Here is a 72089-nt window from a genome sequence, read left to right as displayed (position 1 = left end):
CCAGAGCGGCGGCTAACGTTGGCTCATCCAAGCAATATCAAAGTGGGATTACTTAACATCCGTTCCCTGACAGGCAAAGGACATCTGCTGCAGGACCTCCTTCTCGACTGCAAGTACGACTTTTTATGCCTAACTGAGACGTGGCAACAACCTAATGACTTTTCCCAGCTCAACGAAGCTATTCCACCTGGGTTTGTTTACACCTGTCAACCACGTCTCACTGGGAGAGGAGGAGGTCTCGCGATAATCTATCGCGACGCCTGGAAGATCTCATCTGTCACAGTGACTGCATATTCATCTTTTGAATCCTTGGCTCTTCAACTGAATGGTCCAACTCCTACTGTTTTACTCACCGTCTATCGACCACCAAAGCCAAATAAGGATTTCATAAATGACTTTTCTGCTCTTCTCACTCATCTCTCCTCACTCTCCTCCAATATAATTCTGCTCGGTGATTTTAATATCCATATGGACAATGTAAATCAAGCCCTCTCCAAGGATTTTACTTCCTGCCTGGATAGCTTTGATTTTAAACCGTATATCAACTTCCCTACCCACTCTAAAGGCCATATTTTAGATCTTGTTTGCTGCTCTGGTATTACTCCTTTTAACTGTTCTGCTGATGACCTTCCCATCTCTGATCACATGTTAATATCATTCAATGCTAGCTTAACTCTATCCAAAGTTAAGCAGTCATGGCTCATTTCTTTTCGCACCATCAAAAATATTAATATTGCAGCTCTCACCACAGGCATTAACAGCCTCCCCATTCTCAGTTATGCATCCACTCCTGATCAACTGCTTACCCACTGTTGGGATTGTAGCAGGAGCAGATTTGGTTATCAACAGTTAACTATCAATATCAATATGATTATCGGTATTAATAATTATATTTAATATATTATCATGATATAATCATGAATAAACGGGGCACCACCCTGGGATCAGGGAAAAGATAACCTAAAACTGTATTCAGTCTCAATATAAAGGTTTTATACTCACATGCCAATCATCGTGATCATTGGCATGGAAGCATAATAACAATCTAACAATTAAGAAGGGCGTGAAATTCAAACACTAGCCTTCACAACCTGCTGTTATCCAGTGACATATACACAACAAGCACAAGAGACCGCTAGTTATAACATAATAAGATTTATTAAAATCAGTAATAATGATAACAATCAATAACACTGCAATTAACAAAGCCTTATTACCTAACTACCTAACACACAAAGCTAAGCTAAACAAAGGGAGAGACACACGTGGAGTGTGTGTGCGTATGTGTGTGTGTGCGTGCGTGTGCATGTGCGTGTGCGTGTGTGTGCGTGTCGAGAGAGAGAGAGAGAGAGAGAGAGGGAGAGATGGCTATGTGCGGCCACCAGATGGAGCTATTCCTCGCAGCGTTCAGGGGCGGAGCCACTGATGTCCAATGGGGTAGCGAGAGAGAGAGAGAGGTGGTGCTATTCCTCGCAGCGTTCAGGGGCGGAGCCACTGATGTCCGATGGGGTAGCGAGAGAGAGAGAGAGAGAGAGAGAGAGAGAGAGAGAGAGAGATAGCCGTATGTAGCCACCAGATGTAGCTATGTCCCTAGCGTCCGCCGGGAACAGCTGGCTTAGGACACGTGTGTGCGGCGTGTATGTGTGTGTGTGTGTTAGCGGGACACAAACAAAGAGAGAGAGAATGCGCGAGCGATATTCTGACGCACAGAAAACGTGCCGCTATCACCCGGGCGCGCGTGAATGAACTGGCGTTTATTCCACGAGACCGGTCTTTTAACTGACAGTAGAGGCTTTCTGAGCTCGCGAATATGGCGGAGGTTAGTCGCAAACACTGTTACAGAAATCAACCCAGCTGCGTGGGTACACGATCAGCATTCACATACAGCAGCACATGAACAAACAGACTCGGCGATCCGCGATCAGAACTTAAAACACATTAACAAGAATTACAAGCATGTCCTACACTATCGAATCTCTGCTTCTGCCCAGACAAATAGCCTCTTACTTTTGTCGATGTGAGATGCGTCGATGTGAGGGTTTCGTCCCGTGCGGTGATGGCGTTCCTTGACGCCGGCAACGGACTGTAGTTTGTGGGCGCTCGTTCAGCGCCGGATCCAATTGGTTGAAGAAAACCGTTAGTTATTCTTCCTTCTGCAGGAAATGATGAACAATCGCGGGGCTCGGCGATTTAGTCAGCTGATTTCAGACAAAGACGGGTCGAGTTATCCGTTCTGCTGGCAGCTGGGACGAAGAAAGTTTTTCTTCTTACCGCGGGGAACGGGAGAGTCGCGCTGTCGCGGTGGTCTCCTCGGGATCCAAAATGATAAACAAAAGAAAAATAAAACGAGTAGAGAAAAAGAGGGGTAAAACAGTCTGTTGCTCTTCCAGCGAGTTTGGGGGAAAGACTGCGGCCTAGGACAAAGGGAAACGCTGCAGACGTAATCTTCACCTCCTGGCGTAACGCAAGTTACTTTGGAGAGAGAAAGTTTTTCTGGTGGCCGCGGGATTTATAGCTCACGGCTGGTCTGGGGGACCCCCTGGAGTCCCATGCAGTTGCCAGCCAATAGGGCACCAGTTGTGTGACGTCAGATCTCGCGACCAGGTGGAGGTGACACTAAAATGGTGGTTGTAGTTTTTTATCTCCTTTGTCCCATTGTCCGGCCGCATTGTGTAGGCTTTGTAGGCCGCATTGTGTAGTCCTAACGGTTAGGTCCCAACACCACTACAACGACAGCCTCCATTGAATTTACTTGCTCCTGTTAAAACTCGGACTGTGTCATTCACCAACTCTGCTCCCTGGTTCACACCCCACCTACGACAACTCAAAGCCAAGGGACGTCAATTAGAGCGGCTCTTCAAAAAAACCAGACTCTCTGTTCACAAACAAATGTACCACACCCACATTCTTCTCTCCTCAGCTAAATCACAATATTATGCAGGTCTAATCAGTGCTGGTGATGGGAATACTCAAGCCCTTTTCTCAGTGCTCAACAACACACTACGTCCCCCAACCTCACTTCCTCCTCAGTTCTACTCCTCAGATCACTGCAATTCCCTAATGTCATTCTTCACTGAAAAAATACACAGGATTCACCAGCAACTGTCCCCTCAAACCCCCTGCATTCCCTCCCCTCCGGTTTCCCGCGCCCCCTTCTCTCAAGCACTCTCTAGCTTCCAACTGCCCTCTGCTGCTGACATTTCGAACCTCATTCGGAAATCTAAAACATCTACATGTCAGCTCGACCCCTGCCTACTCCCTTAGTCACTGCCTGTCTCCCCTCCTTGTTACCCCTGATAACTGCCATCATTCACTCCTCCCTCACCTCTGGTTCTGTACCATCCACTCTTAAATCTGCTGCTGTCACACCTATACTCAAGAAACCTGGTTCAGACCCCAGTGACTTCAATAACCTACGACCGATCTCTAACCTACCATTTCTCTCCAAGATTCTGGAAAAAGCAGTAGCTTCACAGGTACACACACATCTTCATAACAATAACCTTTACAAACAGTTCCAATCTGGATTCCTCCAACGTCACAGCACAGAAACAGCCCTCCTCAAAATCACTAACGACCTCCTGATGGCAGCTGACTCCGGACTATTATCCATCCTCATCCTCCTCGATCTGAGTGCGGCCTTCGACACCATCTCCCACACCACCCTCATTGACAGATTAGCATCTATTGGCATCTCCGACACACCCCTGGTCTGGTTTGAATCGTATCTCTCTGGCCGCACTCAGTTCATCCAGTTGAAAACCTTCACATCCCAACCATCTCCCCTCTCCTCTGGTGTTCCCCAAGGCTCTGTACTTGGCCCCATCCTGTTCATCATCTATCTCCTCCCCCTTGGTTAGATCTTCCGTAGATACAACATCCATTTCCACTGTTATGCGGACGACACCCAGCTCTACTTTTCTTCTGACAGTACTCTCTCATTCCAAACCCACATCAATAACATCACTCGGTCTGCCTATTACCATCTACGCAACATCAACCGTCCGTCTGCCCCCCGTCTCTGGAATTCCCTCCCACCCAGCATCAGGAACATTGACTCACTCCCCACCTTCAAATCCCATCTGAAAACCCACATTTTTTAAACAGGCCTACTCCCTCTAACTCTCTATGACCCCCCCCCCCCCATGCATCTCTCATTATTGTCTATTGCAGATTTGTTTTTAGTGATTTAGCATTCTTTTATTGTTATTGTTTTGTTATTGTATTTTTGTTGTTGTTGTAAGGTGTCCTTGAGTGCCATGAAAGGCGCCACAAATAAAATGTATTATTATTATTATTATTATTAAGTAGAGTAATTTTCTCATAGACTTCTATATAATCCAACTTGTTTTTGCAATCACAGGAGTTGCCCCCTGATGGCCAGCAGAGAGAATGCAAGTTTTAAGGCACTTCAGATTCTGCTTCAGTTTTGCTGCCTGTTGGTCTAATCCACAACAAAATACACTTTACTCTAAACATAATCCACAGTGCAGTTTGGTTGTGTGGGGACACAACAGGGCTGCTGAGGCTCTTTTGGAGTGACATCACTGACCCCAACTTTCCTTTCTCTAATTTTCAGCATTTCTTCTCCATCAGGTTTCAGGTTAAGGTTGAGGCAACTCCCCGGGGGGGCGAGGGAGAGTTGAAAGGGGGTCTTGAGGTGAGAGGAACGGGTTTGCTGGAAGTAATTTATTGTGGTTCGGCGGCTGATTTGGCCATTCATCAACACGGTCAGGAGTCAGAGCTGCAAAAGTGGATGTGACACGCAGCTCAGAGAGGTGATTAAGCTGCTTTCTTAACTCTGCCACCACTCCAACATGATGCACAACTCTTTGTGTCTTTATCTTCAGATGCCAAACATTTTCTGAGGATATCGTTATTTCTTTGTAACACAGAACTTGCCTGAGAATCATCACGTTTATGTTTATTCAGTATAGCTCATTCAGCATACTTTGAGTGGTGCCCATCTGCCAAAATGTGTGACAAGGCGGAAGTTATAGTCCACAGCAACATCTCACTGGATGCAACTGTAGATCCAAAATGTAGTGTGCGACTACTCCCCAAAACATGTAAGACTAATGACAAGAGCGACAGTGTCTAGCATCAGTGCTGTTGCTATGGTTACCTAGAAGAGGGACGTAATCCCCAGGTTGTTTCACTACCCTCTCTGATCAGCAGATTACATGACCATTGTAAATTGTTATCAGCATTATTCTAATGCTTCAGTCCCGCATGTTGTGGAAGTGAAACATCTTAATGTGAGTCAAAATAAAACTACTTTTTAAGCTTTTAAAAAATATCGCAGTTTGAGTTCAAATATACAACGGCGTATTAGGGCCACTGTAGGGGGAAAAACGGATGGATTTGCTACTTTATTATAGAGGTGACTGGATGTTTGCCATTGCTAAGTGAAAGCTACCGCTAGCATCTTAGCCCAATCACCTGATCAATAAACACCCATGAGATGACAATTTGGCCTCATATAAATAAAACCAACAATAACCATCAACAGCCATCACCCTGAGGCCCTTTAAGGAGTCACACGTTGTGATGTATTAATTCGAAAAATTAATTCAACATTCATGGGAAGTTAGCTAGCATAGTTGTCAATTGTTAGCATCGTAATAAAGAAGCAAATCTGCGATTTTGAAGTCGCATTTTTTCAACTTTTTTTCTTTGAATATTGCCCCCCCTCTCTTGGCTCCTTTTTTTATTTTATTTTTTTTCCTTCAGTGGTCCTAATACACTGTTGTACAAATATGTATGTTTGCTACGCAAATTAAGTATGTTTGTTACGTCACCTATGTTACGGACATGACTAATAACCAGTGATGCCACTAACGCGCTACTTAGTAACGCGTTACTGTAGTCGGACTACTTTTTTCAGTAACGAGTAGTCTAACGCCGGGTTCACACGGGCCGCGGAAGCGGCGCGGCGGTCCACAAGCGCTTCTGCTCAGCTGTTGTTCATTCAGAGCTATTTTTTTCCATTAAACCCCATAAAATTAATACGCCATGTTTCTGTAACCAAGAAGTTTGTACACTATTTGCGGCGCTCCGCGTCTGGTGTGAACGACACTATCGCTTAACAGGGGCGCCGAATGGAAGCGGGCTCCGCTACGCGTCTATTCGCGGCGCTTCCGCGTCCGGTGTGAACCAAGCGCCTGGTTCACACCGGACGCATTTAATAAATGTGAAGAGTAGATAAAAAAAATATGTGTATTTCAACGGTATATCTGCACTACTACTGTCTACTACCATACACACTCTCTGTCTGTGTGTGTGTCCCTCTCTCTCTCTCTCTCTCTCGCTCTCTTTCTCTCTCTCAGAGAGAGAGAGAGAACGGATAAATACAAGAAGTGTACAAACTTCTTGGTTACAGAAACATGGTGTATTAATTGTATGGGGTTATTTACTTCATAACGGAAAAAAATAGCTCTGAATGAACAACAGCTGAGCAGACAGGGGGGCAGCGGATCGTGCGCGATTTTCGGCGGTGCGCGCCACACCGCGGCGCTTCTGCGTCCAGTGTGCACCAGGCGTCAGGGGGGTGACGTATGTTATGATACAGACACACCAACTCCGGCAGCAGACGTCAAGTCAACGGATCCCATTCATTGTCTATGTAGAGCAGGAGCTCCGCATGATGGATACGGCACGTCGAATTGATGGTACAGACACACCAACTCCGGCAGCAGACGTCAAGTCAACGGATCCCATTCATTGTCTATGTAGAGCAGGAGCTCCGCATGATGGATACGGCACGTCGAATTGACTGCCCTGTCGCCGTACGTGAATTTGCATGAAGTTCGATGGATTGAACTTTATGCAAATGCCGTCCGTCCAACGCAATGCCGCCGGCTCCAGAAACTTCGTTCAAACTATCAAACTAGGCAGTGTTGATCAAATATGAATCCAGATTCTGTTACTGCACAACACATTTCCCGCCTCAAATGTTTTCAGAAACATGCTTTAGCGTGTAGTTTAACTGTAAAATGAGATCGTTTGTGGCCCGGCCGCCATGTTGGAAACGGCAGAGCGAAACTCAAGTCCCGCCCACTTCGCAGGACGTCTATCCAAATGATCCAACTTGAACACAGACCTGCCCACTCGCCGGTGCGTTCGACGGTCCGTTGCGTCGCTGCCGGAGTTGGTGTGTCTGTACCATTAGCCGGCACCTTCACGGACGGTCGCGTGTAGTCGGCTTTACCGGCAGAAACGTAAACAATGGAGGGGGAGAGATACGCATTTTCCAGCTGGAAATACAAGCATTATTTCGACTTCGTCTCAGCAAAAGATGGCAACATAAAGGTTGTTGTACACTCTGTGTTAACAACAAAGTGTTGTCTACTTTCAAGAATAAAACGTCAAACTTATAAAAACATTTAGAGTCACAGCATGGCACAATCACATTAAACGAGCAGGTCCCGCCCGGTGACGGTGAAAAGGTGCAGCGTGTGAATAAACAAGACGAGTTCTCGATTTCACGGAGCTCCTGCTAACTCAGTCTGTGCTGAAATGCGAGCGGAGTCTCTCTTGAGAGTGTTTAGTGGAGAAATGTCTCGCTGCTTGCTGGCCCCGCCCCCTCCCTTCGTCATCACGCAGTCAGTGCAACTTAAAATGTCAGTGGATACATTGTTGATGTTACTGTTAAAAAGCACGTCAATAAAGTGAGTATTGGCAAAATCGGTAGTCGGCAGCTGTTGAATGTAACTAATAAAGTAACTTGTAATCTAACTTAGTTACTTTTAAAATCAAGTAGTCAGTAACTTAACTAAGTTACTTTTTAAAGGAGTAGTCAGTAGTCGGATTACTTTTTCAAAGTAACTGTGGCAACACTGCTAATAACACAAATCTTTGTCCAGCTCCTGATTGCTGCTGAAACTGTAACTGTGTTTGACATGTTTATTTCCCATCAGTCAGTCTGAGAGGAACTTTACACACATTGACTGATGAATACACTCATATTAATCCATCACATAAATAAACAGACTGATAAACAGCGACAGGCAGACAGTTCAGCTCTTCTTTCTCTCTATTCTTGTTTTCCTGTCAGCCGTCCTGCGCTGCCATTACTCACCCCGCAAGACTGTGATCGTTAAATTACTATATATTTTCCTCTTGGCAACACTAATCTGTCACAGCCGTGATTTACAACAACAAAACGTACAGTGTGTGTGTGTGTGTGTGTGTGTGTGTGTGTGTGTGTGTGTTTCTTCTGAATTGAAGGTAAAATTGGACAAAGTTTTCAGACTGTGGTGAGAAGACACAATTATGTAAAACCAAACGATTGTGTTGCTATTTTTAAGAGCTGTTTTTAAAAAAAACATTTCAAGTTCAACTTTTCAATGTGGCTGCAGTTGTTTCTGCTTTCAAGCAAAACTTGACTTTCTCATTATGCAGAAATGTTATAATATAAGATCACAATTATTGATACATTAATGGTTCATCACATAAATGTTGTAGCTGGTAAATGTGTACCTCATTTGAGTGACTTTATATCCTGCTTGGTAGTTAAATCTATAAGATTACACCATACTGTGTTTATATTTTGTATCAAGTTATCAAATAAATGGAGTGGAATACTAAGTACAATATTTGCCTCTGGAATCTGGCCTCCTAAAAATCACATTCCCACTCAATAAAGCTGCATTGTGAATTGTGTTTTGAGGGAAGCGTATTTTGGCATGGATAATGTTCACTCTTGACGTTTCAGAAATGAGTTCAATTGAGTCGGCAAAGGGAGATCGAGGTGGTGGACTGGAACTAAAGATATCCTGAGTATCCAGTATTGTTCTCTATAGCTCTATATATTAACAACTGTGTGGAGGTTTGGGGAAACACATACAAAACCAACACTAATCCATTTTTCATGCTACAGAAGAGAGTTATACCAATCGGGTTATTAGGAACCGACTAATACACTGTTCGTTGACTTTCAGGGCCTTTGTGCGATACTGCTGACTGGTGCTAAGTGACTGTGATGGGGTTGTTGAAGTCCTTGTCTTTTTGGCTACATTGTGAAAGAAACAACTGTGATCATGACTTGTGCAATGTGTGAAAGGTTATGTGTTAAATCTGTTTTTTTTTGCCGTAGCAATGACTCCTCACGGAAAATCGGTTTCCCTAAGGGGACAATAAAGTCCTCTCCTGATCTAGTTGATTTCAAAACCGCACAGCTGTGAATTAAGGAGTTGTTTTGTGGAATGCTTGTGAAAATGTGTGTGTGTGTGTGTGTGTGTGTGTGTGTGTGTGTGTGTGTGTGTGTGTGTGTGTGTGTGTGTGCCTGGGGGCTACCTAGCTCTAAATTTTAGGGGGCAAACATCTGACAGATCACTGTTGTCTCTGATTCCCTGTTTCTATTTATCTATTTTATCTAATGATTTTTTTTTTTTTTTTTGCTTTGTTTGTTCTTTTATTATTTATATCTTTTCCTTCAGGAACTACAGGTGGAAAATAGCAATTTGCTATAATCTGGCATAATGCATCTTTTCTTGTTGTACAAGATTAATGTCTTATTGTGTATTGTCCCCGTCTTCAAATAAAATCTACACAATTAAAAATGTGTAGTTCACTTTGCAAATTTCAACACATTTTTTTTTAACAAGGTAGTAAACAGGTCGTATTATTGTGTACGGTATGTTTCAGAACTTTTGGAACTTTGTTACATTTCTGGTCCAAATTGTTTGTTTTTGTTTGTTATTGTTTTTATTGTTTGTTTGTTCTTGTATAGCCTAAACCTATCTAACCTCCATTTAACTAAATGCCTAAATGTTATTTATTCTTTATTAACGGTACTCCGTAATTGTAAGCACAGTTTGCCACTTAGATGGTGTAGAATAGAATATCAGTCAGTACAAATACCTCAAGATTGTACTTGTAAAAGTACTTTTGGAGGTATATTCCATCACGGGTCATTTACACACATAAAAATAGATGTTTTTTCTGGAAATCTTTACTGTTGACATGCTTTGCCACGTGTTGTAATAATAACGCTGCTTGTCTCGCGTTACCTCTGGGACCGAGAGCCTCATTGCTGTTCCAGCAGAAGAAAACTGCCTGCTGGTTATCTGGAACAATTCTGGCTTTGCGAGTTAATCAGGAGTGCATGAACGCACCATTAGTTTTGGTCTTTGTGAGGCTGGAGGCAGGAACACATGATGATCGGTGTGTAAAGCGTCCAAAATGGCTCCCTAAGAGCCAATCAGACGGCCGGGTTTTAAATAAACTAGGTGGGCTTGAATGCAATTTGTTAGCATTTTTACACTCTTTGCACCAGTAAACCTTGAAGAAGATTCTTTTTTTTTCGTCCCAGAGACAAAGAGAGAGTACGTGAAGAATGAGTTTTTTCCTCTGCCAAAGAAAAATCAATCAACCCGACACACCTGTCATCATTTCGGTGTCTGAATTAGGGAAGCAAGTGAAGAGAATTTTTTGAAAGTAGTTGCTTAAAAGTATTCTTGAATAACTGAAGACACTCATGCACACATACAGAGCGTCTATCAGCTGTGTTTTGTAGCTCAAAGCATAGGAGTCTTTTTTGTATCCCCCTCCCTACTTCCGCTATAATCACAGGCTGGCAGACTGCTCACTGTGTGTGTGTGTGTGTGTGTGTGTGTGTGTGTGTGTGTGTGTGTGTGTGTGTGTGTGTGTGTGTGTGTGTGTGTGTGTGTGGAGGCGTGAAGAAAAAAACCTGAGGAAATAATTTCAGACCAACCAAAAAAAACTGAGAATGAGTGTGACAGAAGAAAAGAAAGATGGGAGGATGGAAAAAGAGAGAAAGAAACATATTGGCCTCAAGAAACAAAAACAGTTGCTGCAGATGTAAAAAAACAAAAAACAAAAAAACAAACGCCAAGAGGCCGGACGAGGACAATCAGCATGTGTGCTTGATGAGCACAGATGTTCCAGATTTGATCTAATTATCATTTATTCAGTGTGTTTACTGTCTTATACAGAAAGAGTTCTCTCCTCTCATGGTGCGTTCACAAACATCATCTTCCCATTGGAAATACTGCTGCAATCAAAGCCACGACCAGCAACTTTGCTTTAGTGTTTATTTTGGCGGTCCCTGTGGACAACAGCGGTAGTGTTTCCGCACGCCAGAATTCCTTTAGAAAACATCTCACTTTACTGCAGCAGGATCAGACAGTGTGCTCCACACAGTCCTGGTTCTAGTTCTCTAATGCATCGCGTCTATCGCGTCCGGTGTGAACGCTGCATAATAGCCACGTCCCTCGCACCTCTCCCCAGGGAGAGTCGGGGCCACATTCGACTACGACCTCAGATCAGACGAGACAACCCGCTGAATTTAAGCATATTACTACGCGGAGGAAAATAAACTATCTAGGATTCCCTCAGTAGCGGCGAGCGAAGAGGGAAGAGCCCAGCGCCGAATCCCCGTCCGACGGGCGGACGTGGGAAATGTGGCGTACGGAAGACCGCTTGCCCGGTGTCGCTCGGGGGCCTGAGTCCTTCTGATCGAGGCTCAGCCCGTGGACGGTGTCCCGCCGGGGTCCGGTCTTCCAGAGTCGGGTTGTTTGGGAATGTGGCCCGTCCATCTCAGCTCATCTGTCTGTCAGCTTGAACTCGTCGCTGATTGGATGTCGCGGCGCGATGCCGCCTGAAAAGTTCGATATTTTCAACTTTATTCACGTCGCTTCAGACGCGGCATTTGCGTCAGACGCGCCATTCGCGTCATTCGCGCCAGACGCTCCATTCGCGCCGCCTCCGCCTGAATCGCGTGTCATCGCACCATTTACATTGATTTTCCATTTAGAGTCGCCGCTCAATTCGCGTCTATCGCGTCCGGTGTGAACGCCCCATAATGCCTCCCTTCCCTCCAGCGAGCCCAGCATTACGGTCTGGTCTGTGGAGGCAAAGCTCTGCTCCTGGCTGGAAGAGGAACTGCTGCTGATGGGGATGGAGCTCCCCAACTCCCAACGGAACTCCGGCTGTAGGTCAAAGGCAGCAGGAAGCCGGATCCCGCTCTGTCGGCAGTGGACTGGTCACTGTTTGAGCTGAAAGAGTTCCTGGTGAAACCTGTATGATTTTATCTGGTTTCACCGTAATCCAACCCAGCGGCACAGATGACGAGCCAATCTGCATCTGAGAGCAGAGCAGAGCTGGGAACTCACTAATTATGTTATGTTACATAAGATATAACACAGCGAATCCAATTTTTGCACACAGAGGATTCGCCCCCTGATGGCCAGCAGAGAGAATGGTCACATTTTGAAGCATAGGACCACTGACACAGCTGCCATATTTGATGAGTTGAGAGTAAAAATGTGCTGCATTAAACTAGAATAATAATATATGATATTTCGCCATGTGCAAAACTTCCCAACAGTTTGCTGGACTGATTAACGGTTAGCTGATTCCTGTATGTTTTTGATTGAATGATTAATAGAGAAAATAATCAGCAGATTAATAAATTAATATACTGTGATTAATTCATATACAGTCATTAGTTAATAGTTCAAAATGAGCTCCATCTCAACAAACTACGAAAGGTTTTTTTTTAACATTAACGCCGAGTTAGTAATAATCTAATGATAGAATATAATTAACAATCACAGGGGACAGTTCTATATTTTGAAAGTCATGGTCAGGGCAGGATTTGACTTGTAACAGAGTATTTGTACTGTGTGGATGTGAACATCTCCTCCACCTCCTGCCAGTGTCTGGCTCCAGGCTGGCTGTGATTGGCTGACACCTCATTATACACATGACTGAGGCTCAGGCAGCAGAACCGATTGGTTTGCTGAAGGGAAATGATAATGTTATTGGTTCAAGTTAAGGCTGAAATACAAATGTGGCAGTTTGGTTTAAGGTGGAATTCCATTGACTCATTGATGTTTTCAGTGGAAGCAAAAAAAGGATCACGGCAGAATTAAATAAAATTTCAGGGTTGGGTTCAGATGAGTTCGTCTGCAGTCATCTTGATGGGATAATAACGCAGCTGAAGGATCCTACACACACACACACACACACACACTTTAAAAGGGTGCACTTATCTTCTATTGATTGTGTTGTTAGCATGCTAGCAGGCTGACACACTTATCAGTCACAGATTGGAATTGCTATGAGATTGTTTCTTTAGTGGCCAAACACATTTAAAAGGCTCTTCCATCTCCGGTCAAATTCCACTTGTCCACCGATTATCTGCAGCTCGTTGAGATAACAGCCGCTCCGCATTCAACCACAAAGAACATTGACACTTTGAATGGTTAAAATATTTGAATGACCGCCGACTCATTGTGGATGAATTTCCAAGTTTTCTTTTTTCTTTTCTTTTTTACATGTTCAAAATAAAAAATTTCAATCAATCAATCAATCAATGCTGGAGAGGTGGATGGGTCCAACAAACAGGACTTTTCCTGAACCTAGCTAAGTGGTTTTGTTGCCTAAACCTAACTTTCATTCTGTAGTGATCAGAGAAGAGTCGCCCCCCGATGGCCAGCAGACAGAATTGAAGTTCAAGGCGCTTCAGCATTGGTTTTCACTTTTCAGAACCGGTTGCCGCCTGTTGACACAGAACTAGACAGCATACTGTAATACAGATCATCAAAGAGGGAAATACAAAATCCTAGTGAAGGAGGTTCTGACTGATGGGATCAGTTAGTTATTTTCTGACTTCTGCTTGTCTGTATTTCTGTCTTGCTTCGTCTGTTTCTCTGCCCTCCTGTTCTTTAAAAGCACTCTCCATGTCCACAACATGATAATACAATAAAAAGCAGTTGGGCCAAAAATAAACAGTTAATCCCTCACTTCCCTCATCAGCCTCACAGATCTGTTCGCCACTGGGTGGGTTTTAATTCCTCCCCTCCAAACACCACAACACTTTCATATTAACACACGCTTACCATCTTGTTCATCACCAGCGTGATGAAACCGGGTTCTTAATGTCAGTCCAGAGACATTTATGAAAGCACAACCTGGAGACGGATCACAATGGTGCATGAATAAGAGATGAAGCTTTGACTAAAGATGAATTCTGACATGTGGAAGAGCGAAGGTGACACATTGTTTGGGGTGTAAAGAGGATGAAAGAAGGATAATGGACTCTGGCAGGATGACTTGGTAAAACAATTATGTAACAGAGAAGAAGAATGAGGAGGGGACGGAGATGAGAGCAGCTGGTTGTGACACGACTCATTAAGCTGGATGAGAAGGAATGAAGTATGCACCAAATATATCTGAGAGCAGCATTTACCTTTACTAAATGGGACGATTAAAGCTGAGGTCAAAGGTCAAATACTCGTTATTGTAACACATTCCTACGCTTCATAATGACGATGCTGAACATACGCCTCAAGGGTCTTACAAAGTTCTGAGTTCACAGGAAACAGAGTTTTCACTCTTTACAGCTAGTGTCTTTTCAAAATAAAGCACTGTTCACAGGAAACATACAGTTTACATTAGTTAATGGCATAATGTCTTTTCAAAATAAAGCACTGTGTTCACAGGAACCATACAGTTTCCACGTATTACAGGCAAACTGTATTTTCAAAGCAACGTGCTGTGTTCACAGGAAAGGATTGTTTGTCATTGATTTGGTTGCACACAGGATATGAACAGTGGCCTTCTGCGTGAAACTACAACAAAAATCCTCTTGCCTCCTGTAGCTGTCTATTTTTTTATTATCAACTTGAAAAATGTATCATAAACCACAACCAGGACTGAACAGAACCTGCTGCAGTAAAATGAAAGGTTTTTTAAAGGAACTCTGGCACTTTTGTGCACAGGGACTGAAAAGATCAACACAAAGTAGTTCCTCATAGTAGCTTGAAGTAAAAGTGCTGAAGTGTCAGCAAAATGTACTCGTAGTATCAAAAGTAAAAGTACTCCTTATGCAGAGTGGCTGCTTGAATGGTTATATTAAAGGTGCTAAATATCAGATCATGCTGACACGGCGTCGACCCGGTAAGGAACTGGGAGGCGATCTTCTTCTTCTTCTTCTTCTTCTTCTTCTTCTCTGGAGATGCATTCTTTCTTTCCTCCACTCCAGTCTCCTTGTTTCTCCTCCCTGCATCCCGTTTTCCTCCTCTCTCCTTCCTCACCTCCCACTGACTTGACATCAGTTTCAGGCAAGACGACAGAATCACCTTCATGTTTTAAACCCACAGAGAGACACAAGTGAAATCAGCAGGTTTTTTATGTTCAGAAATATAGCAACAACAGGAAGTGGATGCACACACACACACACACACACACACACACTCTTATGCCTCTCCGCTGAATACAAAATTGTTTTATCTTCTTTCTTTCCACCATCCTTCCCTTCATCCCTTTTCTTGTCATTTCTTACCTCTCTCTGTGGATTTGCCTTCATCCCGTGCGTGTGTGTGTGTGCGTGTGTTTGTTTGTGTGTGTGTGTGTGTGTGTGCGTGTCTGTGTGTGTTTTGGGAATTACGACACAATTTAAAAGTTCGACTTGACTTCCACAAAACTGAATTATTCTGCTCTGTGCTTCCCTCCGTGGCAGAAAGACTCAGCAGTAGCATTTCATATCTTTCTCTATTTTCTTCTTATGCCTCTCTCCTCCCTCCTCTCCTTCTTCCTCTCCTTTCCTCTGTCTCCTTCTCTCGTTTACCTTCCCCTTGACTTCTTTCTCTCCTTCTCCTCCCCTCCTTTCCCCTATCTCCTTCCTCCTCGTTCTCTTTCCTCTGCTCTCCTTAACCCTCTCTCCTCCCTTCCCTCCTCTTCTATTAGTTTCCTCTCTGCCATTTCCTAGATTTCTCTCCTCTTGTATCGTTCTCCTCTCTCCTTCCCTTCCTCTTTCCCTCTTTGTATTCCCCACCTTTTCCTCCCCCCTCCCTGGTTATCTCTCCTCTTGTTTCAACTCCTACCGTTCTCCTCTCTCCTTCCCTCCCTCTTTGTATCCCCACCTTCTCCTCCCCTCCTCCCCCTCCCTGGTTATCTCTCCTCTTGTCTGTCAGATCTACTCGTTGCGTTCTTGTGTGCCTCCTCTCGACGATGATGGATGGGGTGATGGATGCTCCGTTGCCACGGTAATTTGATGGATGGTTTAGCGAGCGATACGAGGGTCAGTGAAGCATGCCAAAACACAACATCACACACACTCTGTTTGTTGGAAACTTCAAAATTCAATTCAGATTCAATTTGTCCATTTGACTGCAGGGACACAGGTTCAAATCCGGCCAGATACGACTTTACTTTCATGTCTGGACTTCATGATTAAAGATACATTTTAATTTAAGACTACAGGCAAACACATTACTTACAGTATAACATAGCATCTGTCAGACTGGCTGATTTGCATCTGTCGATTCCTCCTAGATTTACCAAAAGACGATTAGATAATTCCTTGTATGAATATTTAAACGCTTGCAACACAAAACAATAATTGTATTGTCAGTAATCAACTGGTGTATTTTCATCGTGATATAAGTTTTAAAATGTTTTTCTTGAAACGAACGTTCTGGAAATGTATGAAAAGTTGAACATATTTAATGAGATAATGCCTCATTTGCATTTTTATATTACTTTTCAGAAAACTTAAACAAAAAAAGTTTCTTGAGCTCAACTCGAGAAGATTCAGGGTGAATTATATATTTATATATGTATAATTCACCCTGAAACTTTCTCAGTATATATACTGTATGTGTGTGTTTGTGTGTGTGTGTGTGTGTGTGTGTGTGTGTGTGTGTGTGTGTGTGTGTGCACGCACGCGCGATATTTTATTCGTTTCGTCTCCCCTAAATTGAAAAAAAAAGACATTAAGCCAAGGTTATAATAAGGAGGCCTCATACCAACAGATAACTTGTCATTGGTTGCCAAGACAACAGGTAGCTACTCATATTACTGCATACACACACACACACACACACACACACACACACATACACACAGTGTCTGAAGCCAGTGTTGCTTATGAATGACCTAGATATGAATCATAATTAAAGGAGTATTTCCCCAAATTAACTTTCTGTATCAAGGAGAAATGGGCTGTGTGTGTGTGTGTGTGTGTGTGTGTGTGTGTGTGTGTGTGTGTGTCCTTGAGTTCTGGCAGCTAAGATGAATGAGCTGTAATTACGCTGATCCAGAGATAATTGCGGGAGGAAAAGAAGACGAGGACGAAGGAGAGCCAAGGTCGACCACCGGAGGAGGAGAGCGGTTTATGAAATATTCACCTGTGAAAATTTAAGAACTTCAGGGGTCAAAAAAATGAATTTCTAGTCAAAGAATAGAAGCATCCACAAGGGAGGCCGGTTTGACATGTTGAATTTATTGGATGTAATTTTAACTTCATATCCAAACCTACATCTTTTACATTTGAATTGAATTGAGATGATTCTTAAATTTAGTATTGAAAAGTAGTTGCCAAGTTTCCCAGGAGTCTCATCTTCACCCCGACGTTTAGTGGGTCAGCTTCATCTCTCTCTGAAAGCTTTGTGATAACTTCCTACTCTTATTCTATTTTTTTAAACTTTAGTTGTTTATTCCTGAAGTTGAGTTCCAGAGTTAAAGTGGCAGTCTGTAAGATTTGAGATGCGTTGCTTCTAGCGGCCTCTTTGGAGGTAGATGTAACTGCAGACGAGCCTCTGGGACCTCATCTCCCAGAGTTCCTTTGGAAACCCAACAGTGTGGACTGTATGATATCAGTTGGTTGACAGCTCTCATCTGCGTGATGCCTTCAAATGCTCCACACTGATAGAAGGTCCGTCGTTTTCCCTCGTTGGCGGTCCCTTTGCTTCTTGATTACTTGCCCTTCTTCACTTCCATTCGTTTGAGTTTCATTAATGAAATGTACCATTTCCCATTCCAAGTAAACGCAGCATACTTCCATGAGTAGCTCCGCTGCTGACTGACGGAAAAAGATCAAACTCATTTAGAGTTTAGCAGGAATGTGGCCACAGACACAGAGATCCTATTTCTGGACAAAGCAGCAACAAGCACTTTCATTAGTGGTCACATGATCAACCATTGTTTGAACTCACTCTTTGATAGATAGGAACTTAAAAGGCAAATAAATAGATGAAAATGTTACAGATTGCCACTTTAAGTTGTTTCTAGTTCATGCCAGATCTACTACCGCAATTTTAAATGGACCAGATAATCATTTGGATGGTAATTGTATGTTTTATTTGTGTTTGATTGATTTTTATTAGGATTTTTAAAATCTTGTTGTGTGAGCCCAACATTAGTTTCAGTTCAGCACTTGCTGTGTTCCCTATTTGAGCCTCCTGATTTCAACACTTGATTTTTGGTTCCTCACACTATTTGGTCAAAAGGCTTGGTTTTACATCTATACAGTGTTTCATTGGTTATCTTTACTACCTAAGTTTATGCCCCAAATTGAGTCTCTGGGCCCTAGTTTCGTAGACCAGGCGCAGTCAGCTCTCAGCGCATCTGCGCCACGCCGACGGGGTGTGTCCGCCTGGACTTTACAAGTTTCGTGCACCGTGCAGGCTAGCGCAGGCACGCCTCCCGCCGTGAGTGGGAGACGAGGAGGAGACGAGGCGTGGACTGGGATTAACACAGCCCAGATCTTCACCAATCAAATGAGCTCCTCTCCTCACCTTTAATGCATTAGGGGAGGTTCAGTGCTAGTTCGGTCACTTGACAACCCGATGACAGAAGCAGCACCGCCACTCCCACCACGCGCATCACGCCCTGTGCGTGCGTATAGTCATCATAATTATAATGCCAATATTATATCACTATAGAAATTGTAGGCACATTTTAGGGATGTCTATCACAAAGCAGGGTCAGGGCGCACATAATAGATGAGCCGGCCGGGCCATTCATCATCATCATCACCGTCTTCATCATCTGCGCTCCACAGCTGCACCGGATTCCCTGTCCAACACCAGAACGGCGGGACACCGGGACCTCGCATGCCGCTCAGACCAGCTGCAGCCCCAACTCCGGTTCCAGCTCGCAGCAAAGTTGCGCATTTCCACGGACAGGCTGCCGAGGCACGAGCTGCTGTATTTTTTTAAAAAGATTTTTTCAGGCATAGACGCATTTTATTAGCAATGGATAGATATGAAAAACAGGAGAGAGAGAGGGAGTTTTGGTCCGAGAGGCTGAGTTTCCGTTACGCGTGCCATCCGCCTTTGATCTGACGTCAGATGTGACGGGACAATCTATATAGATATAAATTCACGTGTTGATTCAATTACTTGCATTAACTAGTGCTTGTTGTGATTATTTATTGCATTTAAATGTGCCTGGAACTGTGGAAACCTGCCTGTGAGGTCTTGGTGACATGTGCGCACTGCGCGCCGGTCAGCCAAACTTCCACTCCCCCAGCTGTAATTCGCCTTACGCCAAGAGTAGACCAGGTTGGAGCTGACGGGCTTTCGGCGCAGTCTCGGTGAGGCTTTTTGCCACGAAACTTCCACTACGCCAAGCTGAATCTGTGACGCCTCCCCCTGCTGCGCCGCCACACCCATTTTGGCGCAGGCGATCCACCAAACTGCCAAACTGACCGTGCACAAGGCTGCGCTGGTCGAAACTTGCATTACGCCCAATTTCCACTGCATACGTCTCCGCTGCGGTGCGTCTCCGATCCGCCGTCCGCCGTCCGCCAATCCCCACAGGATGCGTTTGAGTCCGCCACGGTGCAGTCCGGCAGAACGACTGTGACGTTGCGAGACCTCGCGATAATACGTCATCGTGCGAGACTAAAGAACTCTGAAAACCTCTGACCTGTGGACTCCGTACCTGGCCCCGCCCATTCTGACGTTTTTGTGACGTAATTAAATGAAATATGATCCGTCGTCAAGAGGTTTTATTTTGAAGTAACCGGATGTTTTATTGTTGAGTATGTACCGAACTTCCTGTTTCGCTATATTTGCTCTGTGCTGAATTGCTGCGCCGTGGTCCGGCATCCGCCAGAAATAGAAGTCCTGCTTATTTGTTGGGGAGCGCAGCGGACTGCCGGAGCCGAGACGCAGCGGACACGCAGCGCAGCGGACCTGGTGGGGATTCACCCATAGACTAAAGTGAAACGTATCTGCTCCGCTGGCGTGGCGGAGACGCAACGCAGCGGAGACGCATGCAGTGGAAATTGGGGGTTACGCCGGCTCCGCCACCCTGCGCCGCCCTGCGCTGCGCCACGAAACAAGGGCCCTCTGACTTGAGTTCCCGAGTTTCTGGGTTTCTTTCCTGAGTTTGACTTCTGAGTCTTGATGATGATGGTGATGAGTGTGGCTGCTCTGATTGGCTGTCTCTGGGTGGCTCATCTGTAATCATCACGGAGTTTTTCAAACAGTGTGTTCACCGCTGCCCTCAGACACACTGAGGTTGTGATAAAAATATAACTAAAAAGAAACATCCAATCCGGCCGACTCAGAGGAGGATCAAAGTGAGTCTGTTGCTGCTGTGGTATCCAACGATGCCCCTCCTGCAGGGAGGAGCAGAAGAAGAATGGGAGGTTGGAGGGGGGGGGGGGGGGTGACCTGCAGGAAGCCTTGACAGAAGATGTGTTATACTGCTGCACAGAGAGAGAGAGAGAGAGAGAGAGAGAGAGAGAGAGAGAGAGAGAGAGAGAGAGAGAGACCAGCATGCTGTAATTTATATTTAATAGCTTTTAAAATCTAGCAGGAACGGTGGAACAGACTGAGGGCCTGTCCACACGAAAATGTTTTCAGTGCGCACAAGTGTTGTGCGTTTCGCCCTGCCGTCCATACAGATCCGGCGTTTCCGCGGTGTGAAAACGCACTTTTTTGAAACCAGCTCTCAGGGTGGAAAAGAAAAAAACGCCCCCCCTCCGTTTCGTGATCGTTTTCGTCTGGACGGCGAAAACGAAAACGCTGACGTCATCGCACCGCTCCTCAACCCTCGAGCCTGACTTCTCCCCCCCCCCCCCCCCCCCCCCGCGACATCTCGTAATAACAACAACGGCGGCCTCCGTGCTCGTAGCAGATATTCTGCTCGTCTGTACGTCGGCGGATCAGGGCCGCTGTATGAAAAAAAAACGGAGCCGAGAGAGGGGGGCGATATTCCAGGGAAAAAGCTACTTTATTACGATGCTAACAAACAACCGCTAGCTAACTTCCCATGAATGTAGGCATTTATTCTTCTAATTAATCCATCCCAACGTGTGACAACGCCTCGTCAAGGTCCTTAGGGTGACGGCTGTTGGTGCTTGTTGTTGGTTTTATTTATACGGGCCAAATTGTCATCTTATGGGTGTTTATTGATCGGGTGGTCGGGCGGAGATTAGCCGTAACTCTCACGTGTTGCCATAGCAACGGCAAACATCCGGTCACGCTCCGTCTCTTCTTCTGCATTTTTGTAGCAGAAACAGCGCCGCATAAGGGCCTGGAATATGTACTACAGCGCGCTGAGTCGTTTTCAGTGGATTCGTCTGGACGCAGATTTTCTTGAAAGGACACCAAGGTTCGTTTTGCTTCGTGTGTACGGGGCCTGACACTGTGATCGTCTCGGGATAGACAGGTTGTTTGAATACCGGTATTCATTTGAAAATAATTTTCTTATTCATTGTTTTTATCAATGATTTTAATTAAAACATTTTGCTGACTCATCCTGCACTTGGAGCAGGCTGCAACCTCCGGTTCTGAAACGTGAAGCAAAAGTTCCTTAAACTTGTGTTCTCTCTGCTGGCCATCAGGGGGCGACTCCTCTGGTTGCAAAAAGAAGTCTGATTGGATAGAAGTTTATGAGAAAATGGTCCTACTTCTCTCTTAATTTATTATCTCAGTAAACATTGTAAACATGAGTTTATGGTCTCAATCTTTAGTTTCAAGTCTTCTTCAATCCAGCATGATGTTCATTTAGTACATTATGGTCCATTTAGAGTCCACCAGACCAGAAAGGCAGGGGATGCTTTAGGGGCGAGGCTTGCCTGCTGATTGACAGGTTGCTATATTACAGTTAGATACTACTGACTTTAACACTTAGCTGCAAAGCTAACCTTCAATTATGGAAACTTTCTTAACAGCTTCACACCAGAAGCCAGACGGAGCCAGGTTGCCACTCCGTACCATTATTTATCCAGGATGGTCCCATTGAGATTTAAATCTCATCATAAAAGTCATAAAGTTTCAACAAAAAAGCACAAATAACAAACTTTCATATTAAATGACAAATAACAGATTTAAAAACAACTCGCCAAAAAGGTAAGGAAAGAAAGAAAAATGTTAAATTTCCACAAATAAGTAAAAGGCAGGGACCTTAATCACACTGCTTTGCTTCAATGTATGGACGTATGAATAATAATTGAATGCCAAAACTTTAGTGTTCTCATCCATTTCCACCAATCAAACTCTCCGGCAACATCTGGTTATTTTAACATAACATCTATTTAAATCAGTAATTATGTTCACGATCGGCTACACAGTTTCTAAGAGCCATTTTCTTTGTAGGTGATTAAAGTATGTTGCTTTATTGAAGACACACACACACACACACACAGAAGTGTCTGATTCTGCCCCATATGAGCAATTTTCAGCAGGGGGGTGATGGGAAATGCAAAAGGTGGCTCTCATTATAGGAACACACACACACACATTTGTTACACGCTTTAAGACAGCCTCAGTCATCAATCCAGAAACACAGCATTTCATATTTCATGGACATATTCAGATAACATTAGCTGATAAAACTGTAATGATGGTTGGTGTGCAGCAGACTTGTGCAGCATGGTCGCATTTTAAACTAACTGCTGATAAGTGTGAAGTGAAAGTCCTGTGTGTTTGTATTCGTTCACGACCCAGACCTCCTCCCTACCCAGGCTTTGGCAGGCTCCTTTGAAACTAATTTATGTTTCCCTGAAAACATAATTCAAAAGGCAGGTTGGTTGTGGGAACGTGGAACACCAGGCAGTCCTTTATCCACTTTTTTGTGTTTTTTAAAATGATGAAATCGGTGCATTTTGGCTCAGCCTATAGAACACGATGTTTCACTTTAAAGTGTCAGAACAGAAGAATGAATCCTCATTATGCAAATACAGCCTTTACAATTATTATTGTATTGAATTATTGTCTCTGAGAACTAATATAGTAGAATAAAATACAAGACGACAATATAAACTATGGAGTTTTGTGATCATTGCTATCTGGTACCAGCTGCTTTATTCCTGCTTCCCAATCACTGGTTCATTCACCGCTGTGTCAATCAGCTGACGAGTAATGTCCAATCAAATCCATGCAGTACAGTGCAGCTTGTCACCCTCATCCTGAAGCTTTGGTGTTTATTGTCAATTTAACTGAGATTTAATGTTAATTAAACAGGGATTTTATTTTGTTGCTCATATTATCTAAAGAGCCGGTTCTGTTTAACGCAGTGTGTGGATTTAAAATGTCAGGTGATAAGCACCTTGATGTTGCATGGAGGTACAATACTTATATGTCTCTGTTTCCAGTGTCTCCCAGAGCTCTCAATAGTAGCTCATATTAGTCCAGAGACCAGACCAGACTATGTGGAGAAACCAGAGACTGTGGTCCAAACAACAAAGTTGCTGTCGTATTTCTACATTATGTAGTTATTTCAGCATTATTTATATCCGTTTATTGCAATTAAATCCCAGAAAAACTCTTTATTTTGGGTTCGCCCAGCTGTAGTAAACAAACCGATGTGTGTCTTTGTTAGATCCAGTGGATCCAGCTTGGTGAAATCCACAGAGCACCTCTGGATGATGTCATAAACTCAGAGAGGACAGATAGTGGTTATTTCAGCCATGATGGATGAAACCTTGTTGATGTCTATGAAGGTAAGCCCCGCCTCCTCTCCAGCACGTCTATAAACATGAATTATCCCGCGGTCAAACTCATGCAAGTAACGCAAGGTGGAAATTTGCACACCTTAACAAAATCATTGCAAGTGTGACACGTGCAAAACATATACACTGTTTGTATGTTCCTTTTACTGAGTATAGGGACAAAACACAGGTAACCATGGCAGATGCTTCACCGTATGTGATCGATCAAGTATAAGTGGCACAAAATAACAGAAGTGTCTGCATCTGCACCATGTGAGCATCAGCAGGGGGTTGATGGGAAATTCAAAAGGTGAGGGTTGACTGTCTCATTATAGGAACACACACACACACACACACACACACACACACACACACACACACAGTGAGCTGTGTGTTCATCAGTGTTGTTGATATAAAGCTTTCACCTTTTCGAGCCAAACCACCTGCTGCTAAAGGAAACCCAGCAGTCAGTCTGACACACACACATACACACACACACACACACACACACACACACACACACACACAGTAGGGAGACACACTTGTTAATACACACATAGACATTGACATTATACAGAATATTACCAAGCATCTGGAGCTAACTTTAACCTAAACCTAATTCTAACTTTGACAGTTAAGTAACACTTTGAGGAAAAGATGCCCTCACTTTAAGTCGCACATGCACACACATTAAATTAGTAAATTTTTATTTATGTTGCACTTTTAAAAACACGTCTTTGCTTTGCAAAAGTATTGAAATGTCAATCAGATACTTATTTCAGCCGTGTTCTTTTTTCTAAAAAATAGCAGCATAAACAAAGTACAGTATGATCCTCCTGACAAAAGATTGAATAAAAGCTCGTAGTCTTTATAATGTATAAAGCACTGAGCAGTTTTGGCGGCTTTCAAGTCCAACCCGTTCTCACTCCCACTGTGTTTATAAAGATATATTTGCTGTGGGACGTAACGCCACAACGGTGTCTCCGTTTCCAAAGCATCCTGTCTTTGCCGAACCAGAGAGGCTACAGTCTGCTGCCTCTCCCACCTGTCCCAGCACCTTTCCACTCACCTCTGTTTCCAGCCACGAGCCCCTGATCAGCCCAACTCGTTCCACCTGCTCTCACAGCTGTGGCTCATCAGTCAACCCTTTATATGAGCTGCCGTCACTGGAGATGGGACAACCGGCTCAGACTGACTGATCCGGTCGTTTGACTTGGTTTCTGCGGCGGGGGACAAAATGTTCCTTTGTTTGTCCCTGTTGTTTTGAAATGTGCAGAAACAGAAAAAATATACATCCTGTCCAGTGAACCTCTGGCTTCTGTGGTAGCCAGGAGCCTCCCCTTTTCAGATGAATGCTAATCAGTCTGGGGGAAACACCAGGCAGGTTTTTGCATGCAGTATAAATATGTTATTTTCTCCTCTTCAACCTGTATTTGAATATCTCTGCATACTGGGATCCATAAAGAGTTGAATTGCATGAATATGATCTTGGTGGAAAGCTAAGACCAAGTTGTTGTCGTCATAGTAGCCATTTCACAAAGTGACACCATTTTTGTGTGTGTGTGTGTTTGTGTGTTGGACCTAATGTGAATGGACATGAAAATACCAACAGTTCCATAGGAGAGGTCTCAGTGCTGTACCATGTCACACACACACAGACACACACACACTGCATCTGACATCCTATTATTCTGTGGAAGTGGAAAAATAAAAAATGGTTTCTTACTCTGGAATCTAACTACTTCTGATGATCAATTAAGGCTGAATTTATGACTACTGATCTTTTAATAATCCTAACATCTCTATTTACATAATAAATTCACTGATGCTTCCCTGCGAGGACGCTCATTTTCCTGGTAGGACGTCTGTAGGTCTCTAAGGAGCCAGAGATCAAATTTCAGTCTCAAGTCAACCAGTTTGAGTTGTTTGCGTTTTGTTAACATACTGTAGTAATGGTATTTATCGTGATACACAGTACACGTGGAACTCAAATTCAGCATTTTACAAAAAGGAAACTCAATAAAATGTCATAATGGTAAATACAGTAGCTCAGACTATACAACAGTTTACCTGAGACAGAATGGCAGCATGGCTCCGGGTCACACTGCTAACGTCAAGCTGAAGCTGATGGGGAAAGTTTTGCTACTATTTTGGTCATAATCCAAAGAATTCGACAAATTTAACATTTTGACCTGATGGAGGCGATGGAAGAAAAGTCAGGTGATCATTATCCATTATCCATTGACCATTATCTGTCACCGGGAGGAAGCCCGAGGACCCAGAGAGAACCCACGCTAACACAAGGAGAATATGATTTACAGGCCCCTGCAGAGAGGGGGGTGTCCTTTATTCTTCTGCTTGGAAGATGGCAACTCTAGTTGTGATTGACAAGTCACTACCATGCTACCATACTATGCAGCATGGGCGAGCGGTCATAATAAGCTATAAATGCAGTGCATGCCCAAGCCCTTCAATAAAAATAATTGAAAATATTAATCTGGCAGTGTATCAATTATACAATACCTTAGTTTTACTGTTTTGGTCTTAAATCCGTGCCTAATCTGTCCCGTTTTGCTTGCGAAAAGCTGGAAAGCTGACAGCTTGTTTCGCGCATGCGCACTGTGACACCGACTAGTACAGTTACTGCTAAAGGCTGTGTTTACTGTAGATGAGCGTTTTGAATGGCAAAAAAGCTGTCAGTGAAGCAGCTTATCTGCCAACGCGCATGCGCAAAAATGACTTGTTTGAATTGTTCAGCGGGAAACTGTCAGTGGTTCATTCATTGTGTAGCCTGGTCAAAATGGCTGAAAATATTAATTATATTCAGGCTTTGCGTTCAGTGCCGTTTTCGCGGAGACCTTTTGAGGAAAAGAAAGCTATAATTTAAAGTGGACGGCCTACTCCTGAAGTAAATATCACAAAGACTGCAAAGAATTTTGTCCGTCACTTTCAAGCTAGCGCGTATGAGAAACATAAATGGCTAGCTAGCCGACCCCCCTCCCGTCAAACGATCCGGTCTGACAGCGACATATTGCCTGTTCATTCATGAAAACCATCTCGAAACACTCTCAGTCAAACAAGGTGGGGAATGAGAAATCTGCGGCGCTACTAGCCTAGTTCGTTTTAAAAACACACCGGCAGCAGCGCCTACTGATCTGAGACGTGTCAGTGAGTTACTGTAAATGCTGTGCGGAAAACCAGCTGTGGTCTGTGATTGAGATGCAGACGGGTGAGTTTGGAGCTGACGAGAGGATCGCGCTGACGACCGTTTCGTTAAATTTTTCTCATTGAAAAACTATACAACTGGCATTTAGATGATGTTCTCCATAAAAAAAATAAGTGAAATACTGTAATAACAATTCGGTTTTAGTAATCAACCGCTTATAGTGATCAAATGTACTCTGGACCAACGTGATCACTACAAGCTGTTTCCACTAACCATATTATATTTTTTATTAAACAATATAATGCCCCCCCACGGGCGCGCATGGTATTGACACTTCAGCATGACCACAGTAAAAGGTCACCGCTCGCCACTGCTATGCAGTGAGCTCCAAAGATGACTTAGCTGTAAACTTTGCTTCACCCCAGATGCCAGAGGGAGCCGGACTCAGTAAGGTTGCCACTTGGGGTGCCTTCACAATATGGTCACCATTCACTGGCTGCAAAAAATCCACAATGGCGACGGCCGAAATCCAAAATGGCGATGGCCAAAATGTCAAACTCAAGGCTTCAGAACCGCAGTCCACAAACCAATTGGTCAACTTCACGCAGACAACGTCCACTTCTTATATACAGTCTGTGATTGAAACACAATTTACTGTCTATTTGTGATGTTTAAAAGTGAAGAAAAAAACAGTATACTTTGACAGGTTATAGAATATGTATGCATATTAGTTCATGATAATGGGAAACGGCAGACTCCCAGCAGTATACAAACAAGATTCACACCCTGAATAGAAAAGTCATATTCTGAAAATCATTTATTTTTTGCCCGTGTCATCCCACTGAGTTTGTTCAGGGTAACTTCTTTGAATAATGCAATTTCATCATGTCAAATGCTCGGTGAAGCAGCTATGAGTGCAAGGATTTATGCTCTAGAAAGTAACACCTACAGCATAAGGTTCAAAGTACTTTACAGAGTGTCCGCCCTTCTGCACCGTCTGCTTATTCTGCTTTACAAAGAGTGATGGACGCATGATGGGTTACTGATAGAGGGTTGAAGGAATCGATAGGAGGAGGTGAGGGACTGAAACTAGGCCACCCATCTGTTCACATTCGCCCATTCATCTGCTGGAAGTCAGATTGTTAATCTGGTCAGAAAGGGAGGAGCAAAGGAGGAGGATAGTCTAAAAAATGACAGATCTGAAAGCGACAGAGGCAGGGAAGGAAAGAGATGAGAAAGGGAATGAAGTAATGAAGGAAAGGAGAAATGAGGAGATGGAAGAGGAAGCTAGGAAGACAAAGAGAAGCAAACAATAAAAAGGTTGAAAGAATATTGTCAGGAAAAATTGGAGAATGTGTATAATATATATATATATATATATATATATATATATATATATATATATATATATATCAAACCAGTGTTCCTCACCTCTACAGGAGTATGATTATTTCATTGTTTTAATAAATGGTATTTTGGTTAAGTTTTGGTAGCATTTTGATAAACATGTTCTTTCACACAGTCTTAGTCATATTTATCACAAAGACCATGGGCTGCCCAGAAACAATACGTCTCTCTGCATCGGGCAAATGTGTATCAGGTTTGGTCTGATTTTAGACTGAAGGCCCCTGCAAACAAATTGGGGTCCATTATGTTTGAGGTGACTGTTCTGGAAAGGGGCCTCCGACATCCATTGCTGTTGGCCATCTTGTTGGCAGTGGGAGGAAGTTAGTCAGTGGTCCAGGACAGATCTGAAAGCTATTCGTTTGTAGATTGAAGCAATGGCTTGCTCAAAACTATTTGATTCATTGAGCAACTGAAGAGCTTTGTAGTAGAATAGTCTTTCAGTCCGTCCAGGATTTTGTGTTTCAAGAATTGTTCCCACTATTGCAGGTTACAACTCTCTTACCACTTGAGAAACAAAAGGATTGAGAAACAAAAGGATTCCCGCTGCAAATTCAGTAACTTTTTGGCCCGCAGCAATCACAACAAACCATCAAAGCATCCAGGAGAGACTGGTATTTCATTCAGTTAACAGAAAAGGAGAACATGTTAAACAAAATCTTTACTAAACAATTCGGCACAGACAGGGAGAGAAAGTGTTATTCTGCTCATATAAAGCAGCATCACCAGCCTCCTCCTTCTCTGCCTGCTCCATTAAAAAGGTCAACATGCCCCGACCCCTCTTTGGCCTTTTAGGTGGTGGCTAGGAACTGGTGGATGGCAGGGACTCCTCCTCACTCTCAGCCATTTCAGAATCCTGAGAGTGATCCAGAGATCAAGATGAGACTTCATCAGAAGTCTGACCATGGTCGGGCATCAAGCATGAGGCAACAAGGTTGGGAGCCTGCATAGAAGGCCTTTCCCCAAGAGCCTCATGCATGGCATCAAACTCCTATTAACACAATGGATGACAAAATGTTATTAAAAAAGTGACCAATACTGAAATCAAACTGTTAACAGCCATTAAACTTTGTGGTTGATGGTAATTGCAGTCACATCTAATGTATAAAAGGTTCATTGGAGGTCTGGATGGGAGTTATCTGGCCCTCCAATCCCATTTCTTTTACCGCCTGTCATTAGGGCATAATTAGTTTAGTTGCCATAACCATTCCAGAAAAACACAAACAAATGTTTAGAGCCACATATTAGGCTACTTACTCACAGCCAAATCTAGGCAGATTTAAAACCCTTTTGCAGGTGCCGTCACACTTGTGTGTCGGTGTCCACAGAATATAAGGGGGAACTTTAGAATCTTAAATTACACATCAAATCTCCCCTGCTGAGTTACCTTCACTTTGTTCATTTTAAAGCAGTCTACTACAGTCATAAATCGGGTAGAGGTTAAACCTATTGTTGAATGTCTGAAAGATATTTTCAGCATATTAACAAGTCATGCCATACGATGGAAAATGCTTAATAAGTAATGGTTACTTACATGATGACCTGCGTCCCTCTCCGCTCATAGTTACAGGCTGCAAGGAATAACTAACATATACCTCAAATTGCTGTAAAGCCCACAGCAAAGCCAGGCTCTTATTTCTCAATACTGCTGTAGTTCTGTTGGGTCTGTGAGAACTTCTTGGAGAAGTAGCAGACAGGATGGTCAATGCCTTCTGGATCCTCCTGGATCAGAACAGCTCCAGCACCTGTACCACTAGCATCGAGCTTGAATGGAACAGCAAAGTTGGGGCCAACACAAACTGGGGAGTTGCACAGGATAGTTTTCACAGCTTGGAAAGACTGCTCACACCTGGAGTGCCACACCAACTCTCTAGAAAGACTGAACAGTCGGGGTAGAACAATGGTAGCAAAGTTACGAAACAATGCCCTACAGTAATGATATTTTATTCTGTGTGAACGAACTCGGACCTCGGATATGACGTCACTCCCACACTTCAAGCATTCTGGTATGCTTTGGTGCGATGTAGGGACCTCACTAGGACTTCACAGAGCGGCCTACACAGAGGCCCAGAAGCCTTCACATGCGGTCAGAACAACGGAACAAAGGAGATAAAAAACTACAACCTCCATTTTGTTTTACTTCTCACCAAGGTGTGAAATGTGACGTCACACTAACTCTCCTATTGGCTGACAACCACAGGTACCCCAGGGGGTCCCTGGGAGCAGCCGTGGGGTATATAAACCGGCGCCACCTTAAAAACGTTCTCTTCCATCGCGACACAACGTTGCAACAGGGGGTGAGCTCTTTCCACCGTAGCACACCGCTACAACAGGAGGCAAACTTTTAACGTCTGCAGCGTTTCCTTTGTCTTAGGCCACAGTCTTTTCCCCAAACTCACTGGACGAGAGACGGACTGTTTTCCCCCTTTTTCGCAACTCGCCCCTTTTTTTTCTTTTACATTTTTGGATCCTGAGAAGATCGCCACAACCGCGCGATTCTTTGTTTGCCTGCAGAAGAGGAACACAAATGGTTCCTTTATCCGAACTACCAGCAAGAAGGATAACCTCTGAGCCCCGCTCTTGTCTGAAGTCAGCTGACTAAATCGGCAAGCCACGCGGTTCTATTGTTGCCCGCGGAAGGAAGGAACACGAACTGTTTTCTTCATTCGAGTTGATCAGGGAGAAGGATAACTGCCCCGCTCTCGTCTGGAGAGCGGGGCGTAAGTTTTGATCACGGGGCGGGGCGTAAGTTTTGATCACGGACCACCGAGTCCGTTGCTTCCTGTATTGTTGTATTCGAATGCTGATTGTGTACCCACGCCGCTGGGTTTTATTTCGGTAACAGTGTGTGTCCAACCTCGGACACATTCAGGAGCTCAGTAAGTGATCTACCATCAGTTAAAGGACCGGGGTCCCGCCGAACGAACGCCAGTTCATTCACGAGCTCCCGTGTGATGGTAATAGCTTACTGATCCTTTGTGTATTATGCGCGCATTCTCTCTCTCTTTGTTCTGGCTAACACACATGTGCACACATACACCGCCCCCACACGTATCCTACGCCAGCTGTTTCAGTCTCCGGACGCTAAGGACATAGCTCCATCTGGTGGCTGTACCCGGCCATCTCTCGCTCGCTCTCTCTCCCTCTCTCGCGATTCTATCCGACGTCAGTGGCTCCGCCCCTGAACGATGTGAGGAATAGCTCCACCTGGTGGCTGCGCCCGGCCATCTCTCTCTCTCTCTCTCTCTTTCCTCTCCCCACACACACATACACACGCACACACACGCACGCACACACACACACTCCACGTGTGTCTCTTCTTTTGTTTAGCTTAGCTTTGTGTGTTAGGTAGTTAGGTAATAAGGCTTTGTTAATTGCAGTGTTATTGAGTGTGATCATTATTACTGATTTTAATAAATTCTTATTATATTATAACTAGCGGTCTCTTGTGCTTGTTGTGTATATGTCACTGGATAACAGCAGGTTGTGAAGGCTAGTGCTCGAATTTCACGCCTTTTTAATTGTTAGATTGTTTTTATACTTCGATGCCAATGATCACGATGATTGGCATGTGAGTATAAAACCTTTATATTGAAACTGAATACAGTTTTCGGTTATCTTTTCCCTGATCCCAGGGTGGTGCACCGTATATTCATGATTGTATCATAATAATATATTAAATATAATTATTAATATCGATAATCATATTGACATTAATAATTATCTGTTATCTGCTCCTGCTACTACCCCAACAGCGACCTAGTTGGAGAAAAACTTGGATGCCATCTAATCAAGACGAAGCCATTTTAACAATTTCACTGTATTTCATGTTTTATTTTATATTCTGTTAGCAACGCTAGGCCACGTTTAGCAACACTCATTTGAAAGAAGTCATCATTTCAATATTGCACTTGCAACAAGACCGATTCCCATACCCATAGGCAGTAATATGTAAGCAGTAAGGTATTGCAGTAAATATGAGTGATTGAAATCATCATTGAAACTACCAAAGTGGTCCAAAACCAATGAAAACGGTACACAACAGCTCACACAGGGCGCAGCAGTCTTGGATTCTGTATCTCTTGCTCTGTGAGTTCGACTGAGTGGGAAAGTGTGCTGTCGGAGTAAAGGGGGCGTGTCAGTGTGTGTCGCTAGGCAACGTCGTGTCTTTTAGTCGTAACTCCAACATGAAGAATAATAGCACGCAGCATAACCTGCCAGTCCTAGAATATGCCACAACCAACGTTTGGTGGTGTTGCCGGGTACTCAGCACTGATCTTGGCTGCAAGGGGCCAAACATGTCCCTGGCTCCTTCCTTGAAAGTAAGGAAGATAAGAAAAATGAATCTCTAGATTTGCCAACACTTGTGTGTTCTGTAAACGGGCACCCAAAGCAGGTGCAGGTTCCTCGGTCAAGGCATCATCAACAGGACCTGCCTAAGCCGCAGATTGTCCAAATTTACACACAACTCACCCCACTTGAGGAGCTCTGTTTTTAATTGAGAGTTTGCCAGCTAGTGTACAGGCATGAAGGACAGGCTCTCCAAAATAACTCACATAGTCAAGAACATTGACTATAAGTGAAGAGTCTGCCACTAGCTTTTTTCACAGCAGTTTCAATGGTCCTTTAACTTTATGGCCAAACACTAATTTGGCAGGGCTAAACCCCAGTGACTCTTGTACAGTTTCATGAGTACATCACCTTCCATAAAAAAGAAAACAGGGACGGATAGTAATTCCTCTTTCAGTTTAGCAGCAGTAACACTTAGCTCAAAAGGATCAGCCTTCTGTGACATAACAAGTTCTGCTCTACCTCGCTGCAGTGGAGATCCAACAGTAACATAATAACATTCAACAGGGTTACAAAACGTCAAATCAACAAGTTTAGAGGTGATGGATAAGTTATCCTTACCACTAGAAACCAAATGAGGTTGTGGGAAAGAAAAGGAGAAACAGTTTAGGCACCACAGTCATTTATTTATTAAGCAGAAGGCAGGAAAGGAAAGAAGGACATAGAGAAGGAAATGAGGAAACACAACAACGTCAATAGATAAGAAAGAAAGGAGGAAAGGAGAAGGAAATAAGATGTTATTTGAGGAAAAACTCTGAAAACTTAAATGAAGTCAACAAAAATGGCAGAAGGTAGAGAAGTAGGTAGGAAGAGAAGACAAGGAGGTAGGACAAAAAAAATGTTTGATCAGAAAGTTGTTTGGGATGATGGACAGACATACAGCGCCCCTCGGGGGCTGCTGGGAGATCTACATACATGTTCATTAGACACACACACACACACACACACACACACACACACACACACACACACACACACACACACACACAGCCATTTCATTATGAACTTTATATAAAAGCTCCACATCATTACACTGATGGAGTTAATACACAATATCCTGTTTCTCTCCCGCACTCCTGATGAGAATAAATGAGTCTCTCGCCTCAAATGAGAAGGTAATGGAATATTGAATAAATGATGTTTCCTCGCCTCAACCGCTGCCTCCGCCTCTAACACGTGTGTGTGTGTGTGTGTGTGTGTGTGTGTGTGTGTGTGTGTGTGTGTGTGTGTTTAAAGTATAAAGGATTCAGCTGCATCTTTGAATTGGTTTTATTCTTCTTTTCTGGCATCATTACTTAATTAAATTATTCGGAAGTACTTCGTATGAAATGAAAATATTTAGCTCACTATATTATATTTATTGAGTGGGAACATTTTTGTGCATGTCTTTCCTTTAAATAGCAAGTTGACCGTAAATATGAAGACGGGAAGCATTGAACTCAACCAAGGTCACTGTCATTTAGTTATATGCTATGTGCTGCAGAAATTATGTATTTTTGTAGTCCAACAGGAAGTAAGCTTCGCACCGGTTCCTTCAACAAAAACAATGAATTCATTTTTCCATTAGATTTTAGATTATAGCAGAAGATACACTCTAGCAAACAAATGTTGATAATACTTTTTTCAGCAAGATAATCTACAAACGAACGACACCAACACTTCACTAACTCAGGAGGCGGAATAGTCTTTGTGATGACATTAAGTAATCTCATTTAGCCACTTAGTACACAGTAAAGCTTGTAAATTCACCAGAGGGGTATTAACTGACCTATTTCATATCATAAAAAGAAAAATCTCTTACGCTTGTGTTAAAAACAGACCTTTTTTTAGCCATCTAAACAAAGACAAAATTAATAAACATATTGACTTTTACACAAAGGAACAGGAAGTGTAAAAATGCTGACTCGTTTCCTGGTTTTAGGTCTCATTCCTGCAGCACTCTATAGGCATTAACCATGAAGCTATCAGCATACGCTAAAACTATAAGACTATAGGTTGGAAGTACTCACCTGGTGAAATATTCTCAGATGAGTATATCTTAAAGGCAGAGTAGGTAATTTGGAAAAACATTGGAAAAGACATTGACTTGTGGTCGCCGAACCGAAAAAATACCTCAGAACACTTACTCCATTGCAGTAGATCTCTACAAATAAAAGAGAATTTCACCATGCTAACTTTCTGATGTTTAGCAGGTGTCATTTTTTTCCACGTTTATCATCTTAAGCCCCTTTTTACGTAGCCTTTTCGTCACCCATCACTCCTTTTTTCCGCACCATTGTTTTTGTAAATGCTATAGAGACATAAAGGGGTGACAGAATGTTTTGCCTCTAAACCTGCAACGGAGTTCGTCACAGAGCCGCAACCGAGGTGAAACAAGGCGAGCCGGCCTCTTTGAGAACGGAGCGGGCCAGCGAGCTGATAATGCCGTGCCGAAGAAGATAAAAAGGAGGTAGTTGCTCGCACATTGTACGCATCCACATGAACAGCAACTTCGCTTCAATTGAAGAGTCATGTAAATATGCAAGACGAGCAAAAGTTCACCTTCAGATTTCCAACACTCATTAAATGTAAATGGAGAAAATGTCTTTGTACTGCCCTTCTCCTTCCATGAAATTGCATTTCATTCATAGTGTAATTATTATTTTAAAAAAGTACATTTGTCACGGCCCATGGCTGTTATGCCCTGCCCCGGTGTCTGTCATCTCGCTCCAATATGCAGATGGAGTGTGCCAGCCCTCGCTCCTGATTGGTGCCCCTGGTTCCTGCCTCTCCTCTGCCTGCTTGCCTGCCTGGGTCTGCCTTCTCTCTCCTGCACTGCGATTGGGTCGCCCTGCTTCAGTTCGCCGGCCCACCCAGCCTTAGCTCGTTACCTGCCGATTTAAAAGCTAGCAGCAGAGAGTCACTCGAGGCCGCTGTGATTTAATGTGAGCAGTTGGCCCCCTGTGTCTCAGTGTTGGTTGCTAGTGCCTTGTGGTTTCTGTGGACTCCTGTAAACTCGTGTTTGTTAGCCGTAACGTGCGCGTTTCCGTTTGTGGTGTGTGTGTGATTCACTTTATCTGAGTATTGTGAAAACGCTGTTTCTCCCAAGTTGGACTTAGGGGTGCTATTCCTGTTTTGTATTTCAGTTTTGTAGTTTTTGTACCTTTGGTTTGGGAATAGCCTCCTCCTTCCTTAGTTCATTGTGTTGCCTTTTACCTTCCCTGTTAATAAAACTATTTAATTGTTGCCAAACCGATTCCATCCGGTGATTTATGTTATTTCCCCTTTCCCCAACGAGCTGGGGTCGTAACATAAGTGGGGGCTCGTCCGGGATATCCAAAAGTAATCCTGAAAGCAAAAATTAAATTAACAGGTAAGGTAAATTGGTAGTGGATTAAATAGTGTGTGGGTAACAATGGCGACTGAGACTAAATACAGTTTCAGTTTAGCGAGTTTTGTGGTCGATCCCTCTCTTGATCAACTTGACAAATGTCGTAAATGTGATTTGGTGCAAATTGGGAATCATTATAAACTCAACCTCCCGAAACAAATTGTTAAGAAGGAGCTTAAAACTCAGGTGGTGGATCAACTGGTGAGGCTGGAGGTGATCAGCTTACCCGACCGCTCTGGTGCGTTGCCTCTGTCAGCTGAGCTGGGTGATGGTGCCCTATCCGTCAATGTGGGCAGCCTTAAGGTGAGGAAAGTGGCATCTACTCCTGAGGCCGGAGAAGGTGATGAAGAAGGTGCTCGGGTGAAAACTCCGTTCACGCTTCCTCGTTTCGATGCTCTTTCCCTCAGTGGTAGTTCTAGCTCTCGCGATGCAGCGCGGCTAAAGGTACGCCTAACCCGCCTACAGATTGATACCCAGGAAAGAAAGGAAGCTCAGGACAGACAACTAGAAATTAGGAAACTAGAGATTGAAGCTGACAAAACCATACGGTTGCGTCAGCTGGAGTTACAATCTCAGGCTCAGGTCACAGCTGCTGATCGTGTAGCAGCGCCTCCATCTTCTCCCCGGTCTTCCACCGATAGTTTTGACATTACTAAGCACATATCCTTAGTGCCAACATTTCGGGAAAGCGAGGTTGATTCATACTTTGCAGCTTTCGAACGTATTGCTAAAGCGTTGCGGTGGCCGCCTGAAGTTTGGACTCTGTTAATCCAATGTAGACTACAGGGTAAAGCTCAAGAGATTGTGGCTGCACTTCCCCTTGAACAGAGTCTAAACTATGAAAGAGTAAAAGTTGCCATTTTGCAAGCCTATGAGCTGGTTCCCGAGGCCTACCGCCAAAGGTTTAGACAAAAGAGGAAGCTAGCCTCCCAAACTTATGTTGAGTTTGCTCGGGAGAAATCTACTCTGTTATAAGTGGTGCATGGCCTGTCAAGCAGATACATTTGATTCTTTACGTGAGCTCCTTCTGTTGGAAGAGTTTAAAACCTGTCTACCTGAGCGCATTGTGGTGTATTTAAATGAACAAAAAGTCACCTCACTCTCCTCCGCCGCGGTTCTAGCCGATGAGTATGTGCTAATTCACAAAACATTTTCCACTGCAGCCAGTGAAAAATCCAAAGCTGTATCGGCTGAGCCTCAGTGGACGGTTAAAAACTCCAGTCCCAAGAAGGAAAGTAGAGAGTGTTTTTATTGTCACCGCCCTGGACATGTCATCGCAGACTGTTTGACCCTAAAGCGTAAAAACCAGGAAAGTTCTGCTCCACCTAAAGGGAGTGGTTTAATCCAGGCAGAGACCCATCGCCATGTCCTCGCTCCCTCCGCCGTTGAAAAACCCGATCGGTGCTTCAAACCTTTTATTTTTAAAGTGTATGTGTCCCTGACAGGAGAGTCCACTGACAAGAGCCAAATATCCATCCTGCGTGACACTGGTGCTTCACAGTCGGTGATTTTGACCAGTGCGTTGCCGTTTTCAGAGCAATCCTCGTGTGGATACACCATTGCATTGCGTGGCATAGAAATGGGTTATATCCCTAGGCCAATGCATCGTTTATATATCGAATCACCTTTGATAACAGGTACCTTTCCTGTGGCTGTTTGTCCTGCTTTGCCCATAAAAGGCATTGTCATGTTAATGGTGAATGATGTGGCTGGTGGTAGAGTGACACCTGCCTTGGAGGTGTTGGATATCCCCGACCTAGTCGAGCAGCCAACTTCATCCTCTGGTCTGTATCCCGCCTGTGCAGTCACTTGTGCACAATCGCAAAAATGTCCCGAAATTTCTCTGAATGACACTGTGATGATGTCAGCTTTTTCAGGTGACGCCCAGATGACTCAGCGGGTGGATGTTGACGCACCTCGCGCGCTGCAGGAGGAAGGGTTAAAGCCCCCTGCTCCTCAACCTCCAACCGCTGACGGTACTGCTTTCCCGGTCACCCGTGATCGTTTGTGTGCTGCACAGAAGACTGACCCAACGTTGCAGAAGTGTTTTGCTAGTGTTGTAAGTACAGAGCAGGTTGGCAGGGATAATGTAGCTTATTATGTTGATCAAGGCATACTAATGCGTAAGTGGTCCCCTTCCAGTGATGATACCTCAAACTGGAATGCCGTAACTCAAATCGTGATTCCGGTTTGTTACCGACAGCAAGTCTTGTCATTAGCACATGAGAGCCAGTGGTCCGGACACCTTGGCGTTACAAAATCGGCTCCTGTTACAACATTTCTTCTGGCCAGGATTAAAACAGGATGTCTCTCACTTCTGTCGTAGCTGTCACATCTGTCAAGTCACCGGAAAACCTAATCAGACTATACCACCTGCCCCACTGCATCCCATTCCTGTAACCGAACCCTTTGATCGTGTCATCGTTGACTGTGTTGGCCCCCTCCCAAAGTCTAAGTCTGGTAATCAATATTTGTTAACAATCATGTGTGCTGCCACCAGATTTCCCGAAGCTGTCCCGTTGCGCCAAATAACCACTAGCCATGTTATCAAGGCGCTGACTACGTTTTTTTCTATTTTCGGACTCCCGAAAGTCATTCAGACTGACCAGGGCACCAATTTCCAGTCGCGACTCTTTAAAGAGGTCGTTAAAACGTTAAATGTCCAACACATCGTGTCAAGCGCTTATCATCCGGAGTCTCAGGGCGCATTGGAGCGTTGGCACCAGACATTAAAGTCCATGCTGCGCAAGTATTGTTTAGAGACGGGGAAGAGCTGGGATGAGGGTGTCCCATTTATGTTGTTCGCGGCCAGAGAGGCGGTGCAGGAATCACTCGGTTTCAGTCCCGCGGAGCTCGTTTTCGGCCACACTCCGCGTGGACCGCTCAGAGCACTAAAGGAGCAATTCCTGCTATTGCCGGCAGAGTCAATGGATAAAACGGTGGTGCAGTATGTCAGTCAGTTCCGTGAACGTTTGTTTCGGGCTAATGCTGTTGCCAAACGATGTCTGACTCGTTCTCAAGTGTGCATGAAACGACGCTATGATCAGACTGCCACGAAGCGAGAGTTTCAAATTGGAGATGAAGTTCTTGTTTTACTCCCCGTATAAGGTTCGGCCCTCTCGGCGAAGTTTTCAGGTCCCTATGAGGTCCTCAAGCGTCTTAACGAATACGATTATGTCATCGGCACGCCTGACAGACGGCGTAAATCCCGGGTCTGTCACATTAATATGTTAAAACATTCCCGAGAGAACGCGCCGCCTGAGACTGTTAAACCGTCCCCTCCAGTTGTCTTCTGTGCACCAGTGGCAGTGAGAAGCCCACCCGAGTCCGGTGACGCGCCCATCAATGTGGACGGGTTACGTCCACCTCACCCTGCTGTACAAAGCGCTCGCCTGCCCAACACAGAGATATTAGAAGTCTTGCCGACAAAACTCCACCACCTGTCTCTCGACGAGCAGGATGATGTGGTTAAGTTAGTGACAGAGTTCAGGTGTCTGCTTAGTAATGTTCCCACGCAGACCACTCTCATGCGGCATGACATAGATGTGAAGGATGCGAGACCCATAAAGCAGCACCCATACCGTACCAACCCCGTAAAACGCGCTTTAATGAAACAAGAAACTGATTATCTTTTGCAGCACGGTTTGGCGAAACCTAGTTCCAGCGCGTGGAGCTCTCCTTGCCTGTTGGAGGCTAAGTCTGATGGTTCGTCTCGCTTCGTGACGGATTTTCGCAAAGTTAATTCTGTGACGGTCCCCGACTCGTATCCTTTACCTAGGATGGAGGACTGTGTGGATAATGTGGGGAACGCAAACTACGTCAGTAAGTTGGATTTATTGAAAGGGTATTGGCAGGTCCCTCTCACTGAACGCGCTTCTAAAATAGCTGCTTTTGTGACACCCGATCGGTTCTTGCAGTACAATGTTATGGCTTTCGGCCTGTGTAATGCTCCCGCCACCTTCCAGCGCCTTGTAAACCAGGTCCTGGGGGACATCCATAACTGCAGTGCGTATTTGGATGATCTTGTTGTGTACACCTCCACGTGGGAAGAACATATGAAAGTGTTAAGACAAGTATTCACACGTCTGGCCCAAGCTTCTCTCACCCTTAATCTGGCAAAGTGTGAGTTTGGGAAAGCTACCGTGGTTTATTTGGGACATCAAGTGGGTCAGGGCCAGGTACGACCGGTGGATGCTAAGATAGAAGCCATCACTCGGTACCCGGTTCCCACCACCAGGCGCGAGCTGCGCAGATTGCTAGGAATGGTGGGTTACTACAGAAATTTCTGCCGCAATTTCTCCACAGTTGTTTACCCCCTCACATCTCTGCTCAGCCCGAAGGTCAATTTTGAATGGACTCCGGAGTGTCAAAATGCGTTTGACAGTGTTATGTCGCTCCTCTGCCATGCTCCGGTCCTCGCCGCTCCTGATCTCTCTCGCCCCTTTAAACTAGAGGTTGACGCCAGCGCTGTTGGGGCTGGTGCTGTGCTATTCCAGGAAGATGCGCAAGGAATAGATCATCCTGTCAGCTATTATTCGCGCAAGTTCAATAAATACCAAGCTAACTATTCCACCATCGAAAAAGAAACCCTAGCTCTGCTACTCGCGCTACAACACTTTGAGGTATATGTTGGGTCCAGTCCTTTGCCGGTTCTCGTCTACACTGATCATAATCCACTTGTGTTTTTGTCGCGCATGTATAATCACAACCAGCGTCTGATGCGGTGGGCTCTCCTGGTGCAAGATTTCCCCTTAGATATACAGCATAAAAAAGGGTCTGAGAACATGTTTGCAGATGCCCTGTCCAGAGCGTAAGTATATTGTATGCATGTCAGATGTTGGTTGGTGTCAACAAATTTTATAGTTTGTGTTTTAAGGGGGGGGGGGTGTCACGGCCCATGGCTGTTATGCCCTGCCCCGGTGTCTGTCATCTCGCTCCAATATGCAGATGGAGTGTGCCAGCCCTCGCTCCTGATTGGTGCCCCTGGTTCCTGCCTCTCCTCTGCCTGCTCGCCTGCCTGGGTCTGCCTTCTCTCTCCTGCACTGCGATTGGGTCGCCCTGCTTCAGTTCGCCGGCCCACCCAGCCTTAGCTCGTTACCTGCCGATTTAAAAGCCAGCAGCAGAGAGTCACTCGAGGCCGCTGTGATTTAATGTGAGCAGTTGGCCCCCTGTGTCTCAGTGTTGGTTGCTAGTGCCTTGTGGTTTCTGTGGACTCCTGTAAACTCGTGTTTGTTAGCCGTAACGTGCGCGGTTCCGTTTGTGGTGTGTGTGTGATTCACTTTATCTGAGTATTGTGAAAACGCTGTTTCTCCCAAGTTGGACTTAGGGGTGCTATTCCTGTTTTGTATTTCAGTTTTGTAGTTTTTGTACCTTTGGTTTGGGAATAGCCTCCTCCTTCCTTAGTTCATTGTGTTGCCTTTTACCTTCCCTGTTAATAAAACTATTTAATTGTTGCCAAACCGATTCCATCCGGTGATTTATGTTATTTCCCCTTTCCCCAACGAGCTGGGGTCGTAACAACATTGAATCATTCGTTTTAACATGTATCAATTTTCCATGATTATACAGCATACCTCGACTTTACAGTAGATGAATTTTGTTGGATTTTGTAGCCTATCCTGAACTTAATTCCTGATTAGATGTTGTGTTTTGTTACTTTAACATAACATCTATTTTAATCAGGAATAACATGGATGTTTAGTTAAAGTAGCAACACAGAAAAGAACTGAATGGACAGATACCTATTGTTCATGTTTAACAGAGAGGATTTAATTAAAAACACTTATTGTAAGTCGCTTTGGACAAAAGCGTCTGCTAAATTACCTTAATGTAAAAACAGAATTTTGAACAAACCTGAAGTTCTGGCAGACCTCAGTTTGCCAGCAGTGTGTGTGTGTGTGTGTGTGTGTGTGTGTGTGTGTGTGTGTGTGTGTGTGTGTGTGTGTGTGTGTGTGTGTGTGTGTGTGTGTGTGTGTGTGTGTGTGTGTGTGTGTGTGTGTGTGTGTGTGTGTCCTGGCAGCTTTAAGTGTGACACATGAACTGAAGCTGCAGTGTAAGTTTGGGAGAAAGGTGGCCAATCACATCAGTGAAATGACCCACACACACCCAGCAAGGTTCATTACAGTGATAGATCTGCTCTGTGATTGGTGGTGATGTTCCAATGTGAGAAGATACTGAGTCATCTGATTGGCTGAGAGAAATTAAAACCTTGACGGATGATCAAGAGGAGGATTCTGTTTAAAATATCTAACGTTATTCGCAGCTCCTTGTTACATTCGGACCTCCTTAATTAGACTGATATTGACACCACAGACGACCAATCACATGGCCCAGATAACAATAGGGGTGCGGCTAATAGATTTTCAATTACTGGACAAACAGGATGACCAGCTAATGAAGCCAACAACTTTTCGCACCTGGCTGCATTATTAGACTGTAATTGGGAGTCTGTGTCTGTGTCACCTGTATGTCTTTGCAGCGAGCCTCGTTAGTGGGAAATAAAATGGGTTGATTGGTGGCCAGCAGCCGTGCGATTGGCCACTTATCCTGTCGCTGCTTTGAGATTTTCTGCCAAGTTGTAAATTTTGTACGAATTGCCCTCATTGGTGAATTCCTAAAGGACCCAATTATATTCAATCAGACACACACACACACACACACACACACAGAGACACACAGAGACACACACACACTAACACTGCAGCCACTCATACATTCACACTGCATATACTATCAGGAAGGAAATTAATTTACTTCAACAGACTTGTAACTAAATTTAGTGAAAACTTGTTGCTTACCTGTCTGTCTCTACATGTCCATCCTGTGATAGACTGGTTACCTGTCTGTCTCTACATGTCCATCCTGTGATAGACTGGTTACCTGTCTGTCTCTACATGTCAGCCCTGTGATAGACTGGTTACCTGTCTGTCTCTACATGTCTCCCTGTGATAGACTGGTTACCTGTCTGTCTCTACATGTCAGCCCTGTGATAGACTGGTTACCTGTCTGTCTCTACATGTCGGCCCTGTGATAGACTGGTTACCTGTCTGTCTCTACATGTCGGCCCTGTGATAGACTGGTTACCTGTCTGTCTCTACATGTCGGCCCTGTGATAGACTGGTTACCTGTCTGTCTCTACATGTCGGCCCTGTGATAGACTGGTTACCTGTCTGTCTCTACATGTCTGCCCTGTGATAGACTGGTTACCTGTCTGTCTCTACATGTCGGCCCTGTGATAGACTGGTTACCTGTCTGTCTCTACATGTCAGCCCTGTGATCGACTGGTTACCTGTCTGTCTCTACATGTCGGCCCTGTGATAGACTGGTTACCTGTCTGTCTCTACATGTCAGCCCTGTGATCGACTGGTTACCTGTCTGTCTCTACATGTCAGCCCTGTGATAGACTGGTTACCTGTCTGTCTCTACATGTCAGCCCTGTGATAGACTGGCTACCTGTCTGTCTCTACAAGTCAGCCTTGTGATAGAACCTGCCTTCACCCAATGTCAGCTGGGATCGGCTCCAGCCCCCCCCCCCCCCCCCTGTGACAGGATAAGTGGTAGACGATGGATGGATGGATGGATGGACAAGGTGATATGTGGGGGGATGCAACCAACAGAGGGGGTGCAAGCCATCAAACCTCTCCATCCGTCCTCCAGTAGCAGAGAGCAACCTGGTCTCAGAGTTTCAAATATCGATGGTTGACGCAAAAAGCACCCTTAAGCGTCTTAAGTGTGGGTCTGATGGGTGGTGGCATGGAACGTTTGGGAAAAGAAGCATTTTATTGAAGTCATTTCCCTCATCTCCCTCATTCTGGGAAAGATGAACCGGTGTGGACGGAGATGTGTTTTAGTTATTTGTATATTTTGAAGTTAAAACCTTGATGAACAAGAGGAGGATTCTGTTTAAAATCTCTAATGTTATTTCCAGCTTCTTGTTTCATTCTGACCTCTGTTAAAAGAATTTGTCCGTAATCGAATAAATTCACCCAAGGAGGAGATCAGAGACATAAGTAAAGTCGACGTCTGACTTTAATCTTGTACAAGAGGAGCAGTTACAATGCAACAACGTGTGAGGATGCTACAGAGGAAGTGCTCAAATCAGTGTTGTGTACACAGTAAAGCTTGTAAAAGCAGTCTTTTAAAGGCACAGGAGATAACGCGTTGACAGTAAACCTTCGTGTAGACCAAGACATCATGTGCACAAGGTCCCTGACAACAGTTAGGCATACCTAAGACATGAGGTTATTCATACCTAAGACACAAAGTTATACAAAATTCTTAACAGTAGTCCTCGTCACGTAGTCCTTGTCTGTGTAGTCATCACAAAATTCTTATAACAACCTCCTTAATTAGATGGATATTGACGCCACAAACGACCAGTCACATGGCCCAGATAACAAGAGGGGTGCGGCCGATCTCAAGCATTCAAAACTGTTGAGCACAGACCAATGGGTGATGTGATGGTGACTACGTATTCTTATATACAGTCTATGTTCTTCAGTGAATTGTCTGGTCTGTGTGTTTTTTTCAATTAAAATATAAAAGATCTCTTAAATCTGTTATTGTCTGTGGTATACCACTTTTTTTAATTGGTTAAGACGTGAATATCCTCCTGCAGGAGGCATTTCATTTATAAGGTGGACACAACACCTGCTGCCCTTGAATGACTAAAAAGATATATAATCGCTGTCTGTCTGTTTGTCTGTCTGTCTGTCTGTCTGTCTGTCTGTCACTATTTTGTACCTTCTTTCTCCTGTTTTTAGACTTCTCTGTTCAGTGAAGCAATTTATTTTGTTCTCTCTACGACAGGCTCTGCTACTTCAACATTTTCCTGCTCTGATTCTCTCCTGTGTGTGTGTGTGTGTGTGTGTGTGTGTGTGTTTGTCTTAGTGTGTGTTGATAACAGGGCTCCTCTGATTATCAGCCACAATAACGTCCCAACAGAAAGAGAGAGAAGAAGTGGGAGGAAGCTATCAGGAGGGAACCATTGATATGGTAATATCTGTCTCACACACACACACACACACACACAGTGGCAGTGAGACAGCAGTAGAATAGGAGGTTGCATATTCTGTCTCACAAACCTTTTATTACACCACAAGAGTGAAACTACTCATTAGAGGCAGAGAGGAGAGAGCGTGTCCATCATTCTGATCACTTCTGATTATATTTTCTTTTGGTCTTTGTTCTTAGTCTTTATCTGTGTCATTTCATTGTATTCTCTCTACTTGGCTGGTTCTGTCAGGTTTAGGGTCTAGTTTTGCATCCTGCTCTGTTTTAGAGTCCTTACTCAAGTCTACTAGAAGCTTGTTTATGTCAGTTTGGTGCAGGCCCTAGTTTGGTGTTGTCTATTTTAGATTCTTTAGTTTGCCTTTCATGTCAGATTTCAACATTAGTATTACGTTTCTGTTTGTTTCAGAGACTTATAAAGACGGACAGATATTTATCTGGGTTTCATTATCAGCCTGGTTGTTTTATCTTGTGAGTCTGTGTGTGAGTCATCACAGCAAAATGTGGTTCGACGGTGTCAGAGGAGGTTTTGAGTTTTTTGACAAGGCAAATAAAGTTTAGGTAAAGTGCAAAAATCTAGTACGTCAAAGTGCTGCATTTCTGAGTTAAAACCACCATAGAAAAATTCAATGAACAAACAAAAAAAAAAAAAAACATTGGCCTTCAGTGTTTTGTTCTGGGCTTCTGTAGACACATAGCGGTGCAACATGATGCCTTTGTTAATGAAGACTCACTGCTTATGTAGATATGAAGGGCTCAGTCAGATTTAGAAAACTTCAAAATAATTTGCCATTCATTACATTTATTCACAAACATTAAAAAGGTTAAGACCAACAGATAAATTCAGTTTATTTGCCAGACTCATGTCCAAAAGCCACACAAGACAGATAAAAACGAACAAGACAAGCAAACAAACAAGAAGAAAAACAAATACAAGAATTAAAATTCAAATTTGAGAGTGCTACCATGATGCTGTTGGTGGACTCATCCAGACGTTGCATAAACTTAAACATCAAATTTCTTAAAAGTGCTTTCAGTGTGCTAACTCCTACAGATACAAACATCTGACCAGCACTCCCTCCTCTGGGAACCTTGAGTAAAATCCCATTGCATCATTGTAGGCAACTTGTAACTTCTGCATGCTGGAAGTTGTGTGGGCAGTGTAGAGTGGTGTGCAGTAAGCTTTGAACAGAGCCACTTTAACTTGAGTAGAACAGCAGCTAAACTTATGTGCTATGGTGTTTGCCTGTGCATATAACTTACAACACTGTCTGTATATGTCATCATCATCATCATTCATATCATCTGAAATACAATAACCAAGGTATTTAATCTTTTTGCAGACCTCAAGACAATTATTGGATAGTTTGAACACATGCAGGGAAATTAAGCCATTTATCCTGTTCCGTTCTGCATATTAAAACAGCACTTTTGCAGGAATTATATTTGATATCAAATTCCACACCAGTCAAGAGCATAAGCTCCTGCTGCCCAGCGCTACTCAGACTAAAAGTAACAAGGTCATATGCATGCCAGTGTTGCAACCATTCAGTCTCCTAGACAGTTCATCCATATTTTACATTTTACAAAAAATGTACATCAGCATCGATACAGCTACTAAGATGACTTTAACACTTAGCTGCAAGTTTACCTTGAATTATGGAAGATGACTTTCACACCAGAAGCCAGATGGAGAGATGCAGTAAAGTCACAAGGCCTTAAACCCTGATCCCTCAGGGACTTAACTGACGTCACCTGGTAAATGCGGTGTGAGAGGGCTCGAAATGGTTTAAATACAAATGCAACGGCACTTTATACAAATCAATATTGCCCATTTCTCGGACATGTTTTGTGTTCCATATTAAATCCTTAATGTTTATGTTTCTATAAGAAATGTATATGCCACTCTGTACACTCATGTGCTATCCTGTTTGACGGCCCTGGTAACCCAGTGTCTCACGTCACAATGAACTGTGGGTAATTCCCTGGGGTGATGTCTTCATCGATGCTGACTTATGGAAAATGGCTGTAAAGGGCTCAAAAAGTCTGTGAGCCCTCACACTAAATGATGTGACAGCGGGACAGACCTGAGCCCTCAAGGACTAAACGGGAACCCACATCAGAGTCTGTGAGTCCGCGAGTGTGGATATTGGGATTGGGCCACAGTCTATTGGTTTTGCCCCTTTAGATTCTTTTGCTCGGGAGCACAGAGGCTGTCTGTTTTCCAACCTGCAGCCGTGGCAACAGAGGCATAGCTGTTACCATGGTTACACAACGAAAATGACAGACGGTGCACGTCTGTCATTCACTCCTCTCTCTTGTTCATGTCACTTCAGGTTTCTGGGCCTGACAGGATTATAACCTGACATGAAACCCTGAACACACACACACACAAGCAGCTCTCTGTAGTTTGGATTACCAGCTGAATGTCGGTTCTGCAGCGAAGTAAATGTGAACAAGGCTTTCATACTCTTTAATAAAGTCTTTTTAAAACCTAGTTCAAGGTTTACACGGACACATAATCAATCAGCGTTCTCCAGCTGAAATCGAACCCCCCGCTTTTAGGACTTAACCTCCCAATGAGAGGAAGTGGTGTTTATATATTTATTATTTTATCTGTTTATTTATTTATATAAAAGACCATAATGCGTTGTAAAATAATGTAAAAATCATTTTAAATGATACTGTGGTTTCTTTGGCAAACTCCCCAAAGATGTCGATGTGTAGATTGGTGATGAATGAATCTTCGGAGTCTTGAATCTTTACTTCCTATAGCTGGTGTGTAACACCCACCCGAACAGAAACATCACTAATTTATCTCAGGGCCTCATCAGACAGCTAAGCTTAATTTACAGCTAGGCCTCTTCTCATCTTCCTCCTAACCTAAACATTCCTTACACCTTCGCTCATGCAACATCAGGGTACAGTTAAGTCCCAACTAGAATGTGCTGTTGTTCAACTGACCGTTGAACTGAGCAGATACTTCAATACAAATATGACTATAATTTCAATCCTTTATTTTAAAAATTATTTTTGCATGTCAGTACTAAATTGTGCTTTAAGTCCACTCAATTGAGTGCAGACTCTGTCCTTAAATTTGAGATCAGCTAAGCTTTTCAGAATGTCACCAAACACAAATATGTATGTAATATTTCAGCACCAAAGCTAGTTAGCTGGGAAAAATGAAAAGGTTTCAGGGCAGCATATCATCATATTTTACTAGAATTGCAACTGAGAATATACTCCAGGTAGGATGGGAAGGAAACTCCCAGCCTCAGGGGAACTCACAGTCCCGGGTCGACTCAAATGAGCAATGAGCGAACGACCCAGAGTTGCTTAATTCTGCCTCATCTTTGCAACAATCAAATCAAATTCCTGTCAATTTTATGGCCCACCTACTATCTGTAATTCTACTATTGTTTCACTCGGAAATACCTCACCATGCAGATGCTAGATATTGCAGGTTAAGTTTCAACTCAACTTCAAGAAGAAATGGTTGATGAATGAGTCTTGTGATGCTTTGCCAACTTGTCTCCACTCAACAGCAGGAGGACTGGACGCTGTCTGCCACCTCACACAAGGACACTGAGGAACCGAAGCATCCAAATGCTTGACCAAACCCACACGCAGGATAAAGAGGCTCTGTGAATGTGGACTGGAAGGTGTAGATATGGTTTAGCTGGTCGGAGGCCACTTCGTAGAAGGTCAGAATGCCAGCAGGACAGTCCAGAAACACTCCAACTCTTTTTGTTGGAGAGGAATGGGGACAAACAAGCAAAGTTTCATCTGCGTGCCGGACAGAGTAACGGTCGTTGTTGTCATCGCAGAGCAGCATCCAGGAGTGATTGTTCGATCCGAGGCAGCCATCAGCTCTTCCATCCTTCCGTCTGATTCCTGCATACGTCACTGCTAAGTAAACCATGCCTTCCCACTCCATCTCCCAGTAACAGCGACCAGTCAGTCCAGTGTCACACAACACCTGAAGCCAGCTGTCGAACCTCTCAGAGTGGGGAAGACATGGCTGCTCCGCTTCTGTAGTTGTCGCCTTAGTGGAGTTGTTGGACAGACAGACATTTCTGTGTGCTGTGTTTGGATCCAGTGTGAATTTACAGACATCTGATTGGATGAAACAAAACAGCAGCAGTGTGTCATTTCACAATGCTGATGTGGCGATTTAAAGCAATATTCGATTGTTTGGTTTATGTGCTTAATTTCTTCTTCAAGATGGTACTCTCATTTATACATGGCACCTCTAAAGCAGAATATAATGAATGATAATGTTGACATTGTGAAACAGTCACCGTTAATATTGCAACACGTGGTTAGCACCCTAGCACCCTCTATTGGCCAGACGCCACTCTTGGTTAATGTTGTCAACATTGCTACACATTAACATTGTGAAGAAGTCGCAGTTAACATCGAAACATGCTAACGTTGTGGAACGGCCACATATAACATCGTAATGCATGGTTAACATTGTGAAACGGGTGCAGTCAACATCGTAGCATAGAGTTAACATTGTAAAACAGCAGGCCGACATTTTACATTGTAAAATGTGGTTAGCGTTACTGTGAAACGATCACAGTAAATATTGTAACACATGGTAAATATTGTAAAATGGTAGCTTTTTACATTGTTAACATTGTAACACTGGGTTAATATTGTAACGGACTGCAGGTTATGGAACTGTTCTGTTTTATGATGTTATTCCAAGCTGTATTGTTGATGTTCTGCAATGGCTAAGTTTCCTTAATGTCAGTGAACCTGTTCAAGTTCGGAGGCTGTGACGCTTGTCAGTTAGTCTGCTGTGATAGGTAGCGTGTGGAGAATGTGTGTGGTGTGATTGGTGGAGAGGAGGGAGAGCAAGGTTGGTAGAGAGATCGGGGCGAGCGTGTGAGGGAGAGAGGCTAGCGGATGAAAGGAGAGTTTGGAGGAGCGCTAACTTTGTTGTTATTTTGGCGTGGCTACGGCCCACAGTAGCCTGTGTTCTACGATAAATAAAGAACGGGGAACCCCAACTAAACTCTCATAGCCGTTATTTGAGGGACGCTACAATATTGTGAAACATCTACAGCTAACATTGTAACACATGGTTAATGTTGTGTCGCATGATTTACATTGTTAAACAGTGACAGTTAACATCGTAACATGTGGTTAACGTGAAACAATCTGAGTTTGCTTTAGGCAACAAAAACACTTGGTTACAATTAGAAAAAAGACACTCGTAACGTACCATAAACTATGAAAGTGACATCATGCGACTGTGGCATAGCATCACATAACATAACGTAGTCAGTTAAAATCACTCAACTTTTGATTTCACACGGAACACAAACGCAGGTCCCCCTTAACAAAAACATTCACTTCTGGGTAACGCAGCATTAATTGGATATATAACTGTATATAAATACTGTTTTATAGATTGGAATCCATTACACTACTTGTTACTGGGGAAAGTAACCTGGCGTGTTACCAGGCTGTCTCAAAGCACCACAGCTGCTCGTGTTGCTGTGAACACGAAGCTAATTTTAGAGGCGCCTTGATTGAATACAATGGAAAGACACAATTAGATGCAAATTCACCCAGGGCTCTCTGCTGCACATTTGAGGATTTGGCCAATTAGGAGCTCTGTCATCTCATGTTGCTGTGAAAGGTTCGTGCCTCTTCTTACAGCTGACAGATGCTTTGTAGCTTCAAATTAATTTGTTGATGAGAGTGCTAGCCCTTTCTCAAGTGTTCACACAGTGGAAACCACTTATATGGATCAAATAGCTTGGGAGAGAATCACAGTCAATCAATCAAGTGTTCATTTGGGGTCTTTGCATATGGCAACATATGTAAAAAAGAAACTACAAAAATTCAATGTTTTAACTTCACTCAGCTTTAACTGTACCAGGATACGTTACTCAAACTAACAACAGGTCACACTCCTTTATCTTCCAGGCTGATAAAAAGATGGATAAAACACACCAGGTATGATAATCTTTCATTTGTTTGTAGCTACATTAGCTAGCTAGCAAGCCAAGCTAATGGCCATGTTCGTGACACTGTGTGATTGTGTAAAATAACTGAGAACGTTTGATGTTGTGCTCTTGTACTCTTACATTTCTTCAAACCAGGTTTCAGTCTTTGCTCCCCACCATGGTCAAGGCTGAAGGAAGGAAGTCAGAATGAAACGTCATTACCTCCAACACTCTTTATAAATGTGACTGAGAAATGACTGAGTTCATACTTGAGTGTCCAGTTTGGATTCTCCAGTCCAGCAGACAGCAGGATCTCCGCCGAGTCTCCTGGATGATTGTAGCTCAGGTCCAGCTCTCTCAGGTGGGAGGGGTTGGACTTTAAAGCTGGGGCCAGAGAAGCACAGCCTTTCTCTGTGATCATACAGCCAGACAGTCTAGATACAAACACAAGTATACAGTTGAAACTGTATGAGTCATAATGTGAGAACTTTTCACCAAGTTGCACACGAATAGGACCACAAATGATTTGTGGTCCCAGTTTGAGGATGTTAACCGTCGTGAAAAGTAGCCTCATTGTCATCAGATGCATTCCTTCTTACCTTAGAGTTTGCAGGACACAGTGTGGACTCCCCAGTCCAGCAGAGAGAAGCTTCACCCCCGAATCTTGCAGGTCATTGTCGCTTAAGTCCAGTTCTCTGAGGTTAGATTGAGAGCTGAGGATGGAGGCCAGAGCTTCACAGCTGTTATCTGACAATTTACAGCCTCTCAGCCTAGGAAGGGATTATTTTAGAGACAAAAATAATAATTAACAGGAGACATATATTTATCACCATAAAACTGCCCCAGTTTTGCCTTTTTTTTTAAATTACCCTTTTTTTCTGAAATGTTGTTTGAATATGTAAATGAGGCATTATCTCATTGTAACATTTGCTGAATTTAGGAGAAAATAAACATCTAAATGTATATTTTGCATGTTTTCTTTCCAATAGAATACATTATTATTAGGTGAAATAGACCAAAATCTCAAATTAAGCATTCATTTATGAAATATGTGTTGATTTCCACAACAGATGGAATAAAGCAAAAATTGGATAAAGCCAGGTTCAAAATTCTTATTTCATTTTGTTGAGTGAAAGGTTTTGTTACAGAGGGAATTTGGGATATATTTTGGTCTACCGACACCAACTGCAGATGGTACCCAATAGCCTGGTCTGCTCGAGATTTCTGCCTAAAAGCCTGTAAAGGCAGTTTTTTCTCGCCACTGTCGCTGTAACGATCCTGGGGCCTGTACTACGAAGCAGGATTTGTGCTTAGCGAGGTAACTTAAGCGCTAACTCTGGGTTTTCCGTCCTACGGCGCTGGTTCACTTCTTACCGGGGTAGATCGCCATGGTAACTTACGCTGTGGAGCTAACCTGCTACGGAGCAGGTTATGTTCCTGATAAGAGATCAACGTGGAGAAACACACCACCTACTGACCAATCAGCTGTCTTGGTGCGCGGATAAGAAAAAAAGAAGCTCGGTGGATCGTGAGAGGGTCTCGTAGGAGAACTATAGAGTGTACAGAGACCAGCAAAACCCTTTTTTTGTCCCTGACGATGTTTTATATGAGAGATACAGATTCTCATCGGAGGGAAAGACTTTTCTGTGTCAGCGTACAGCCTACTTACCACTTTGAATTATATTTTATATTTATTTGATTTACTCCCAAATCCGTTTTACACCGCCGGGATTGCAGCTGAAAGAATGAGGCTGATATTGTCATAAACCACGTTATAAGAATACATCCAAGCAACAAATTAATTATTTTAAAGTAATATGTTTGGCCTTTTATTGCGGAAGGACATCGTAAGAGTTAAAGGGACGAGAGAGAGCCACGACATAATTTAAAAGAGGACCACAGGGCGGATTCAAACTAGGGACCGCTGCAAGGAGCCTTGGTACAAGGGGGGGGGGGGGGGGGGGGGGTAACTCTACCACTAAACTATCAGCGAACTTATTGCTGTCATTCAATCAGTCAGATCTACTTGTGTCCTTCTGATGGGGCAGTCATTATACTACTACTAATACTATAAATACCACTTCCGCATTCACACAGTCGGTGAGTTTTTGCCAGCTGTCCTTCCTGCATTTGGCAGAAGAAACTGTTGCTTTTGCCTGTATTATATGTTTAACTTCTTCATATTTCTGTAAGATTATGGTTCGCTTCTCGTACGTGAAATACGCCGCTCCGCTGCCGTAGACTGATCCATGTTTGTGATTGGTCAAATGCTGCTTAACTTAACGAGTTGATAACCAGCTTCGTGTGACCGCTTATCTCCGATTGCCTTTGTTAGGGTTACTTAAGCTGGATCTCTGAAAGATACCCTGGGTATGTTGAACTCGCTTCGTAGTACAGGCCCCTGGTGATGTTGGGACTCTGAAAATCATCAGCGTGTTCTAGGCCTGCTCAATGTGTTAAGTGTCCTGAGATGACCTTTGTTGTGATATGACACTCTAAATAAAATTGAATTTAACAGTCATAAAAAAACACGTTTTAGGACTTAAATGTTGTATAAATGATACAATAATAGATGAACAAACCCCTTTGTAAAAAAAACTAAAGAATATGGATAGGAATGAAACTACAAAGTCCGTGGATAAACAAGCTACTGAAGTGAAGATTTCTGGCTCAAAGTCGGAGAAATTAATAATTTACAGAAAATGGCCCTGAACATATGGGGCCCTAGTTTCGTGGCGCAGCGCAGGGCCGCGCAGGGTGGCATAGCCGGCGCAATGCAAGTTTCGACCCGCGCAGCCTTGCGCACCGTCAGTTTGGCAGTTTGGTGGATCGCCTGCGCCAAGATGGGTGTGGCGGCGCAGCAGGGGAGGCGTCACAGATTCAGCTTGGCGTAGCGGAAGTTTCGTGGCAAAAAGCCTCGCCGAGACTGCGCTGAAAGCTCGCCAGCTCCAACCTGGTCTACTCTCGGCGTAAGGCGCAAGGCGTAAATAAAGTCCATTCATCTATATAGATTGTCCCGTCACATCTGACGTCAGATCAAAGGCGGATGGCACGCATAACGGAAACTCAGCCTCTCGGACCAAAACATCTCCCTCTCTCTCTCCTGTTTTTTATAATATCGGCATTGTTATTATTATGATACGCGCGCACAGCGCGTGGTGGGAGCGGCGGCGCTGCTTCTGTCATCGGGTTGTCAAGTGACGGAACTTGCACTGAACCTCCCCTAACGCATTAAAGGTGAGGAGAGGAGCTCATTTGATTGGTGAAGATCTGAATCGGCTGTATTAATTCCAGTCCACGCCTTGTCTCCTCCTCGTCTCCCACTCACGCCTTCTTCTCCTCCCTCTTTCCCACTTGCGCGGGTGGGCGAGACGGGAGGGGTGCCTGCGCGAGCCTGCGCGGTGCACGAAACTTGCAAAGTCCAGGCGGACACACCCCGTCGGCGCGACGCAGGTGCGCTGAAAGCTGACTGCGCCTGGTCTACGAAACTAGGGCCCATGGATTGTAAAATTGGATTGTAAAACACTACAAAACATTAAACACTAATATACTGAAAATTCCCCAGTTTCTCCTATATTCACCAAAAATTGGTGAATATAGGAGAAATCTAGAAATAGACAACCAATTAAAATGCATTTACTTTCCACTAGTTTGACAGAAGACATCTTATGGAAGCATAATAGGAATAATCTCTACATTGACCAGAGCATGGAAATCACTGTCTGGCCTTCACAGATGAACCCATGCTTGATACAGTTAAACGTGTAATTTTCTGTGCACATACAGTGATTTGTTGGAGGCCTTGACCACTGGCAGCAGCCTCAGTAGACCCTCCTCTGAAGCAGAGTATTTCTTCAGGACAAACACCTCCAGCGCTTCCTCTGAAGACAGTAAGATGAAGACCAGAGCTGACCAGAGAGCAGGAGAGAGGTTTACTGTGGAAAGCCTTCCTGAACTGAGGTAATCTTGGATCTCCTTCTCTAGAGAATCATCTCTCAGCTCATTCAGACAGTAGAACAGATTGATGCTCCTCTCTGGAGAAGTATTCTCCCGGATCCTTTCCTTGATGGACTGGATCGTTTTGTTGTTGGCCTGAGACAACCCTTCCGTCATCTTCAGCAGGGGCTGAAGGAGTTCCTGATTGTTCTGCAGGGAGAGGCCCAGGAGGAAGCGCAGGAACAAGTCTAGGTGCCCATTTGAACTCTTTAACGCTTTGTCAATTGCAATCTCATGCACTTCTGTCATGCATTTTCTCCTGCGTCGCATGCACTGACATAGCTTTGGCTCAGAGAGAACATTCTTGTTGTCGTTAATGTGTGACATGACCACATAAAGAGCAGCAAGATACTCCTGGAGACTCAGGTGGACAAAACAGAACATCTTGCCCTTGGTTTTGTCCCTCCTCCACTTTAACTCCTCTTTAAAGACCTCTGTGAAAACTCCAGCGTACTTTGCGACTTTATTAAGATTAATGCCACTATCTTTCAGGTCTTTCTCATAGAAGATCTGGTTGCTTTTCTCCAGCTGGTGAAAAGCTAGTTTCGCCAACGCCCGGATGTACTGAATGCTCTTTTTAATGCCACATTTATCTTCCGTCTGGGTGATTTGAAACAACAAGAATTCTGTATACATATCGGTCAGGGATTTGGGCAGGACTGCCTGTGCTCTGGTTTTCAAAACATCCTTCAGAACTGTAGCAGTGATCCAGCAGAAGACCGGGATGTGGCACATGATGAAGAGGCTTCGTGATGCCTTGATGTGGGGGATAATTCTGCCTGCTTGGTCTTCATCTGGAAATCTCTTCCTGAAGTACTCCACCTTCTGCGGATCAGTGAATCCTCTCACCTCCCTCATGCAGCTGACTGCATTTTGAGGGATCTGGTTGGCTGCCGCAGGCCTTGTGGTTATCCAGATTCGAGCAGATGGCAGCAGTCTCTCCTCGATGAGTGCAGTCAGCAGTACCTCCACTGAGGTCACCTGTTTCAGGTCAAAGTCGGCTCGCGGTAGTTGAGCATGATTAAAGTCCAGCTGGAGGCGGCTTTCGTCTAATCCATCAAACACAAACAGAAGTTTAAACTCACTCTTGTTGAAATCACGGTTCCCTGATGCCTGTAGTTTTGTGAAGATGTCTCCAAGCTCCTCCTTGTGAATGTCTTTTGTTTCCGGGATGCATTTGTGGATTAGATCTGCCAGACGAAACCGTTCTCCCTTCAGTAAATTCAGTTCGCGGAAAGTGAAGGGAAAGATGAGGTGCACATCTTGATTTGTTCGTCGCTCAGCCCAGTCCAACAAAAACTTTTGCACAAGGAGTGTTTTGCCAATTCCTGCAACTCCAGTCATCAGCACTGTTCTTATTGGTTCGTCATTTCCAGTAGAGCTTTTGAATATGTTACTTGGTTCAATTGGTGTCTCCGACTCTGCTACCCTCCCTTTTATTTCAATCTGCATGATCTCATGCTGTTCATTGATGTGTATTCCCCCCCCGGCTGTGATGAACAGCTCTGTGAAGATGTTTTCCAGACGCTGCCTGTCTCTCCTCTCTGTCATGCCCTCTCGGACACACATAACCTCGCTCTGGAGGTTATCTTGGAGTTTGCGTTGGTGCAGGATGATCTGTTCTAGAGGATTTGGCTCTGGAAGAAAATGACAAAAAGAAAAATCCATTGCGAATTTTTTTTTTTTTAACAATTAACACCATAAAATAACATTATGAAAACAAGACCATCTAATAAATTAGTAAAATTTAACAACTCACTGCTACTTCCAGGGCTGCATGGTGGTGTAGTGAGTAGCACTGTCAACTCACAGCTAGAGGGTCCTGGGTTCGATTCCTGGGTTGGGCCCGGGTTCCTTCTGTGTGGAGTTTGCATGTTCTCCCCGTTTGAGTGTGGGTTCTCTCCGGGTTCTCCGGCTTCCTCCCACAGTCCAAAGACATGCAAGATGGGGATAGGTTAATTGGTGACTCTAAATTGCCCGTACGTGTGAATGTGAGCGTGAATGGTTGTCTGTCTCTACTTGTCAAGCCCTGTGATAGACTGGTTACCTGTCTGTCTCTACTTGTCAGCCCTGTGATAGACTGGTTACCTGTCTGTCTCTACTTGTCAGCCCTGTGATAGACTGGTTACATGTCTGTCTCTACTTGTCAGCCCTGTGATAGACTGGTTACCTGTCTGTCTCTACATGTCTCCCTGTGATAGACTGGTTACCTGTCTGTCTCTACTTGTCAGCCCTGTGATAGACTGGTTACCTGTCTGTCTCTACATGTCGGCCCTGTGATAGACTGGCGTCCTGTCCAGGGTGTTCCCTGCCTTCGCCCAATGATAGCTGGGATCGGCTCCAGTCCCCCCGCGACCCTGAATACAGGATAAGCGGTAGACGATGGATGGATGCTACTTCCACTTGCTCTTGTCACAGTTGGAAAGCACGTTGCTATTGTCACATTAGTGACAACTTTGCTAATTTTCTGTAACAACTGTAGACTGTATATAAGAAGTAGATGATGTCACTGTGACATCATCAGTTGGGTTGTGGACTACGGTTTTGAAGCCACTATTTCGGCTTTTTGGCCGTCACCAACTTGGTTTTTGCCCATCACTGTCATGATTGTTTGCAACCAGAGATACAAGAGGTGGAATGAAGTCCTGAACTCTGAATAAGAAATTTTTAGGCGATGAAATGAAAAATATCATTAAGTGTAAGAACAACATGGACACCTCCAAGTCCAGGAACCGTCACTATTGAAACTTTTGCAAAAATGTCTTTGACATTTACATTCCAGAGTTTACAAGTTCCATGTATATTATGAGACGATTCCCCTAGTCTTCTTCATGAAATTAATGGAGAGAACTTTCATCCGATACATGTTTTCAGATTGTATAAAATAGACCATCATTCTCAAGCGCTGCAAAATTACTCCACTTCAAACTGGGACGACGAATACACTACAACTTCGGAACCCTTTGGCACCACTTTCTAACACCCTCAGCACATCAAACAAGTTCAATTCATGAATATAATTAAATTGGTCTATAGCCCAAAATTAGAGGGTTTTACAATCTGTAAAAAATATGACATCCTTTGTCTGAGGACAAATGTCCCCTAAAAAAAACTTAAATGTGGGACCAACAGAACTTTCAATCAGGAGACTGGTGTTCATAAACCTAACTGTATGTTGTTATTTTAAGCCCAACCATGATGTTTTCCCTAAACCTAACTAAGTTATTATCCTGCATAAACCTAACCTGTGTTTGTTGGTAGTGTAATGTCATCCTGACTGAAATGTGGTGCAGGTACAAAAGATCCTGAAATACATTAGCCTGAAAGTTGTGCTGAATAAGATAAAATATGTCTTTCCAGTTACATAAATTAGTTGACTTAAATGTGTGACTATTTCACAAACTGCCATGAGACTATGCTGAAATAATAATGAAGAAAAATTGAAAATTGAGGAGGATATAAAATAGCGTAAAAAGAAATTGTAGCGTAATCTGACTAATAGTAATAATACTAGCAGTGGCTGTCGAGTACATTTTTCAGGTGAAACTTATATATGTATGTATATATTTTTTAATTTCTTTTCTTCTTACGTTTTAATCCTGAGCTTCTCTCCGACAAATCCTGTACCAGAGCATGCATTTTCATCTTCTTTAAAATCCTTATGGCCACCTCCACAGCCTGTAGGTTGTATTTCTGCACCATCACATTCACCGTGTCATGCCTGTCTGCATCGTCTAGTTTAGCTTCTAGGATCGGGGAGAAGCCATCGTTGACCTCAGACAGCAGAGGCAGGTGCCACTTGAACTCCTTAAAATCCTTTTTTGTCAATTGTTCCAGTGTTGTCAAAAGCAGCTCGTTAACCGTCGCCATCTCTGCTCCCTGATGAGATCAGATGAAACATTCATAAAATTCAATCAACAGGTTGATTACAGATTAATCTCTATGTACAGTATGTACGTGTTTTATATATATATTTATTTATTTATACCTTATATAAGCTATCTTTTGGTAGAAATGACGTTTGTGTTGTTTTATATCTGGTTATAAATTGCACCTGTATCATATCATATCATATCGCCTCTAGATACCGCCCTAAACTGCTACGTATTAAGATAATAGACTGTGTATAACAAGTGGACAAAGTCCACAGTTTCACATTAAATAATAAATAAAAATAAATTTGCTTGATACATCTTGTTTATGTCTTCCGAGATGTGATTCCCGTATAATGAACCCATTAGAGGAGTGGACTTTTGTGCTGAAGGTCAAAGGTAAGAGAATTGTGTGGTGCTGATAAGTGTTTGAAACGTAGATTGAATTAATGACAGGAATTATGTCATTATTACCCTCAGCCACTCTCTTTAATGAATAACCATATGATGCGCCATGTTTTTATATCCATATCCATTTGCAGTTGGCATCATGAGGCCTCTGTAGCAGATACGTTCAGTAAGTAAACGCCCTTCATTTATGGGGAATTTAGTGCTGATGTGGAACAGTGGTTAAACTGTTGGTTTCAGTCAGGCTCAGTTTATATTTTGAACACCCACCAGCCAATCAGGAACCAGGAACTTCTGTGTCCCTGATATGATTTAACGTAACTACCTGCCAACAAAAACAGGGAAGTGTTGCCAAAATACATAACTGAGTTTGAGTTTAGTTTGAGTTTATTTATTTAGCACACAAATTTCAATGGTGCAAGGAGGGAACGAAGCCGGTTGGCTTGTACATAGGTTCCACCCCTATAACAAATTACAACAAGACAAATTTCAATAGCTAACAAATAAACATAAAAAGGAGATAAAGTGCATACATGGTCAATGTTATGTGAGCAAAAGAAAACAGAGATGAGAAAAAAATAGAGAGATAAAGTGCAAAGTAATTCGGTAACAAATAAGGACAATAGTTAGAGAGAGATAATATACAAAAAATTAATTAATTAATTAAACTCATAAAAGGACAGAGTAAGGATGTGGGATATGGAGAGAGTGAAAGAGAGAGAGGAAAGAGTGGGAAATTCAAGAGAAATTGAGATGTATTTTTAACTGCTTTTTAAAGAGTGAATAAGAAGAAATGGATCTTAATGAGGGAGATAGTCCATTCCAAAACATTGGACCTCTGTATGTCATATTAAACTGATGGTGTGATGTGCGGATAAAGGGTAAATATAGAGTAAGATTATTACTGTGTCTAGTGCGGTGGGAATGTACATTATGAGTGAAGGTAAAGAAATTTTGAAAAGTGACAGGGAGATCTTGATTCTTGTAAATGAACTTGTGAACAAACAAACAAATCTGATAGTTATTCAATTTGTGAATTGGTAGAAGAGAATACTTAGTGAATAGTGGTGCTGATGGAGCATATCTATTTGAATGTGAGATGAATCTTATGAATCTCTTCTGAATAGTACATAATTTCTTGAGATGTGTAGGAGATGTAGCTGCCCAGACCATGTTACAGTAGTTCAAATAAGGAAATAAAAAACTATAATATAACGTTAAATGAGCAGAAGAATGTATAAATGGGCACACTTTTCTTAGGATGCCCATCATCTTTGTTAATCTCTTGCAAACAAGGTCTATGTGATTTGTCCAATCAAGTCTTTCATCAACCAATATTCCGAGGAATTTGGTAGTTTTGACTTGGGTCATTTCTATTCCATTAATGTATAATTTAGCTTGATCTTTAGGATAAGACTTGTTAATATTGCAAAAGATTATAAAGTTACATTTCTTCACATTGAGTGTTAGTTTATTCAGTTGAAACCATTTTGAAATTGAAGATAAATCATTGTTCACAGAATCAATCAGATAATTAAAATTATTATGAGTTGCTATGAGGGTAGTGTCATCAGCAAATAACACAGGAAAAAAATATTTACAAGATAAAGCTAAATCGTTTATATAAATCAAAAATAATAAAGGGCCCAAAATAGAGCCTTGAGGCACCCCGTGTAGAATACTGGACTTGGCAGAGGAGTGGCCATTAAATGTCACATATTGTTGCCTATTCAATAAATAATTTTTAAACCAATTCAGGGCAATATCCTCCACACCGTATCTATTTAATTTGGCAATCAAAATACTGTGATTGACAGTATCGAATGCCTTAGTTAAGTCTAGAAAGACCCCAAGGGCAAATTTTTTCTGGTCCATAGCAGATGAAATAATATTAGTTAACTGAAGTAATGCATGCTCCGTAGAATGTTTTTTACGAAATCCATACTGGTGATCATGTAAAATATTATTTTCTTGTAGGTGCTTCAATATTCTAGAGTAAACTAATTTCTCCAGTAATTTAGAAATACAGGGCAGGATGGATATAGGTCGATAATTTCCAAAATTGTCAGTATTGCCCGTTTTAAAAATAGGAGTGACTTTAGCTATTTTTAAATCATGTGGAATATTACCAGATTGCAGTGATAAGGAAAGAATATGGGTTAAAGGAGAAACTAAAAGATCAATAGTTTCTTTAATCAAAATGCTCTTTATGCCATCGTGGCCTGGGGCTGAGTTCTTTAATTCCAAGATGATATTATGGACCTCTTGTATAGTTGGAGGATCGAAGGTGTTAAAAGAAGGATATTGCCCCTTAATAAAACAACAGGGGTTCTCACCAGCATCAGAGAAACTTGATGCCAGGACAGAGCCAACATTAACAAAAAAATTGTTAAAGCCATTTGCTATTTCGTCGGGGCTTGCAAACGTCCCCACATTCCCATGCATTAATGTTGGTGATGCAGCTGATAATTTTTTACGGTTGAGCAGGTGATTAATAAGGTTCCAGGTTGACTTGATGTCGTTAGAGGCCTGGATGAATTTTACTGCATAATACTTTTTTTTTGTTTTTCTTAGAACAGCTGTAAATTTATTTTTATATTTCTTGTAAATTTCAATATTCAAAGGGGTGGGATTAGTAATGGTTTTCCTATAAAGTTTGTTTTTTTTACGGGAGCGTTTCTTTAGGTCTTCAGTAATCCATGGTTTCCCTTTAGAAGAATTAGTTTTAAATTTAGGGTTGAACAAGGGAAAAGATGCTTCTAAAGCAGAATTAATAAATACTAAAAATAAATTATAGGCTGCATCAACATCATTCAACCTGAGGATCTCATCCCAGGGAAGGTGACTGATGGCTGTTTTGAAAGATTCCAAGTTATTTCTAGTGAATTTGCGGAATTTAGTTTGGACACATGTAGAATTTATAAGGTTAGGAGGATCAATCGCATATACAATCTGGAAAATCGGAAGATGATCAGATATATCACACAATAGTAGACCAGAGTTGACTTCATAGTCCAGAGAGTTGAAAAGAATATTATCGATTAATGAGGCTGAAGATTTGGTAATTCGGGTTGGCTTTGTTATTAGGGGAAAGAAATTTTCAGAGTAGAGTGTATTTAGAAAGTCAGTTGTGAATCTCTGATCATCTTTAAGCAGATTGATGTTAAAATCCCCCAGTAAGACACACAATTTATTTTCCTTATTTATATTTTCTAGGGTAGAATATAGTGCGTCATTGAACGTAATTATATCTGAGTCGGGAGGTCTATAGATACATCCGACTATAACGTTTTTTCTACCAAGTGCAAGATCTATAAATACAGATTCCACATGCGTCGTAGCAAAGTCAGCACTCAGATCTTTTCTACTAATGAAATTATAGGCATTCGACACATACAGTGACACTCCTCCTCCTGTTCTATTATTTCTACAGGAGTGAGATGAGTTATAATTTGATAAAGGAAAGAGACTGAGAAGGTCATCAGTTAACCATGTTTCAGAAAACGCTAAGACTGAAAAGGAGTGAGTCAGAGTTGATAAATAAGTTTTCAGACAATCATAATTTTTGGACAAACTGCGGATATTCAAATGAAAAGTGGAAAAAACGATGGGGACTCCCTGATGACATAACTTGTTAAACTGACTTTCAGAAAAGTATTCGCATGACAGTTTTGCCGAGTTGGAGACAATATACTTCGCATCAGGATTAAAAAAAGTCTCGTAAATTCCATCGTTGTCCGTTGTGCATTCAAAAGGATTAAATGACAATGTATTAGAGTCAGTGGGGGGGATCACCCCAAGGTTTGTAGGGAATGAGTTACTGGAAGTCATTGATAATAATTAAAAAAACAAAAAGAGGGTAAAAAGGAAAGGGAGGAAAAAAAAAAAATAATAAATAAAAGTTCAGCTGGCCTACCTGCGGCGCAGAGACAACCTGGTAATAATAATCCATTTAGAGGAGACACAATGTCGCGGTCCAAATCGATATCCAGTGTAAAGGATCCTTTCCTCGTTTCCAGCCGTAAATCTTCTGCAGTGATTGACATGTGGACCGTCATTTTTTTATGTACTGCTCCAAATCCTTGGTCTGCCATAATAATGCCTTCATAAAACTTTTTGAAAGTGTGGATTTTATGAAAAATAAAATATGAATAATTAACAGATAACGACTACAGGCGCTTACCAATTTAGAGATTTTGGTCTATTTAGCTTTCACAGCATGCCTTTTTCAGACTAGTTGATTTATATATCTGCTTTGTTTAGCGTAGATTTCTCCGAAAAATTCACCAAATGTTACCATTAGGCCGTTTGCTTGAAATGATTTGTTCTTCCGAAGAATTACATTTTGAACCTGGATTGATCCAATGTTCAGCTTTATGTTCTGGAATTGAACACATTAAATAAAACAATACCTGATTAGCATATTTGAACATAAGATTGGGTGAGATCCCTGCGCTGCTTGGAGCTCCCATGAGTAAGGAGGCACACGGAAGTCGAGGTAAACAGCACAATTTTCGGACGTGAAATGACGTTGAAATGGCTGTGCAATGTGTAACCACTTTAGTGTTAGATAGCAACGAGTTGAACGTCTGCTATCTCCACCACGCTGAGGGAAATACAGCTGGACAGCGTGAGTGGCGTTTTAAGCACAATTGTGGTTATGAAATGATCAATATGATGTTTATTGTGCTGATTGTTGAATCTGAATGTATTTTGTATGTGTTTTCCTAATTTAGAGTGGAGATATGCCATGTTGAGTTCCAGGTTCCTGAATGACTTGAATGTACGGAAAATGTCTGCTGAAGTAATGTACTTTACCGTTACTGATCAATGTATTTATTTGTACTGTATTTTTGTTTCCTCATTTAGAAAGTCACTACTGTCTAGATATTTCATAACCAGCCTGAACTGATACTGAAACTGTGAAAACCTTCAACCTTCCATCTTTAATAGATTAATGCTGTTCTTAACTGCTGTCTTATAAGTGCAGTCGGGGAATAAAGACCCACTTAAAATGTATTCTGTGTTCGGTCCCGTTATTTTATTTACCTGGCCACATTTGGTTTGAACATATTCCAGAAAACTCAAAGAAAGAAGAAATATTCACTTACTGTCATCCCAAGAACGTCATGTCATCCCAGTAGGAATATTCACCTGATAAAAGATCATTCAAAAGAAAGACTTTGATCGAATAAGAGTTTTTAGGTTCTTGTTTAACTATAAATTGAAAGTCAAAACGTTGTTCTTCTTCTTCTTCTTCCTTGTCTAACTTACAACGTCAAGACTCTCAGCAGAGTTTTACTGTCGGTCTATAAAAATGTGACGGGTCAAAGTCCTTGACAGCAAAACTGCAGAGTAATCTGGAAGTGAAACCAGATGGGAAATGACTGAGCTTTTATTACTTTACAAATTAAAGGCAGAGTAGGGCATTTGGAAAAACAACATTTGACTTTGAACGCATCGCTGAACTGAAAAAGTCCCTCCCCCTTGGTTCAGACCTCTGTTCAAAGCCCCTCCCCCCAGAACGCTAAACGAGTGCTTGAGATCGGCAGATCAACTTTTGTGATTGGAAGGGGTTTTACAGTCCTGCCACGGCCACAGACGATATTTTTGAAATGTTTTTATACAGCATTTAATGTATTTATGGCTATCGGTATGTTACTCAGATTTCAAGTAATATAACAGAAAGTGTTTCTGAATAGAATCACCTACTCAACGGCAAAACATAAAATACGATGTTCTGTTATAAATAAAATGCTCCAACAGTTTATATAAGTAGCTGAAACATCCGCCATATGTTAATTAATTAAACTAAATTCAAATGATTTGATATGTTTTCCGGAAAAACATCTTATGGTTCCAGATGTGATAATGTTAATGTGTTTGTAATCACTTTCAGGTTCGAACTAAACAAACACTATTTTTCAATATTGTCTTTACTGTCAATACTGTTTTTACAAAACAAAACATCAATTAATGAATGAATGGAGAAAATGATCGGCAGATTAAAAGTAAAATGCTGAGTTATAATAAACTAAATACTAGTAGAACAATCACCATTTTAATACTTTCAGTAACTTTTCCAATGCAGGCAGTTTTTTTCACAGCGTGGTATGAATACTCAACTAAAGAAAGGCACATTTATTTATTAAGCACATTTCACTAACAAGGTCATTCAAAGCACTTCACATACAACATCATAAAACAAGTGCAAATGAAACACATTATAAATGTTACAATTACATTTAGATACCATTATCAATTATCAACTAAAAGACAAGACAAACAGAGGTAACTGACATTGTATTACATGTAATACATCATCGCACCTGGTCAAAAGTGATTACTGATGCATTTCAATAGGAATAAACAGAGGATTGTGTCTGAAAACAAAATATTACAACAGTGTTTACATTTTTATAATATCAATTCAGTTAATTTATATTTACGCATTTATTTGTTACATTTTGTTTTTACAAAGTTAGGAAATCAGTGTTTAAGTCAAGCCTGGTGTTTTCTTTCACAATAAACAATGAGCAGTAATCAAAAGTTTACTTGGCTCCAGGTTTCAACATGCCAACTGTCAACTATCTCCCAACTGAAGACCAGTGTTTGTGTTGCATCTGCCTCCAGTCATATTACCATGTGGACACAACTTCTGCAAAACCTGTATCACGCAGCACTTGAATTTTAATTCCCAGTGTCCCATGTGTAAGGAGCATGTTGATGGAAAATGTAAACTCGAAGTCAATACTTTCATATCTGAGATGGCTGTTCATTTCAGACTATCTACTGGAATGAAAGTCAGGAACAGCTCAGAGCAACACGTTGCCAAACCCAGAGAAGTTTCCTGTGACGTTCCTACTGGAATGAAATGGACATCCCTGAAATCCTGCCTATTGTGTGCATTAGGACTGGCATTTCTCACAATCTACATTGCATCAACCTGAAGCTTCAACAAACAGCGTCCAACCTGAAAACTCATCTGCTGTATGACACGGTAGAGAAGGAAGCCACTGATGTGTGTTGCCTCTGGAGCTCGATGGGAACAAATACAAATATGTCCCTCCTGTGCCGACTCAAGTCACGGATTTCACCACGTCATACCTCTGAAAGAAGACTATGAAATAAAGAAGAAAGAGCTTCAGAAAATGGAGGCTAACATTCAGTGGATGATCCAGGAGAGATTTATGGAAAGTCAGGAGATCAAACATCAGATCAGAGTGAGCGAGGACGCTGCAGACATGGCAGATGGTGCTCCGGTCTTTACCGAATTGATAGTCTTTGAAAAGAGCTCAGGCCGACCTCACGGGATGATTGAAGCGAAGCAGGAAACGACTGAGAAACAAGCAAAAGGCTTTATCCAAGAGCTGGAGCCGGAAGTGTCTGAGCTGACGCAGAGGCAAGTGGAGGTGGAGCAGCTCTCACGCCAAAGACCAACTCCGCTTACCCAAGAGCATACATACATGAATACCACTCAGCCTCTTCCCAAAGGTCAGCATTTGTCCAGCATCTTACAAAAGTCCAATAAAGTTGCAATAAAGTCCGTCAACAGACAGGGAGAAGTTGAACCAAACCCTGACAATGGCATCTGGGCTCTACATCACAGGAATGGTAGACAGTATTTTGCACTTGCTAGCCAGTCCCACTCACTGATAATGATGAGCTTGAGAAGGTGAGAGTGTTTGTGGACTATGAGGAAGATCTGGTCTCCTTGTATAACGTGGATGCAGCGGTTCTTCTCTACTCCTTTACTGACTGCTCCTTCACTGAAAGACTCCACCCAATCTTCTGTCCTGGTACCATTGACTCCGCCCCTCTGATTGTCTCCCTCATTTAATTAATCATTGCTTTTCCTACAACTTGCTATGTGTTCTACTTCTAACGTATACCCTTGATAACATACATAACAATTGATGTGGTTATTAGGTTTCGGTCGATAAAAGGCAGCTACTTCCAGGTGTTTTATGTTGGAGAAACAGCCTCCCATCAAAAAAACTCAGGTTAGTTATGAGTTCTGGCCTAAAAGGAGGTTTCAAACTCGAGGCTTGAAAACCATAGTCCACAACCAATAATCATAGTGGACGAGTCCCACGTCTTCAGTCTATTTGAGATCCTCACTGAAACATATCGGTGCAACAGCAGCTGCGTCCTTACAAAACTGCAGCTGAAATTCTGCACATACTGGATGGATTATGGTAATGTGTCAGAGGCCAGGTGCATGATGGGAATGGAGATTAGTGTGTCAGGGCTGTTATTTAGGATTCAAGGCAGATTATGGAAATGCACGCTGGATTTCAGCTTCCCTCCGAAGCTCAAAGCCTTAGAGAGTCTTATCTGGAACAGTTTAACTTTCGGCGGAGTCCGTCTCTACCTGTCTCTATTTTCTTGTTCTTCACTTTGTCTTCAATGTCTCTCCATCTCTAAGCTGAACATAATGTGACTGCATCAACAAGGTGTGAAGTTTTGGATTCTCCCAAACAGAGCTTTTCCTTTCCGGTCCAAAAGAAAGGGCTGATTTCCTGCATGTCACTGCCCGTCTGCACACACAGACGCCAGGTGATGATGGACCTGAGTAATGACTGACATGTCATCAGTCTTTTTGCGTGCTTGGATAAAAACAGGTTTCTGCAAAGAAAGAAGTACACAATATGTAGAATCTTCAGGATTCTGTTCACTCCATGTGGGTGTGGGTCTCTAAATGAAGTTGTGAAGGGTGAACATGGGCGATAAAACTACAGGTAGCCTACAGATCGACTCTAACAGGATGTAAATATTTCTGTGACTTCCTGTAAATTCTTTGATGAAAACTATCTTGACTGCAACTTTCTGTCTCTGCCTCATGCTGCTCATTTAAAGCACGCTCTCAGAAAATATCGCACTTTTTCCTCCTCAATTCCATTTGAACACCTTTCCAGTCAATCCACTTATCTCCAGATGTGTTGATGTTGAATGTTTGTGGTAAACCGAAGGATGATGTGTTTCCTTCTCCTACGTCTTCAGCTTAATAAACTCTTTAAAAAGCTTCTTGGATCAGCTGGATAAAGCATCATCACAGAGCTGCTGCAAACATGCTTCTCACAGGACGTATATATGCTGATCTGGTAGAATATGATGCATTGCTGTAAATTATGCTAGTTAAACACATGCAACATACGCATGAATGCAGCAGCAATATTAAACCACAGAAACTGCCAGGAAGGATTTTACAGCACCACTTCAATACATTTAGCTCACACCACTCACATATTTTTACTTCAGTAAAGATATGAATGCCTGTGTTCTCCTTTTCACTGAGATGCTCTCCTCTGATTGGTTAAGATTTGACCTTGATACACCTGTTCTCTCTGAACTTGTTTGATTACATTGTTGAAATATATAATTTACAATAAATATCATGAAATAATTTGCCTTGGTGCCTAGACCTCCCAACAAAGGCCTATTGTAAGAAGAAAAAAACACCCATAATTTCCCTAGAAATCTCTCTCTTGCTCTTTGAAAATATCTTCAAATATCCATCAGGTCAATGGCCGTCATTCATCAATCTTAAAAAAGTCGACATCGGATTCATGACGTGTTCTTAAACCGCAGAAATGTTTGCACCTTATCAGGATGAATCCCGTGTCTTCGTAAATTGAAAGTGCGTGCCAGTTGTTCCTAATGAGCTAATTAACAGCCCCATTCAGAATCAGCAGTCTCAGCTTGCTGACTGAGGGACGCTTGTGTTGAATGCTGAGCTGTTTATGGGAGGGAGGCAGCAGGGATATGATGTCGCCTCTCGAAGCACCTCATGATGATGGGTGTGAGAGCAACGGGACGGTGGTCATTGGGGCAGGACGCAGTTGACTTCTTGGGCACGGGGGTGGTGGTGGTGGTGTTGGTGGTGTTGGTGGTGGTGGTGTTGGTGGTGGTGTTGGTGGTGTTGGTGTTGGTGGTGTTGGTGGTGGTGGTGGTGGTGGTGTTGGTGGTGGTGGGCGTGGTGTTTGAGGTGTTGGTGGTGTTGGAGGTGGTGGTGGTGGTGTTGGTGGTGGTGTTGGTGGTGTTGGTGTTGGTGTTGGTGTTGGTGGTGTTGGTGGTGGTGGTGGTGGTGTTGGTGGTGGTGGGCGTGGTGTTGGAGGTGTTGGTGGTGTTGGAGGTGGTGGTGGTGGTGTTGGTGGTGGTGGTGGTGGTGGTGGTGTTGGTGGTGTTGGTGGTGGTGGTGGTGGTGGTGGTGTTGGTGGTGTTGGTGGTGGTGTTGGTGGTGTTGGTGGTGTTGGTGGTGGTGTTGGTGGTGTTGGTGGTGTTGGTGGTGGTGGTGTTGGTGGTCGTGTTGGTGTTGGTGGTGGTGTTGATGGTGTTGGTGGTGGTGTTGGTGGTGTTGGTGGTGGTGTTGGTGGTGGTGGTGTTGGTGGTGGTGTTGGTGGTGGTGGGCGTGGTGTTGGTGGTGTTGGTGGTGGTGGTGTTGGTGGTGGTGGTGGTGGTGTTGGTGGTGGTGGTGTTGGTGGTGGTGTTGGTGGTGGTGTTGGAGGTGGTCTTGAAGCCCCTGGGGACGGTGGTGCTGCTCAGGGTGGCTTTGAAGACGTCCGCCTGAGCAGTCTGTCTGGGATATTGTCTGGACCAGCAGCTTTTCATCTTTTATGTTTACACCATGTGTGCTCATTAAAAACAAGACAAAGCAGCCACAGTCACGCATCATCTCCGGGAGGCCACTGTTAGCTAACATCAGTACGCTGACATGCTCACCTGGAGTGTAAATAAAGACCGTGCTGGTGTGTAGAGGGAGCCAGCCCTCCAACAATGTGAGCAAACAACAGGCTCTTGTGATTGAATCAGATAGTCACCTCTCAAACACGCCTGTGTTCAGAGTTTAATTAAAGATGGTGTTTTATTTGTATATGTTCATAGCAATTATATATAATGTCATCACAACAAAGTTATGTCAGGACACCTCGAGCAATCTAGTACAAAATGATATGATTAGAAGATAAGATATGACTAATAACAATTAGACTAATAATACTAGAAAAGTAATGAGAGTCATGCATTTAAGTAACCTGAAATCATAAAAGTATATTGCAGCATCATAACACTAAAGAAAATAATCAGGAGTTTACAGTTATTCTAAATAAATGATTAAATACTTATTTTCTTTGGTAAATGTGTCATATATGCAATGATTGCTGGGTCATATGTATGTTGATGTTGTCCAATGTCAAATCTCTGTTTGATCATGTGACGGGATGACGCCATACACGGCAGTTCATCCTGACAGCTCTCTACTCTCCCAATACAACAGAATGAGCAACAGGAAACCACCAAGACATGGGACACATAATGTTTTAACATGTTTTATGACTTATGTTATGTGTTTGGTAAATAATGACGAGGCCATAAACTTTTTAGTTAACTCAAAATTTTGTTCCCACACAACAAAACAGCATTGTGATGTTTCCAGGTAAATGTATTTTGTCACAGATTCATTTGCTCTTGATGTTTCACCAATTAGTTTCAAAGACTCGTGTTCCATGTGGACCAGGTACTTTTATTTAATTTCATAGTCATTTTAATCCATGCTATTTTACCTAGTCAAGTAGATTTGTTTTGTTTATTAATCACATCTTTCAACTCAACTGTTTCCAGCCTTTATGCTCAACTTAGCTAATTGAATTGTGGCTGTGGTATCGCCCTCGACAACCTCCTCAAAGACCCCTAGTGTCAAAGCCCAACAAAACAGATAATCTCATACTCCCCCGGTATGTGTCTCTTGGATTTAAAGTTTAAAGAGATTCATTCTTTGTTTTGCCGTCGTCTTTGGTGTCAGAGAAAATGGGCGAATCGCCATCGCCATGTTCTATAAATGAGGTTTCAATTACACAGAGACACACAGATGCATCGGTGATGTTGTACCTGTCGCTCATCTCTCCAGTTTCATTATCTTCCTGTTTCTCAACCTCGCCTCTCATCTCCTTGACCGTGTCTGTTTAAATGAGCTGTCAATCAGCCAGCCGGGCCCCTCGAGCCATAATTATCCTGAGATTATTACCTCCGTGTACGAGAGGGAGGATTACAAACAGTTTGGTGTTGTCGGCTCACTTATAAGCAAGCATTCGCTGAAAAAACAGAAAACCTGACACTCAAGAAATACCAGAATATCAATATCAACTCAAGGATATGTACAACCTCCTCAAGGACACAGAGAACCTCCTCAAGGATATGTACAACCTCCTCAAGGACGTGGAGAACCTCCTCAAGGATATGTACAACCTCCTCAAGGACACAGATAACCTCAAGGATATGTACAACCTCCTCAAGGACACAGAGAACCTCCTCAAGGATATGTACAACCTCCTCAAGGACACAGAGAACCTCCTCAAGGATATGTATAACCTCCTCAAGGACAGAGAACCTCCTCAAGGATATGTACAACCTCCTCAAGGACGCGGAGATCCTCCTCAAGGATATGTACAACCTCCTCAAGGACACAGAGAACCTCTTCAAGGATATGTACAACCTCCTCAAGGATATGTACAACCTCCTCAAGGATACAGAGAGCCTCCCCAAGGATGTCTGCAACCTCCTCAAGGACACAGAGAACCTCCTCAAGGATATGTGCAACCTCCTCAAGGACACAGAGAACCTCTTCAAGGATATGTACGATCTCCTCAAGGACACAGAGAACCTCCTCAAGGATATCTACAACCTCATCAAGGACACAGAGAACCTCCTCAAGGATATTTATCAACTCCTCAAGAATGCTACAACCTCCTTGACGATGCCTACAAACTCTGCAAGTATGCTAACAACCTCCTCAAGGAGACAGAGAACGTCCTCAAGGATAACTACCTCCTCAAGGATGACGCTATACTCCTCAAGG

General features: G+C 43.0%; 1 protein-coding gene across 1 annotated transcript; it reads right to left on the bottom strand.

Annotated features, from left to right (window-relative positions):
• Nucleotides 1-48165: 48165 nt before the first annotated feature.
• Nucleotides 48166-58642, bottom strand: LOC311032192 (NACHT, LRR and PYD domains-containing protein 3-like). Its single transcript, XM_084038830.1, has 7 exons — nt 58547-58642; nt 56716-56871; nt 54745-56593; nt 51560-51730; nt 51230-51394; nt 51102-51148; nt 48166-49113 (listed from the first exon to the last, which is right to left on the bottom strand). The coding sequence occupies exons 1-7, from the start codon at nt 58599-58601 to the stop codon at nt 48536-48538; spliced, it is 3021 nt and encodes a 1006-aa protein (XP_083894956.1). The 5' UTR covers nt 58602-58642; the 3' UTR covers nt 48166-48535.
• Nucleotides 58643-72089: the final 13447 nt, after the last annotated feature.

This window comes from Eutrigla gurnardus (assembly GCF_963514095.1).
Source record: "Eutrigla gurnardus genome assembly, chromosome: 21".
In the NCBI taxonomy this organism is placed as follows: Eukaryota; Metazoa; Chordata; class Actinopteri; order Perciformes; family Triglidae; genus Eutrigla; species Eutrigla gurnardus.
This window is presented reverse-complemented; position numbering and strand designations above follow the sequence as displayed.

Coding starts and splice junctions, on each gene's coding strand:
- LOC311032192 (XM_084038830.1), bottom strand. CDS start 58,601: ATGAAAATGCATGCTCTGGTACAGGATTTGTCGGAGAGAAGCTCAGGA. Junction 56,872..58,546: donor GAGAAGCTCAGGATTAAAAC/GTAAGAAGAAAA, acceptor TGTGGGAGGAAG/CCGGAGAACCCGGAGAGAAC. Junction 49,114..51,101: donor GAAACCTGGTTTGAAGAAAT/GTAAGAGTACAA, acceptor TCATCCAATCAG/ATGTCTGTAAATTCACACTG.